At 36.5% G+C, this 72,089-nt stretch overlaps 1 protein-coding gene across 1 annotated transcript; it reads right to left on the reverse strand.

Moving 5' to 3' along the window:
* Nucleotides 1-13,321: 13,321 nt before the first annotated feature.
* LOC149414095 (serine protease snk-like) lies at nucleotides 13,322-48,338 on the reverse strand. The gene is made up of 13 exons (XM_089644311.1): nucleotides 48,199-48,338; nucleotides 40,747-40,850; nucleotides 39,359-39,467; nucleotides 39,175-39,278; nucleotides 38,453-38,513; nucleotides 38,104-38,207; nucleotides 37,907-38,021; nucleotides 37,273-37,421; nucleotides 33,388-33,497; nucleotides 26,918-27,076; nucleotides 23,720-23,834; nucleotides 16,348-16,479; nucleotides 13,322-14,724 (listed from the first exon to the last, which is right to left on the reverse strand). The coding sequence occupies exons 1-13, from the start codon at nucleotides 48,266-48,268 to the stop codon at nucleotides 14,542-14,544; spliced, it is 1,515 nt and encodes a 504-aa protein (XP_089500437.1). The 5' UTR covers nucleotides 48,269-48,338; the 3' UTR covers nucleotides 13,322-14,541.
* Nucleotides 48,339-72,089: the final 23,751 nt, after the last annotated feature.

The raw sequence follows: 72,089 nt of genomic DNA on the forward strand, positions 1-72,089 counted from the left end.
CTTAATAAAAAATTGAAACAAATAAATTCCTATTTAACAAATCTTATAACCCTAATAATATAAACATAAATCAAACATTCCAATGGCGTAGAGTTCTGTATACAAATAACTTTTCTTCTTTAAGCGTTAAAAAATTCCCATCTGAAATAAAACCCGCTTTTTACACTAATAATAATTTAGGTAAATACTTAATTAATACTAAAGATAAAGACGACAAACTAAGCCACTCGGGCATATATAAACTTAATTGTAATGATTGTTCTGCTTTTTATATCGGAAAAACGGCCCGGAATGTCAACTTAAGAGTAAAAGAACATTTACGATGTTTAAACAATAATGCCTTTTCAGAATTCGCGAATCACTTAATAGAATCTAATCATTCATTCGATAAAATCTCGGGAACTAAAATATTGCATAAAAATGGATCTGGAATTAGATTAAACAACTTAGAAGCCCTTGAAATAAAAAAAGCAGTTAATAATAATTTAAATATAATAAATAACCAAATTAATTTATCTGATAGTCCCATATTAAATTTATTCCGCCGCTGAAACTGTTATTTCCTTCCCCCCCACCCTCCTCATCATCCTTAATAATTTGTCTCCACATTTTCTATTTGCATCTCTTTCTATCTGTTTTGTATCTCTTTCACTCATTGTTTTCATTTACCTATATTTATATGTGCCTGTATCTAATTTGCTTTAGTTGATATTTAGTCCTGATGAAGCTTGGGACAAGCGAAACCCGGTTGGCTATTGTTATTAATTCAAAAATAAAGTGGTGTCTTACTAAGTGTTGTTTTTTTCATTCAATAATATTTCACGTTTAAATACTTATATCATAAAGGAAACTAGCTCTACCACTCGTTTAAGGGTTGTTTTTGATGCAAGTACTAAGATATCATCGGGTACGTCATTGAACGACATACTTTTGGTTGGTTCGAAATTACAACAGGACATCTGTCATAATAAGCTCAAAATACCATGTATTTAGGTTCTCATAAAAAAACTTAACTTGTCTATGATATGCAATAAACTCTCTTCCGTTTTGTCAGCCTAGCGAAGCACGCTGTTCCATTTAGAACCTTATTAATGTCGTTTTATTTACAGTATCGACACGAGATTTGGGACAATGTACAATGCAAGAGTAAAGGATGGTATATAAAAGCAGAGACAAACAGGGAAAACATAAGAAAATAGAAATGAAATAGAAGTGTCAAGTCAAGTCAAGACCTTGCTAAAACTAAAGTGATAAATATCCTCAATTGCATAGTGAGCGACAAAAAACATTCTGACTTATACCAAAAAAATCAAGGTCTTGACGTAAGTTGACCATTCTACATATTCTGGACGATGGTGAATTATAAGCATAATTAGTCGAGTGTTGATTGAGGAATAGCAGTTCTTTATTTCTGAGTCTACGAGAAGGTATATTGAATGAGATGAGTTCTAGTAATGTAGGTGAGTCAATAATATTGTTGATAATTTTAAAGAAACAAATGAGATCAGATTTGTCTTCTAAAGGATTTAGGTTTAGAAGTTGTTGAATTACATAATACGAGTAATTGCCTCTTTCTAATCCTAGCAATCCGAACCGATGTTGAACGGACTCAATATGACGAATATGGATAGCATAAAAAGGATATATGTCTCAATATGGTGGTATAGGGTTACCTCACCTCTATCACCTCTCGGTCGCTTGTTAAATCTCAAAACGTTCATTCAATTATTACGTGTTATGTATCAGTTTCAATACATTACTATACACAAGTCTCGTTGAAAGAAGACGATGTCATTTATCATGGACATTTTGCATTAAACTCGTACAAAGTATTTATTTTATACAAGATATAGACAATATAATTTCGCATAGTGTGGCTTATCTTCAGAAGCTCGATCCATTTATCGATGAAAATGGAATATTGTGTTCGTTTTGCACAGGTTGCTATTATTTAACCTAAACAGTGTCATACATTTAATAATCGATCATTACCATCGTTTGTACCTTCACCCAGGTCATAACCCACGTGGTAGTTCACCCTTGATGGGTTAACACCCGTCCGTTTTGCACAGGTTGCTATTATTTAACCTAAACAGTGTCATACATTTAATAATTGATCATTACTATCGTTTGTACCTTCACCCACGTGGTAGTTCACCCTTGATGGGTTAACACCCGTCCGTTTTGAAATGTAAGAACTGATTATGGAGGTCCTTTAGTCCTAAGTCCGCCAAAATATATAAAGCTTATCGACCAAAGCTGGAGTTAATATGGGATCTATCCACTGAGGCATTTGATCGATTCATATTATTTTCAGTCGATACCTTACAGGCCTTCCTAAATTTATAAAACCATCCGGAAACATGCTTATGGAAGCTGTTATTGTTCATTTGATCGCTTGTTGCATTTTGAACTTCGTACGGTGTTTTCAAACGTCCTGTGGTGAAACTATACTGTTTTTATTCCATTTTCACCTTTAGGTCTTACCTTAGAAAAGAGAAGCAGGAAGATTGGAAAAAGAGAAATCCAAAACCTTTTGTTTTATTTCTTTCGTTGTTGCATATTGTTCCATATTGGTGACCCATTATCAGAAAACGGTTCATTTTATCAGCCCCTATCATCATACATTGTATATTATCCTTGCTTCATTCACATTCATACATAGCTTCTGTTAATCTGAATCTTGAGATGACCCAACTACTTGCCATATCTACCTTGGGAGTCCCAGACTTCTTCTACCCACCAACACCATCCACTGAAGCGTCTTCGATTCTCCTATCAATCCTTTCTCCGTACATTCGCTCTACATGTCAAACCCATCTTAGCGTCTCTTTTTAAAACTTTTCCACAGCTTACATGATTGAATTCTTTCCCGATACCACAATGCACAAAACAGACGACAAGGCAGAGAGTATCTGGGGAGGAGTGCTCTAGAACATTCTCTGCTGGCATCTATCATCACCCTACCGCGACCGGCGTAAAACATCACGAGGATGAGGAGGTTGTCTGGTATGTAATGCATTGCTCATTATAATACTCATTTTTTATTATTTAATATTTTGATAATAAAACATTAATATTGCAAGAATTTTATAAATAACAAAAGAGTAGTCTGTACCATGGCAGCTTGTCGACAAGGTCTAAACATTTTACGTAATAATTTTGCATGAAATATTTAGTTTTAATTTCACAATAATGTCTATATTATGTAATGTAACATTCAATCTCTTAGGACGGGTTGTTTCAGAGAATTTGATCAATTCATCAAATTTCAAAGTTGATTTTCAAGTTCTTTGAAGGTTCTATCCGGTAAGTTCTACGTTATCGCCCTTATTCTGCTACCAACCTTAAAAAAATACAGTGTACTGAAGTTATGTAACAAATCTGAGCTCAATCGGTCAACTGGTTATTGAGAAATCGTAGTTGCCGATTTGTATTTGTGCGTGTAATGAATGAGTGCGTGAATAGAACCTCAACTGAAAATCAACTTTGAATTTGATGAATTGTTATTATTCCGCGAAACAACCCGTCCTTATTCTTCTTCTGATTGCTCTCTTCTCTCGGAATGTATCTACTATTAAGGAGAAACGACTTCCTTAATTAATTCCTCCCGTGGATTATCATTTGGGTAACTTTTTCATATTATATGATTAAGTAGGTAGGTATATAAGTACCTACTTACAAATCTTAAGTTTTCCGAGGAAATTTTGATTTAATGAGAGAAAAACGAAAACATACATTTTTTGGGTGCGAGGACTTTTATTCACAGAACTACTTATGTTAGGTTAGGTTAAGTAAGGTTAGGTTAGGTTAGCTTAACCAAATCATTTCCATTGACCATGAATGCAATATACCTTCCGGTTTTAAAGAAGCGATTAATTAATTAAAATGAATTAATAATATGCCATTTGAAGTGTGTTCACCTTATCACTTTATTTGTTCTCAGGACTGGTACAGCGGCAGCCCGCTGACTATTTCCAACAGCCCCAGGGTGGCCTGTACTCACCTGCTGGTGGGGTTGGCATCCTGGTATAACACTTCACTCTGCACAGTGACCAATACGCGGATATCTACCTTTGTCCCTTGGATAGAGGGTATTGTGTGGCCTGAAAGCGGTGTTGTTGTTTAGGACCGTGTTTTAAGCAATTTGTACATTTATTTTTTTATAATTAATATTTTTTCATTCTGCATATAATGGTATCAATAGAATTAGTTAAGGGGGGCAGTTGCCCTAATCCCTCCCACCCTCCTTGCCCTCTCTCTGCCCCCCTGTCGATGCCCATGACGTGTATACACGGTGTCTGGAAACTTGTAATACAAGCGGTAAATTGGCGCATCTACGTCACATAGAAAACCCAAAAAATACTCTGGTTTTAAATTCAATTCTTTTGATACATTTTTTTCTATTAAAACCTTTTGTAGCCGGGCCGACATTTGGACACATTTTAAAATACTACAAATTAAAAAAATATATAAATTCCAACTTCTGACTCGATTTACTCGAAAATGGAAACTCACATAATAAAAAAATACTTTTGTGATAGGTTCATCAGTTTCCCCTTTGTACTATGAGTTTCCGAACAACATGTATTACACAAATCCCACACAGGCAAGGCCAGTGGGTAGGCATACTTGGGATTAGTTAAAGGTACTTAAACATGACTTATTGTGGAATGTAGGTACATACCTATATTATTTCTATAAAAAGGAGATTTTTATGATTTAATAATATCAAAATCCGTTATATTTTTTATATTGGAAACACATTTTACAGAAGAAAAACATATTTTTGTAATATTGTTTCTTTCGTTTTGTTTTGATGGCCCTCTGACACTTCTATCGTACAAGCCAAAACCTGAAAAGATGCTTTACCTTTTATCTTCTTGTGATGAAAATGCAATAATTAATTAAGTGACAAACCAGACACGATTCATTTCTACAACCAAACAAAAGGAGGAGTAGATTCATTTGATCAAATGTGCTCCTTCCTCAATGTCGTGCAGCCGCAAAACTAATAGATGATCAATAGCTGTATTATATGGCATCTTGAACATGGCTTTTGTCAATTCTACTGTAATTTATGGCCACAACATGATCAAATAAACCCTCAAACAAAGAGAATTCATTAAGCAACTTAGCACAGATTCGGTCAAGCCTTAGATGGAGAGACTTGAAGCTCCGACTTAAAAATATAAGCCAAATTCTAGCAAAACCTACTGATTCGGGTAATAAACTTCGGGCATTAGAACCAGATCCCCAAAAACGTACATGCTGCGCTTTTTGCTGCTAAAAAAGATAATGTCGAAATTAGTGTGCTGTAAGTGCAAAAAGACAGTTTTTTCTGAGCACAATGTTGATGTCTGTGTAGATTGCTCTTAAATTATAGCAAGTAATAATTAAGAGCATGGTTACTTTTAATGTTTGCTCTAATAATAAGTAATCAATGTTAAAAATATTTTAGATTATTTAAAAAAAAAAACACTTGTTCAAGTTGATTTTTAAGAAGATGATTTTTTTGTTTAAATATATGCATAATGTTTTGATTCGTTGTAATAAATACCTGTGATAGTAGTTTTCATTGATAAAACTGTGTTTTATTATTAGTTTACATACCAACCTTAACTTTCCATCGAAAAATAGGGAGCAAGTGTACTGTCATTTACATATGTACGCCTCTAAGACGTATGTTAATGCTTTATGTACTTATAAAATAGATTAGGCTTCTAGAGTTAATCGCGATCTCAAAATTACCGGGATTATGAATAGTTTGGTCTAGCTGACATGTTCCTGGCATTGCTCGGGATTATGAATGGTTTGGTACTAGCTGACATGTTCCCGGCATTGCTCCGGATTATGAATGGTTTGGCACTAGCTGACATGTTCCCGGCATTGCTCGGGATTTAGAATGGTTTGGTACTAGCTGACATGTTCCCGGCATTGCTCCGGATTATGAATGGTTTTGGCACTAGCTGACATGTTCCCGGCATTGCTCGGGATTTAGAATGGTTTGGTACTAGCTGACATGTTCCCGGCATTGCTCCGGATTATGAATGGTTTGGCACTAGCTGACATGTTCCCGGCATTGCTCGGGATTTAGAATGGTTTGGTACTAGCTGACATGTTCCCGGCATTGCTCCGGATTATGAATGGTTTTGGCACTAGCTGACATGTTCCCGGCATTGCTCGGGATTATGAATGGTTTGGTAATAGCTGACATGTTCCCGGCATAACATTGTATGACTGTGCAGTCAGCAAGCATTCGCTGCAGTGCTTCAAGAAGCTTCAATATTAGTTGAGGTATTTGATTCCAGAGTAAGTATCCTCAAATACAGCAGTTGGATGTCTGGGGAGATCAAGTATTGTGTGTTAACCTACCAATTGATCAAACTGTACATTTGATGTAACTTGCTTCGGTTCGATATACTATTCACTATCCTATGCCGATAGAGGTATTTGCTCACCTCGGGTCGTTGTGGCAATATCGGACACTGTTTTGGTTTCAATGAAGGGGTAACAACTTAAAGCTACCCACTACATGGCCCAATCGGAGCAGTTGGGATTCCATTTTATTACAAGTGATAAGGTAGGTATATTACAGAACCTATTGCGTATCTCCATACAATATCTTAGTGATTTCGTCTAGGAAGAGACTACTTCTTAATCTTAACTAATGAAACAGGTACCTATGAGTAATAATCTGAACTCACAGAAAGTAGGGGTTAGTTGTCACATGGCGTCAATCATCATAATGATATCCTCGCTGGGATCTCCCGTGCTGAGGATTTCATTTACATATTATTTCTATTTTGTAGTAAGCATAAAATGAAGCAATTATATGTATAATCATTATGCGGTGGTTTCTCTGAAAAATTAAAAATATATTGGTGCTGTTTTAGTGCAGTTATTGTTTTTGGTGACAGTCTGTATTTGGTGACAGTATATTTTCGTTATCTTAGAGTTAAAATATTATATCTCCATAAAACATAATATTGATAAAGCTGAAATTGAAAGTTTGCAAATCTTTGGATATTAGATTTTGTTATATTAAAATATGGTTTTGTTGCTTTTTTTATTAAAATATCTTTTTTTTTTTTAAAAGATAAAATTTAATCATTATCTTTATTTTTAATAAAAAAAATGTTTTTCTTTTCCCCACACTGTATAGTGTAAAATACTTTTAGCAACAAATTGGTCATGGAGTTACAATATATAATATTGGTGTGAGTTTTGAATGAGAGTGCTATTTGATTGTAAATTTTAGTACCGTAGTATAGGAATGTTGTATGTTGTAGTTGCTTGTTGGATATGTTTGAGATGTATAGTTTGTAATATACAATTTGTAAGTTGTTATTTGTTGTGTTTTTAATTAATGAACGTAATGGAGTACCTATTGTTTTAGAATATAGCTGTTTAATTGACACGATGTTAAGATTGTTGACGATTTCATTAAAACAAGTTCTTACAGGACTTTAGTATAAATTAATTAGTGATTTTAGGATATTGTCATTTGCCCTGCCCCAACCGATAATACCGTATTCTAACAGTGATTGGCAAAGAGCCATGTAGATCTTGTTTAAGTCTTTTTTACTGAGGACTTTCCTGATGGTCTTGAAAAAATAACTTTATTTAAATAGTTAATTTGCTCATCCCATGTTTAATTTTTATCAATTTTAAAACGTAGATTCGTTAAACGGTGAACGTTTTCCAATGAGGGACAATTTTTACAATGCCCATTTAAGTGACGGGAGCTATGAAATTAGAAATCCAGAGTTACTTCAGAGTTTTTGTAATTTTTATTTTGAAAGTAATGAATTTGGTTTTTATTTATTACACGCCCTATTGAGCTTTTCTTTAAAAAAATTACAAGCTATTTGTATCAAAGTAAATACTTAAAAATTAATACAATAAATAAAAATGTAAAGATAATGACAAAAAGGTTTAAAAAAAACACTGAATAAAATACATATGAACAATAAAACACACATCAGAATAATGGCAAAAAGGTTTGCGAAAAAACACAGAACGAAATTCATAATTAAAAATGTGAACAGGAACTAAGAATCCTCACGCATATAATTGAATTTAAAAGAATCAACAAAACAAAATAGTAGAAGCGTAATAATGGTACATAGGTCTATTTGTGTCTAGAAGAATAGAAATGATAGAATATACAACATTTATACTGATTAGTTTTAAGATGAAATATATCACCCAGATCAGAAAGATTGTGAAGTCTCGGAATCGGAGAATTTTGGTAAGCTAGTGTCCTGGTGTTATTTAAGTAAAAAGGTAAGAAATTTCAGCATGATTTTTTGGGAACATGGATATTGATAAATTGAAGTAATTCGGGACAGTCAATTTTAAAATGTAGTATTCTTTGTAACAGTTTTAAATCTGTGCTTATTCTTCTGTCTGAAAGTTTCAATAGAGACATTTTATCCTGGTTTTATTAGCATTACGTGTAAGTGAGTGGAAGTCTAGCCAAGTGTAAGTGAGTGATAGTCTAGCCAAGTGTAAGTGAGTGGTAGTCTAGCCCAGCGTTTCCCAAAAGGTGTTCCGCGGAACCCTGGGGTTCCGTAAAAGCATCACAAGGGTTCCGTCCGGATTTAACGTATGTATTTAACAATAAGGGAGCTAGATCCAGCGCGCTTGACCGCTGTCGCCTCCTCCCGCCACCCGCGACCCGTATCGCCCGCCCACTCGACTCTATGACTGTGACATGAGATAACGTATGTGTTCTCGTTCAATTCGTGTGAACTGTGACATTACAGTGATATTGTTATTCCTGTTCTTATAATCTTGTACTTACGATATCCGTTTTAGGTAAGTATTTTTTTTATTTGTTACCAATTGCAGATAGTGTCAAAACAAATAAAAACGATTTATTCATATTCATGTTATTTTTTTTTATTTCAGCCTTTATTAAAAAATGGATAACTGGCTCAAAACAGGGCGCTTACAAAGTGGCATAAGTGCTTCATCAAGTTCATCGTCAGCAAATAATGAAAGTATTGAAGAAGCTGTTGATTTATCCGTAAGTAAATTATACTTACCTAGCAATAGTAATCATTTAGGCCCAGTTCATGAACATATTTTGATTGGTGACAACCCTGACAAATTACTTTATTGTAGTATAACTAACGCATGGGTGTTCGACTCTAGCCTTTTAAACAGCAAATTCCATCTAATTTTGATATAAATGAATCACGCCCGAAAAAGAGGTCCAGACTGTGCCAAAGGAAGATTTGGGTTGGGACTGTTCTTTTTAGCCAACACCAAACTGCATCTTGCCGTAACATTACTAATGTTTTTTATTTAATTCCAGAATATCGTAAATACTGAAAGATATTGTCCTGAGCAGGATAGACATAATACACCAACGACTAAAGGGCTGGACAATCTCAGGACAACACTACTTCAAAAAAGAGAAAATATGACGAATCTTACTTGTCCTTTGGATTTATTTCTGTAGGAATGCTTGAGAATCTGGATGGTCAATGCATTATCTGCAACAAAATCATATTTAATAGCTCTCTGGCACCTGCAAAGCTAAAACGACATCTTAATATCAACCACCCGCAATTAAAAGACAAAAGCTTAGACTTTTTTAAAAGATACAAAGATGCACATAAAACCAGTGTGGCTGCTTTACATAAATATGTTAAAACTGATAACGAGAATGCCACCAAAGCATCATTCCTGTTAAGTTACAGGATTGCTCGTGCTGGTAAACCACACACGATTGCAGAGACTTTAATAAAACCCTGTATGACAGAAATTGTCAAGTGTGTACTTGGCGAAGACGCAACGAAGAAAGTTGCAGCAGTTCAGAGATCCAATAATGTCATATCTGATCGAATCCATAAAATATCTGACCACATTGAAGATGAATTGATTTGTAGATTGAAAAGTAGTGAAATGTTTGCAATGCAACTCGACGAAAGTACAGATGTCGCTGGACTATCAATACTGCTTGTTTTCGTAAGATACCCCTTCGGAGGATCTATTGAAGAGGATTTGTTTATTTGTGCTCGTTTGGAGACCACTGGAGAAGAAATTTTCAAAGTCATTGATAATTACATGAATGTACATAACATTCATTGGAACAAATGTGTCGATGTATGTAGCGACGGAGCTGCCGCTTTGACTGCAAAATAAAAGGTACTGTAACAAGAATTAAGAATGTTGCATCTACATGCAGCAACAGTCACTGCGTTTTACATCGACATGCCCTTGTCGTAAAAAAAATACCACACGAGGTAAAGAAAGTTCTCGATCAAGGCTTACAAATTTTGAATTACGTTAAATCACGTCCGCTCCAATTGAGACTTTTTAAAAAAGTGTGTGAAGATATAGGAAGTCAGCATCAATCACTTCTTCTTCACACGGAAGTAAGATGGCTTTCCAAATGAAAAGTAATATCAAGATTGTTTGAATTGCGCAACGAACTAGTGGTATTTTTTTTCCAAAGAATCGCTTTCTTCATCTTTGAGTGGTCTTGTTCAACTATTGCACGACGAGCAATGGCTAATGAAACTGGCGTATTTGGCAGACATATTTGATAAACTGAATGTAATTTGCAAGTCATTGCAAGGAAGAAACACAAATACTTTTACAGTAAACGACAAAATCTCTTCTCTTAGAAAGAAACTTGTCTTCTGGATAGAATGTGTTAAACAGAAACAGTACCAATGTTTTTCTCTTTTAAACGAGTTTCTGGAAAAAAATGAGTTGCAAGTAACCTCAGATGTTGAAAAATGCATTTACAAACATTTGATGGCCCTCAACAAATCTCTGGAAGAGTATTTTCCTGAAAAAAACCTCCAGGACATTGACTGGGTACAGAATCCATTCCTAGTTCACAGGACACCGTCGACTCTTACAGCAACAGAGAACGAGGCTTTGATTGATATCAGAATAAACTAATCTGGATGAGTTTTGGATTGGACTTAAAAACGAATATCCAGAAGTCGCCGAGAAGGCTATCACAGTTTTGTTACCGTTTGTGACCACTTACAGATGTGAAACTGGTTTTTCGGCTTAGGCTTACACAAAAAAAATACAGAAATAGACTGGATGCAGCTCCAGATCTTCGTATTCAGCTGTCTGACATAAAGCCTGATTTCAATGCTATTTTAACAAAAAATGTAAAAAGATATCACTCTTCACATTAAATTAAGTTTTACACAAAACTTTTGATCTTTCTTTTCATGGTAAACATGAAAGTATTCAAACTACAAGTTTATCTTTTTCTTATAAAAATAGGGTTCCGCCTAGAAAAGTATGACCGATAAGGGTTCCGGGGCGAAAAAATATTGGGAAACGCTGGTCTAGCTAAGTGTAAGTGAGTGGTAGTCTAACTATTTTTCGATCCTGTTTAGTGTGTCTTCTGTTTCTGGCCAATTATTCCCATTAATTAGAAGAACAGTATCAACAGTAGTATAGTGGGGAATGTGCAGCTGAATAGTGACCTTTTAGTCAATGATGTCAAGTCAAGTTTGATCCATTTTCAAATTAGTTTTATTAATCAAATTACTTTTTATGTAACATTCTTCCTATTATCTCATTTAGTTCATGTTCCAGGTATATCAGGCGGTCCTTATTCTCGCTATGAGAGATATTTAGTTCATGTTCCTCGTATATCAGTCGGTCCTTGTCCTCGCTATGAGAGATATTTAGTTCATGTTCTCCGTATATCAGTCGGTCCTTGTCCTCGCTAGGGAGATGTATGAACTTGCTCCCTGTAGAAGCCCTGGCTAAATAACTGATACCAAACTTCACACGGACCTAAAAACCCCTGGACGGAGCAATTTGAGAACAATTTGAAGTCGCGGCGAGAAGTTGTATGGAAAATGCAAAAACCTATTTTAATTTTTTAATGACGTATATCATTCCTTGTCTAATAAAATACCCCAAAAAATCATAAGCTGTTATAACTATATTAAAATACAAAAATAAAATTATAATAGTTCATTATGCACCACTTTGCACACAAATCAGTTCAAAAGTTTGTCATACAAGATGGCTGCCAGGCAATTTCCTCTCATCCTAGATTTGGCTTCAATGCCACTCATACAAAATTGCACTAATGCTGTGTGCCAGGACAGGCAGGATTAAAATGTAAAACAAAGCACCTCATCCACTTGCTCTATTCCACTTACACAGTACTAATCAGTGTCTATGATTTGTTTGGAGAATTCAAATGAGTCCCGACTTAGGAAAGTTATTCCACAAGTTGTTAAAAATGTATTTTTTTAAATTTAATACTTTTAGTCTATCCTCTGCTACTCAACCTACTAGCAATAAAAAAATAATAATTCACTCCTGTCCAAGACCTAATTCTTCCTGTAATTGCCCAAACTTGGCACAAGTCACCAATATAAAATATCTGATTGACAATATCTACGTTGTAATCAGCACATAGCCAACTCCCCGCATTCTCATGTGTTTCCAACCTGTAGAAATATCCTTACTCCTACAGCAATTAAATCAGTATACTATGCTCTCTGCTAATCCATATTAGAAAATGGTATCATCATTTGGGGTGACTGTACTCAAACTATTATTGATCCTCTGCAAAAAGCACCAAAAATGGTAATACGTGTTATCAACAAGCAACCGACAAGATATTGATCATTATTGAGTATAATGTCTTAAATATACGTCAACTACCTATAAATTTATGCTAACACATTTATTGTACAAATACAATAAAAAAACACTCTGACAACACAATCACACAACTAGAAATTTTTGCACATCTCTGATAACGACAAATCACAATTGGCTCTGGACAGCTGGGCCTTTGGTGCAGATATCACGTAAAACCAAACTAAACCAAAAACTAACCGTCCAACCTTTATAATGTATTCTTCTGTTATAGTGATTTGTTAATCCTAACCGTCTAGGCATCCCTTTCTTAATCTTACTCATTATTGCTTTCTTTGCCAATCTCCAGATGTTTTTTCATGATCATTCCTACCTGACGCTTGTGCTCTTCCGTTTGTTAAGAAAGGAAAATCTATCAAACGCACCGTCAGTTTCAGCACAAAGTCAAGGGGTTTGTTAGGGCTCCACACCAGAGGTGACCGCCGAATTCAGGTGCTTTTATTTTTATTTTTAATCTATCAATATTTGTTATGTATTTGCGCATTTTTCTCTTTCTTTCTGGCTAAACTTCTCTAAGTTAAGTTTTATTTCTTTCGTTAATTTGTCAACCTTCAACCATCATTGACCGTAAAGACTTTTATCGACAATATCGGTAATACAGAATACACCAACACTAAAGATGGAAAAAAAATCTGAATCAAAACAAAAGACGTACAAATTTATAAAAAAATTTATTAACATTAAACAAGAGTCAAAAACATTTACAATACATAATATAAATAACACTAAAACATATTCATGATTCATTTCCACGCAGTATCTACCCATCATCCCCACCTTACTTAATGCGGTATTGTTGTCTAGAAAGTAATAGAATAGAGGGAAGTATGAGTACTGACAAGTAGTGAGAAGGCAACAAGTAACAAGAACTGAAGGACAGAATGCCAAACTGACTATAATCCAATTTCCAAGAGAGAGGAACAAGTTGTTCTTGGCCCTGGGTTGGCTGATTAGCTGCTAACTATCAATTACTTCATTTTAATCTCACCCAATGGTACATACATTTTACACGCACAAATACAAATCGGCAACTACGATTTCTCAATAACCAGTTGGCCGATTGACCAAGGATTTGTTATATAACTTCAGTCAACTGGTTTTTACTAAAGTAACAGAATACAGTCGATAAAATTTTCATTTTACTTTTTATTACTCAGATAGAAGTAAGAAAAATTTAAGTGCACCATTTTTGTACTTAAGTTCAGTATATGAAAAAGTATTACAAAAATATGTTTTTTCTGTAAAACGTGTTTACAATTTAAAAACTACAACTGATTTTGATATTATTAAAACATAAAAAACTCATTTTTATAGAAATAATATAGGTATGTACCTACATTCCACAATAAGTCATGTTTAAGTACCTTTAACTAATCCCAAGTATGCCTACCCACTGGCCTTGCCTGTGTGGGATTTGTGTAATACATGTTGTCCGGAAACTCATAGTACAAAGGGGAAACTGATGAACCTATCACAAAAGTATTTTTTTTATTATGTGAGTTTTTATTTTCGAGTAAATCGAGTCAGAAGTTGGAATTTATATATATATATTTTTTTAAATTGGTAGTTGAGGGGTTAACACCAGCTGTTTATTGTATTTTAAAATGTGTCGAAGGGTTGGACCGGCTACAGAAGTTTTTTAATAGAAAAAAATGTAAAAAAAAATTGAATTGTTCAGATCGAACAAAACCAAGGTTTTTTTTTGGGTTTTCTATGTGATGTAGATCCGCCAGTTTGCCGCTTGTACTACAAGTTTCCAAACACCGTGTATACAAGTCATGCTCGTCGGCATGGGGGGGCAGAGAGAGGGCAAGAAGGGGGGGGGGGGACAGGGCGGCAAAAATATATTTAAAAATTGTCTAAAACAAGGTCCTAGACAACAATACCGCTTTCAGGCCACACAATACCCTCTATCCAGGGGATGTAGGTAGATATCCGCGTGTTGCTGTATGTACAGGGTGAAGTATTATACGAGGATACCAACCCCACCAACAGGTGCGTGCAGCCCACCCTGGGGCTGTTGGGTACCGTCAGCGGGGAGCCGCTGTACCAGTTCTGAGAACAAATAAAGCAATAGGTGAACACACTCCAAATGGCAGATTATTAATTAATTAATCAGTGGTAGGTAGTCAGTGTTTACATTTATGGTAAATGGAAATGGTACACTAAACCTAACCTAACCTTACGTCCAAAAAGTATGTTTCCATTTATCTCTTATTAAATAAAAACCAAAAATCCTATGAAAACTTAAGATTTGTTAAGTACAATCATAGAGCAACTTTTCGATTTGAATGGTGGCCTTCCACCAGGGTGATACTGAGAGTATCTACAATTTTGGAACGTGCTGGAAATGTAATAAAGATTAATAATTTCACTAAAACTATCTGTGAAATAAAAATAACAATTAATTTTGAACTAATTTAAGCACGCCACTGAATAGATAATAAGTAGGTACTAGAAATTCCTTCCATGCAGATTTAAATAGAACTGACCAACTAACACCACTGACTTGGTTTATTTTGGTTCTAGCCCACTAAGCACGCGCTCTGTCTCATCCCATTTGAATTCCGTAATGGTAATGAAACAGTTGTGTATACAAGAATGCAGCAAAGAATGGTCAGACTTGTCTATGTCAGGACAGCACTTGGCACCAGCACCAGGAACTAGAGGGAAACAGCAGGAACAGAACACCAGTGTTTCCTGTAGATGGACTAGACTCCTTGGAGACTAACCGAGGATGTATACTATATATATGTATCTTGTCTTTTACAGACCTGCATGGAACGAGAATATCGCTAGATGTTTCTGATGTGAGCTCCTGCTAACTAAGTGTGGATGTGTAGTTTTATATGGACTAGCGCCCTATACCTGTTTTCCGGGTATCTTACCGGGAAGTGCTTTAAAAGTGTTTATCTCTTTATTTTTTCACTATGGATGTCATTGTGATTGACTCGGACTATTTCAAAATTAACTCGCCAATTGTTTTATTTTAATTTGAGATTCAAAATTTACCAAGCAGATACTCGGAGGAATTCAGAAATTTATAAATATGGACTCACGTCTTTCATAATATGAAGAAAGTTAACAAAATGATAATCCACGGGAGGAATTAATTAATAGTGGGAACATGATAAAGGAAGTAGTTTCTCCTTAATAATAGATACATTCTGATAGAAGAGAGCAATCAGAAGAAGAATAAGAACGGGTTGTTTTGCGGAATTTTAACAATTCATCAAATTTCAAAATTGATTTTCAAGTTCTGTGTAGGTTATATTCAAGTTCTATTATTCTATAATAACTAGCCCGAGGCTTCATATAACTGAGAACAGAACATGTATAGAACCTTCACAGAACTTGAAAATCATCTTTGAAATTTGATGAATTGTTCAAATTCTATGAAACAACCCATCCTAAGTAATTGAATCTTGCAATTCATAATTTAAACATTATTGTGAAGTTAAAACTAATTTTTATATGTAAAATGATTATATGTTATGTTTATTAAATTCAAGAATAATGGTAGACCTGTAGACAAGCTGCCATGGGGCAGGCAGCGGGACTACTCTTTGTTATTTATAAAATTCTTGTAATATCAATGTTTTATTATCAAAATATTAAATAATAAGTACATCAGTATTATAATGAGCTTGTTTTACAATACATCCCAGCGTTACATACCCCACATCCTTCAGCTGTGTTGACTGGGCGGCTGCAAATCTGCAGGTCATGTTTTGCGCCGACAGGGTGTCTACGGCTGCCAGCGGGGAATAATCTAGAGCACTCCTCCTGAGATACTCTCTGCATTGTCCTCTGAAATGTTGAAAAACGTACCAACTAATTGTTTTATACAATGAGAACAATCCGTATAGTATTACAATGTGAAGTGAGGTTTTGAAGAAATGTGTTTTTTAATATAAATACTGCACAAGTGTTACAACTGCTCCCAACCGTCTAGAATCAGTGGGACTTTGACATACTCAATTGTGTAAAAGGGGAGGGGAAGGAGATGGGAAAGAGGAAGGTGGGGAAGTACGACTAATTAGATCTGGTCACCAAACACGACTACAGCCATTTCAAGATACATTCGATTCGAATGAGATCTTTCACTAGGGCGATACTGAGAGTATCTTCGACTCTGGAACTTGCCACAAATATATATGTAAATTACTTTTAATAAATTAATTGTGAAATTTACCACTAGGATTTGAACCAGATACTTCTAAGTGTGTGCTTTAATTAACATTTTATTTAAATTAAATTAAATATTATTTATTTATTATGGTAGAAGAGGTCTGGGACTCCCAAGGTAGACATGGCAAGTACTTGAGTCATCTCAAGAATCAGATTAACAGAACCTATGTATGAATGTGGATGAAGCAAGGAGTGTGTGTTAAAACAGAGTTGTGTGGCGGTCCATCCTCTCTGCCTACCCCTGCGGGGAGACGGCGTGATGGTTAGATATCTATTTAAACAAATATACATTTAGTACCAGCCACAGCTGTCAATCTTATCACATCATCAGTCATTGTTCATTCTGAACAATGACTGATGAACTTCTCTTTCTGTGAGCATAAAACTGAGAGTTTAAGTTTTTGTTGTGCGGTGTTACCCAAGGATCGCCCCAATTCTGAGTGATCCATAGTGTTAGTGATAACAAAACCTAGACCACTCGACGCAGAAATTTTTTCTGCGTCTAGTGTCCGTTTTACTTTTTCTGTGGGTGTAATACTTTTCTAGTTGTTAGTGTTCAAGTGCTCGCCACGTGCGTAATAATTCTAGAACATTCCACGTCGATTTCTTGTAAAGTGACCAAAGAACTTTTAGGAGGATGTGTCCACTCCTTGAGAACACAGTTATTTTTGATACCCTTTTTGGAATTTTTGTATGGATAAGACAATTAATTTACAACTAGACTAGTGCCATATCCATTTTAAACAAAATATTTTTTCTTAGTTAATCATTTGAATGTGGAGGACTAATAAGTGGCTTGAACAAACATTATTTTTGCGGTTTTAATTATTTTCTATGGGGAGGGATACTAAAAATTTAATTAATATTTTAATTAAATTGGTAATTTCAGTAAATTCAGTGATAAATTGACCAACTTTCTTATTATTCACTTTTTTGGACTTTTGATCGAAGTTTAGGTATAAAATTTTCCCTATTTTTTTCCCCATTTTTGGGGAAATCTGGGGTAAATTTTTGCATTTTCCCCACTTTTTCGTAAAAAATGCCTCTCGACTGAGAATTGTCGGGCGGGTCGCGTGGTCCCACTGGCAACCCAGTGGAACCACCAGGGGACGCGGAAAAAATTGTTAAGCAGATCCAAGACCTCTTGAGCCCCACTGCTTCCACCTCTGCACTGTCGCAGACTAAAAAAAGGCTGAAACCAAAGACACAAAGGGAACCACAGTCGGTTGACTCCGACAGCGACTCATCCGCGTGTGAGATGCCCTCGATTGCTCCATCTACCACCCCGAATGCGGAAAACAAAAAACGGGTCCGCTATAGCGACTCGCCGACCAACCAGGAGTGGAAGGCAATTCCAGCCTTGATTAAATGTCAGAAAATCCGGTCTGTTTGTATGGATGGCCTTAACAAACTAAACAAGGCCGATAAAAGCCTGATAAACACCACACTTGATGATCTAATGTCAGACATCACTAGGATGATGTTGGAACTAAACACCCTGTCTACGAGAAGCACGACGATTGACGAGATGCTGTCCGCCCAATCAGCTCTGTCCACCAAACTCGACCAAGCCATCAAAACGCGTCCTGCTTCTTCGAGTACTGCTACCACCAGAGAGTCTATGTCCTACGCTAATGCGGCGGCAAACCTGCCTGCCTCCAAGAAGATCTTGATTAACGGCTTTGAACGCCCGATCCCCAAGAAGCCTCTGACCGTACTGGTCTACCCAAATGCCCCTGAAGGCAAAACTTCGGAGCAAACACTGAAGGCCCTGGAGAAAATCCTGAATCCCAGGAAGGATGACTTCCAGATCGTCCGATCCAGAAAGATTAAAGGGGCTGGTATGGCTTTCTAAGCCAAGGACGTGAAGGGTTTGGACAACATTAAGAAGGCAGAAGCGAGGCTCGCAGCAGGTGGTTTAAAGATGATCAACCCCTTGGGCCGCCTTCCCAAAATAGTTATATACAATGTGCCAAAGAATGAACAATCCGCTGACCCAGAATTATTTACTGAGATCTATTCAAACAACCTTGCAGGCCAGACAACACTGTCTTTGGAAGATCATCTTCGTACCATGCGGCGAGTCTCCCTTTTTGGCAAGCGCGACATCCCCGCCATGAACATGGCGGTGACATGTCATCCTGCCGCTCGCAAAGTCTTTCTAGATAGCGGAATGTGCTTCCTTGGGTGGAACGCCTGCCGCACCCGGGATTATACTGGAGCTACTAGATGCTTCAAGTGTCAACAGTACGGACACATTAGTAAATCCTGCTCTCAGGAAAAGGAAACATGTCGCCACTGCGCCGCTGTGGGTCATTCTCATGAGGATTGCCCCAAGAAGGCACTTCCCGCTGTCTGTGCTACTTGTACCCGTTTCAGGAAGTCAGCTGACCACCCCACTGGGGATAGGGATTGCCCTGCCCAACTGGCCGCTATTAACGCCCGAGTCAGAATGACTGACTATGGCTCCTGTTAATCTTCTCTCCTTAGGTCAGATCAATCTGCAGCGATCCCGGTTGGCCACACTGGATGTGCAGCGGGTCATGTCTGACCTGAATATTGACATAATGCTTATACAGGAGCAGTACACCTGGGAAGGTAAAACACCAATTGAATTTCCGGGAGCGGTACTCGAAGTCGGCTCATCGCCGGGGGCGGGTGTTCTGGTCAATACATCATTGATCAGCACCCTCCTTCTGGCAGGGCTGTCTAATACTGAGATTGCTGATACTGAGATCTATCTGATCTCAGTCTATTTTAAATGGGGGAATCCGGTAGGACCACATATCCTGAGTCTGACGCGCGCCCCAAACGCGCTTAAAGGTCGTAACGTAGTTATCGGAGGGGACTTTAACGCTCGCTCTCCTCTTTGGTTTGACAATAATAAAAACCATTCAGAACGATCACGGACTGACGCCGTTGAAGACCTTATTGCTGCGCAAGGCCTTTGTATCGTTAACGAACAGAGTTCGTTCTTTACCTTTTCAAACACAATGGGAGAGAGCAACATTGATCTAACTCTTTGCTCTGGATCAGTTGCGGCCAGGATATCTAAATGGAGGGTCCATGAATGCGCAATAGTTTCGGATCATAGATTAATCACATTTACAATAGGTGTTAAGAAAACTGAAACTCCGAGATCCTCCTGGAATTTCAACACCTCTAGGGCGAATTGGGATAACTTTGGGGAGGCGCTACGAGATACATTAAGGGATTTTCACCACGTAGCAGCTAGTGATCCGGACAATTTGGGGAATTTTTTCAATTTTGCCGTTGTATTTGCGGCTGACTCCTCTCTGGGCAGATTAAACCCAAAGACGAAAATTAGAACGCCGTGGTGGTCACCTGAGCTGACTTCGCTGAAGGGGGCCTACAAAGGAGCCTACGGGGCCTTGGGACTGTCCAGGAGGGTATGCTGTACGGAGGAGGAGACAGCTACCCTTCAGGCAGCTCTCAGGAGGTCCAGGGCAACTTTTAAACAGGCGGTTCTCCTTGCGAAACGAGCTGCTTGGCATGACTGGGTTAATAATGTGGGAAACGCCAACCCGCGGGAAATCCACAGCGCAATTGAAAAATCCGGAAAAGGATCGGATCGGTTTTTGTCTAGTCTTATTGGGATCACAGAAGGTAGGAACGCTGAGACGATAGATGTGGCCTCTACTCTCAATACACTTTTGGGCAAGTTAGTTCCTGTAGAATCAGTAATTGGGGAAAGTGACCACCATAAACAGGTTAGACTCCTGGCACGGCTTCCACCTAGAGACCTCGCCCAAGAGGATAGAGTCATTCCAGTCACTAGAGCAGAAATCGACCTAATAATTAAGGGTTTGGGTCCTAAGAAGGCACCAGGGCATGACAGACTTAATGGCGTGATAGCGAAGCAAGTCTGGATCCACGCTAGGGAGGAGCTCTTCCAAGTGATGGAAACGTGTTTGAGAAGAGGAATTTTCCCTTCTGAATGGAAGAGAGGCGTGCTCAGGGTCATACCTAAGGGGAACGGTAAGCCACTAACTGATGTCAAGGCCTATCGGCCTATCACCTTACTTCCAGTGCTTGGCAAGATCCTAGAAAAACTTATCCGGCATAGGCTAGAACAATCACTCTCCCCGTCTAGTGATCTCCAATTTGGCTTCGTCTCCGGTAGATCCACCGTGCACGCCATTTCGTTTGCGCTTAACTGGGTGAAGGTTTGTACAAAGAGGTATGTAGTTGCAATCTTCCTCGATATAACTGGTGCCTTCGACTTCGCATGGTGGGACATGATACGTATCAAGGTTAAAAATAGGAACTGCCCAAAAACCCTATTTAAGTCAGTAGACAACTATTTATCGGGCCGAACTGTTATCATTTCTCAAGGTGACACTGTTATTGAACGCGAAACCGATTTGGGGTGTCCTCAAGGCTCCGTACTAGGTCCTGAATTTTGGAACATAACCTTCGATGACTCCTCTAGGTTACCCTTACCTGAAGGATGTATCATGATCGACTATGCGGATGATAAAATGTATCTTGTCTCTGGAGACAGTAGAAGAGAAGTCTAACGTAAGGCTGGTGAAGGTTTGGACACCCTCCTTAAATGGGGGGAGAGGAATAAAATGACCTTCGCTCCCCAGAAGACTATGGGCCTCCTGATGAAGGGTTCTTTCAATAAGACAAGAAACCCTACCATCCGTATGGGAGACACTAATGTCAAATTTGTGGATAACGTTAAATATTTAGGTGTCACTCTAGATCGATCGTCCTCCTTTCTGGCTCATGTCAAAGATGTATCCTGCAGGGCTCAGTCGCTGTTTCTGAAGCTTCGAAGAATCTCCACGGCAGAGTGGGGACTTCGCAGACCGGCTTTGCACGCTCTCTACAAGGGGGTATATGTTGCGCAAGTCGCATATGCCGCCTCTGTTTGGGAGCATCGCCTGGATAACTGCTTAATACTTCTTGCTCTCACTAGGGGTCAGCGCACTCCCCTGCTAGCACTATCTGGGGCATATCGAACCGTTGCTTCGGACGCTTTGCCAATTTTGGCTGGTATATTACCAATCGATCTAGAAATTAGGGAGGTGTTAGCGAAGCAGCGATTAGCGTGGATCCCCGGCCAACCACCTTGGTGTCGTCCTGACACCGGGTGGACCAGGAACTCTCCCAGGACTGCTCCGAACGATGAGGGACCTGTCGCTCAAAGAGTGGCAGGTCCGTTGGGATAGGTCGAGCAAGGGAAGATGGACCTTCTCCTTCTTCCCTTCAGTTAAACTCAGAATGGAAGGGGCCTTCCTCAAACTGGACCATCACGTTACGCAGCTCCTTTCAGGACATGGGGAATTCAGGGGAAGGCTTCACAGCCTTGCCCTGTCCACCCACCCCAATTGCGCTTGTGGCAATAATTACCAGTCGGCCGAGCACATTCTGTGGCACTGTGAGATTTTGAAGGATGCCAGAGACGAAATGATAGAAGGTCTGAATGTCCCCATTAGACCGGTGTGGAACACCGATCTTGTTTCTAACAGTGTGAATTTCGAATGTTTGAGGAAGTTTACTAGGATCTGGGTTGAGAGATGGCCTGTGCTTAGAGTCGTTGACTAGTGTAATAATTGGGAACCCCCGGTGTACTGCTCCTGCTCCATGACTTACTCTTTTACAACTGTTTCATTATTGTATATGCTATTCTGTTTTTCTTATTTTATTATTCTTATCTTATTTCTTTTTCTTACTGTACCAGCTGTTGCAGATGATTTCCATTCGTTTATATTTTGTTTTTTTTTGTTTTTTTAATTAACTTGTCTTGTACTTTTTAATTCTTATTTTCTGTTTTATTTTCATATGTTTCTTTTTCCCTGTCTAAGGTTAACACACTGTTTTTCTTTTTACAGACACTGTAATCACTCTTATATATTTGTGTTTACTAATTATCTCTCTTACTTTACTTTGTTATCTTATTCAATACTTACTGTCCTCTTTACAGACCATGCAGATCTTATTTTTACACCTTTACTTTTGTTTTTACTTATTTACCGTTGCCCTTATGTGGCACTTTTTGGATCGATTATTGTTTTTCATTTTTCCTCTTATTTTCTCATCTTTTTACATGTATTTTTTCCGGTTTTCTTTTCTTTTTTTTTAGTAACAGCAACGAGTTTACAGGCGAGAACTGAACTCCGTTGTCTGTTTTGTTTTGTTTATTTTCCCCATTAGGGGTTGGAAAACGGGCCTCGTCGCCGCATGCACGACTGGAACTTCTTATTATTCTTTCTTACCGGGGGACTCCGCCAATCACCTGCGCCACCCCTGATGAGCGTTGGTTGTCAGAGGGGTGACTGTGCGGGCTGGGGTAACCTCCACCCTGCCTCCGACCTCCTGACGCTTCTTTCCCCTAGGTTCTTTAGGGTTTTATCCCTCTTTTTCCAATACTTATCTTCAGGGCACCACCGGGTGGTCGGCTAAGGGGTGTGGAAGTCCTGACCTGCACCAGTCGCCCCAACCACCACCAATTTCTCAACAGGACTGCCAGTCGTGGTTCGGCGAAACTCCCCCGTCACTCTATTGTTTACTTTACTTTTATGTGTTTACAGGTACTGGAGTGTGGGTCCCCTCCACCTGCCTGATACTTGAACTTGATTGTTTTGTTGTTTATTTTTCTGTGTTGTCCTTAGTTTAGTACTTGTAAGCGCTTGAATACCGCTTCATAACACCGTATGCGGGGACATTGAAGGCCTAGCTTCATTTATATAAATTGTAGAGCCGTTTATTCAAAAAAATTAGATTCATGCGAGAGCTCCGAAGGGGTGACCATAAGTCACCTATACCGGGGTGGGACAGGGTGGGTACCTTCAATGTTCATTCTGAAGGCAGATAAATGTGTTCTAACCTTGTACTCAGGTTTGGTGAGTGAGCCATCCCACGCAGTGAAGATGAACCCACTGTCAGGAAGAGTTGTGCCGGTGTGGAGACAGACTGGGATTATACTGCTTGTAAATATTACCCTGAAATGGATATAATTTATTTTTTAATCTGTGAAGTGGTAGTGCATTGCAATAATATTCCTTAATCCTTTAGGTGCGGTATGCCGATATTCCTGCATGACGCATGATGTATGACGCATAACAATCGCGAACAACTCCTGATACCCTGTTACCTGTTATTTGACATTGGAAATAATGGCAATAATTTCTTTAGCATTTAAAAAATGTAACAATAAATTATAAAATTTCGTAAAAATAATAAATATTGTGACTTTACTTTTCAACAGATTATTGACTGTAACATTGTAATAATAATTACAAATGGGTTCTAATGTCAGTTGTGACTCTGTCAGTAGCTCTGGTTCAATGAACTCCAGAACTTTGATATTGATTTATTTTTAGGATATTATGCCATATTGCGCTACCTCCTTCTTTAGTACAAATTCTCTTTATTACAAATAAACATGTAATTTCATATTCGATTACACATCTGCCCTGATGATGGATACTATAATGCTGTTCGAAACGTTGTATAAAGAAGGAGGTAGCGCAACGTGGCATAATACCCCAAAAATAAATCGCTACAATAATTTTTGCCGTGAAATTCTCAAATCGTATCCAGAACTTTGGTTTTGAATTTAAGTGTCATTATTTTCGAAATTGGAACTGATTTTTCGACAATTCAGACTATCTGCGATTTTTCAAGGGTCTGCGCTAGGTAACTTTCTATATTAAAGTGTTTAGTGTGTTGCACAGTTTGCTGTAGTCCACCCTTGTATGCGCGCGAGTTCCCTACAGAGCATCAGACCATGTGAAGCAACAGTGGGCCTGTTCCGCTAGCAGGGCATGTAGCAAGAATGGAAGATAGGACAGGACATAGGAGTGTTTGTTGGTCGACCTACACTGAGGTGGCACTATACAGGTGGAACTATTCCTGCTAATAAGTTATAAGGAACCGGCGTTGCTTGAACTAACCCTTGTATGCGCGCGAGTTCCCTACAGAGCATCAGACCATGTGAAGCAACAGTGGGCCTGTTCCGCTAGCAGGGCATGTAGCAAGAATGGAAGATAGGACAGGACATAGGAGTGTTTGTTGGTCGACCTACACTGAGGTGGCACTATACAGGTGGAACTATTCCTGCTAATAAGTTATAAGGAACCGGCGTTGCTTGAACTAACCCTTGTATGCGCGCGAGTTCCCTACAGAGCATCAGACCATGTGAAGCAACAGTGGGCCTGTTCCGCTAGCAGGGCATGTAGCAAGAATGGAAGATAGGACAGGACATAGGAGTGTTTGTTGGTCGACCTACACTGAGGTGGCACTATACAGGTGGAACTATTCCTGCTAATAAGTTATAAGGAACCGGCGTTGCTTGAACTAACCCTTGTATGCGCGCAAGTTCCCTACAGAGCATCAGACCATGTGAAGCAACAGTGGGCCTGTTCCGCTAGCAGGGCATGTAGCAAGAATGGAAGATAGGACAGGACATAGGAGTGTTTGTTGGTCGACCTACACTGAGGTGGCACTATACAGGTGGAACTATTCCTGCTAATAAGTTATAAGGAACCGGCGTTGCTTGAACTAACCCTTGTATGCGCGCGAGTTCCCTACAGAGCATCAGACCATGTGAAGCAACAGTGGGCCTGTTCCGCTAGCAGGGCATGTAGCAAGAATGGAAGATAGGACAGGACATAGGAGTGTTTGTTGGTCGACCTACACTGAGGTGGCACTATACAGGTGGAACTATTCCTGCTAATAAGTTATAAGGAACCGGCGTTGCTTGAACTAACCCTTGTATGCGCGCGAGTTCCCTACAGAGCATCAGACCATGTGAAGCAACAGTGGGCCTGTTCCGCTAGCAGGGCATGTAGCAAGAATGGAAGATAGGACAGGACATAGGAGTGTTTGTTGGTCGACCTACACTGAGGTGGCACTATACAGGTGGAACTATTCCTGCTAATAAGTTATAAGGAACCGGCGTTGCTTGAACTAACCCTTGTATGCGCGCAAGTTCCCTACAGAGCATCAGACCATGTGAAGCAACAGTGGGCCTGTTCCGCTAGCAGGGCATGTAGCAAGAATGGAAGATAGGACAGGACATAGGAGTGTTTGTTGGTCGACCTACACTGAGGTGGCACTATACAGGTGGAACTATTCCTGCTAATAAGTTATAAGGAACCGGCGTTGCTTGAACTAACCCTTGTATGCGCGCGAGTTCCCTACAGAGCATCAGACCATGTGAAGCAACAGTGGGCCTGTTCCGCTAGCAGGGCATGTAGCAAGAATGGAAGATAGGACAGGACATAGGAGTGTTTGTTGGTCGACCTACACTGAGGTGGCACTATACAGGTGGAACTATTCCTGCTAATAAGTTATAAGGAACCGGCGTTGCTTGAACTAACCCTTGTTTGTAGGTCAGTGTGGAGATGCCATTGTCTTTTGTATCACCACTATTATTTTAATGACAAACTAAAAGCAAGTCAATTACCTAATGACAACCTAATTGTACACCATTTTAGCAGATGAGACCAACCTGATGAAAAATGAAATAATATGTGAATATTGCACAAGAGTCCCAACTGCTCCCAAGCCAGTGAGACCATCGTATCTCCAATAGTTGGTGTATGTTGTGAGGCTGAAGACAGTAGGGAGGGAAATGAGATGGGGAAGAGGAAGGTGAGAAAGTACTTGGCTATTCAGATCTGGTCACCAAATACGGCTAAAGCCATCTCAAGCAATGAATGGTGAACACCAGAGCGATACTGAGAGTATCTTCTACTCTGAAAAGTGCCGAAAAAATACTAAAATAAGATTTTCTATTTGAACCTGCGACCTCCGGATTGCTAGTCGAGAGCCTTACCACTCGACCACGGTGGCCGTCAGATTTGTAATGTTGATAAAATAATACTTAAACACTTAAATGTTTATAAAATTGAATGCGGAAATACGGCAGGTCTGAAGGTTCAGGAGATAGCTCAGTTGCTAGAGTAAACGCCGGAAAAGCAAATGGTCTTTAATTCAAATTCCGGTCGCACCCGTGAATATATATTTTTTATTTTTACTAAAATTATTCCAATGTTTTGTATAATTATGAAAAGCTTACTGTCTGTCAAGCTGCAGAAGGGCGATGCTGTAATACGCGTGTGAGTTAGTATGGTTGTATAGTGGGTGGGCGTGTGTTTTTATCACATTGTATATAGCGTCAGGGTTGTACTGAGGTGTAAAGTTCCCCCCCAATCCGACGAACTTGACCTTCTCTGAGCTGAAACAAAAGAAGTGCAGGTTATATTAACATTGCCATGTGCATCTTAAGTAGGTCTAATTGTCTAATACAATCACTACGTCATCTGAGATTCACCACCATCATATATTTGTTATGGTTTTATATTTCAACAATAATCGCAGTGACAGCAGTTCGTGTTTACACTTTGCTCTTGCAAAAACACTAAAAAAAACCTCCGAATTCGTGTGCAAACAGTATTTATATGGAAAATTTAAGTGCCAAAAAAGTTTATTTGATAAAACAGTAATAAAATAATACTATTCTAGCGGATTCTAAACATTTTTATCGAAAGTTTTAAAACAACCTAAGATTGTGTGTTTGTTCTCATTGAAATGTCCATCCCACCGATGCCTGATGAATGCTGCCATCGGCGTAAAAAAAGAATGCTGGATAAGATGACGTCCCCATCACAAAAAAAGGCCTCGGGAATGATTTCTCCAGTGGTTGAAGATGAGGAATCTGACGGAGCATCGGACTATTCCGACGTGTCTGAAAATGAGAGTGAAATCCCAGTGTCCTCAGTCCAGATACTGAACGACACTGAAGCAAGTCTAAGAGCACTCCAAGATGTCCTTGCTGAAAAGCAGTCAAGAGTCTCAAAGGATCAACAACTGCGGATAAGCGCATATGTATCCGCTGTATTCAGATCAGTTTCACAGCTGTTATTGGAACGAGAGGGCTTCAAAGCTGATCTGGCAACAGTCAATGCCAAATTAATAGTGGCAAAGGGAGAGATCGCGATTGAAAAAGCAGAAAACCAACACAGGTTAGAAAAAATATTGCAGTTGGAGTCAGATCTAGGACCAGTGATGCGTAGAGTAGCCGATGCCACGGAAGCAAGCCTATCGTTTGCCGATATTGTGAAAAATGGCCCACAGAAGATGATACCATCAATCAACCGCTCAGGACTTAACGTTGGGACCCCCAAACCTGCTGTATGCATCTTCCCAAAGCTGGATTCTACAAAAGATAGCGACGATACGAAACAGCTACTAAAAGATACATTACGACCATCAGAACTTGGAATCCGTGTGACGGGCATTAGGAGTATCCGAAACAAAGGCGTTGTTATCCATACTGCAACACAAGAAGATCAGGATAAAATACTGAAAACCCCATGTCTAGCAAACTCGGACACTCTAAGCGCTCGATTACCAACAAAACGGCTTCCAAGGGTGATTTTCTTCAACGTTCCTCGTGACCTAACGGACGAGTGCTTCCTAAAAAATGCCTTAGCAGGAGCCCAGGAGAAAGCAGGCCTAGATTTCGCAGTAAAAAGTTGCAAGCTAAGTCACCTTGCTGGCGCTCGAACTGGATCAACTTGCCACCGGGTCTTCGAGGTTCCTGCCCACATTCGTCACGTGCTGGTGGAGCAGGGGAAAGTCTTTGTGGACTGGAATGTGTGCCGTGTTCGTGACTTCATTGGACTTACAGTGTGCTCCAAGTGCCAAATGATCGGACATTCCTTCAAGTTTTGCAAGGACCAGCAAAGATGTGGACACTGCGCAGGCGAAGGTCACGCCCGGATAAACTGCCCAAAAGCCGCCGCCGAGCGTGTCTGCGCCACCTGTACAAGATTTGGGAAGCCCGCTGCACATCCGACTGGAGACAAGGACTCCTGCCCGGCCTACAAGGCTGCCCTTGCCAACGACTTTGCAACTATTGATTATGGCGTCTAATTACATTGAAGAAGATGACGAGGTAGATTATGAAAATACTCATAATTTCTGTGATTGGCTAAAGTTTCATAGCAACTACAATATGGAAAATATTAATATTGTTCAGTTGAATGTTAGATCGATTTATAAATACTGGGATACTTTGAATGTCTACTTAAATACTTGTTGGAAGCATATTCATGTGTTAATGTTATGTGAAACGGCTATAAAACTGAATCTTGTCTGTCTGTATAATATTCCTGGATTTAATTGTTACAACTATTGCCGAACTAAAAAATCTGGAGGAGGTATATTGCTATATGTTCGAAATGAATTCACATTTCAACAGAAAACAATAGAAACAAATCATTTTGAATGTGTGCTTGGCTCTATGACACTTCCAAACAAGAGTATTTTAAACATCATAGCAATATACCGCCCCCCCAACTCTAGCCAACCACAATTTCTTAATGAAATATCTGCCATTCTGCATACTATAAGCCCCAAAGAAAATGTTTTACTTATAGGAGATATTAATCTAGACTTGTTAAATTGTCAAAACCCTATTATTATGGCATATGAAAATATAATGTCGGATAATTATTTAATCAAATGTATTTGTGACGTAACTAGAGAAGCAGTTTTAGCAGGAAAAGTTACTCGTACTTGTTTAGACCACATATTTGTCCGATTTAACAGTGGATGTAAACAAAGCTATTCTCTTTCCTCATGTGTATGTAATAATATTACTATAGCGGATCACTTTTTAACTGCAGTTAATATTAAATATAGTGCAAGGAAAGAAGCCCCAGAACACGGGGAAAGAATTTCGTTTTTATCGCAAAACAAAATCGACAAAAACATTCATAATTTTAAGTGGCACTCCTTGCTTGAGGAACAAGATTGCAATATACTATATAGTAAAATTAAAAACAACTTTAAGAATTTGTATGAACAGAGTAAAATCGTTATGAATTATAAACCCAAAAAAAGACCTCTGTCAATAAAACCTTGGATAACTTCTAATATCTTAGAAAACATTAAAAAAAAGATTCATTGTACAGAAGGTGGAAGAATTTTCCTAGCAATCAATTCTTTGAATTGGAATATAAAACTTTCAGAAATAAGGTGACAAAAGAAATTATTAAATGTAAGTCTACCTTTTTTAACAATAAATTCAAAAATTATTTTGGAAATACAAAAAAAACTTGGGATGAAATAAATAAATTATTAGGACGCAAGTCCAAAAGTAGTTGTGACGAAATAATCTCGAAATATATGTTAAATACGAATAATGAAGAAACCGTAGCAGATAAGTTTGTTGAATATTTTACAAATAGTGTTAGCTCTATGATACATAAATGTGATTATTTAGCATCGACCGTCAGGCCGAATGAAGTGCAACATAGTATGTACCTACCCAGAGCTACCTGCCAAGAAATCAATATTATTGTTAGCAAATTAAACAATTCAAAGTCACCAGGGATTGACAACATTCGAATGTTTGACATTAAGACACATATTAATATTTTAGGGCCTGTTATAACACACTTTATCAATTTAATTTTATCGCAAGCAGTAATACCAGATGAACTAAAAAGTAGCATCATTAGGCCAATTTACAAAGGGGGCAAACATGCAGATATTCAAAATTATAGGCCAATAAGCATATTGCCAGCCCTAGAAAAAATACTTGAAAAATACATTTCCATAAAACTTAATAAATATCTAGAATCTTTCTCTTTGTTGGATCCCAACCAATATGGATTTCAAACGAAAAAAAGTACGGAAATGCTGCTTCAGGAATTTTCAAATCACATAAATTATGAATTAAATCTAAAAAAACAAGTTTTGGTTTTATTCATAGATAACTCTAAGGCATTTGATACCATTGATACAAATAAACTATTAGAAACACTGGAGGCAATAGGAATTAGAGGAAAGCTGCTGGTTTTATTAAAAAAATTACTAACTGATCGACAAATAAGAGTAAAAATTCTTAAAAAATTTAGCAAAAGAAAATATATCTCAACAGGTGTTGCACAGGGGTCAATTCTAGGGCCAACCCTTTATATTATTTATGTCTCAATTATGAGAAAATTGTTTTCATTTGTTAAACATTTTGTATATGCAGACGATACGGCGCTCGTAATATCGCACGAAGATCTGGTTACTGCAATGAACCTTATGCAACATGATTTTATTGCCCTACTGAAATGGTCGCATGATGCAGGCCTCTTTATAAACGCCAAAAAAACTAAAATTATGCACATCAGATCTCCACACGCCAGATGTAATGTAATTCCTTCATTGTATACACACACATTTGACTGCATACATAAAAATGTTGCACAGCCCTGTTCATGTGAAACCATTGATTTTGTCAAAAGTTATGTATATTTGGGTGTTACTATTGACTGCTACATGAAATGGGATGTACAAATTGCTAATGTTTGTAAACGTCTACGAGCTATTGTGGGTAGGATTTATAAAATAAAATATTTCGTGCCTATAAGTACTTTAAAGTTAATCTACTTATCTCTGGCTGAATCCACTATACGTTATGGAATTACTTCTTGGGGACATTCTTGTAAAACTAATATAAGCTATATACAAACATTACAAAACTCCATTATAAAATTGTTAATCCATAAATATGACAATCAACACAGAAGTAACATTAAATTAATATACAAGTCCCTGAATGTTTTACCTGTCAGAGGATTATTGTTTTATAATATTGTAAGTCAACATGTTATATTGTCTGATTCATTGTATAGGGAAAGAGTTTGCCATAAACATAACACAAGATTCACTCAAAATGAAGGACTGGTAGTTCCGAAATGTACTAATAAATATGGTGAAAGAACTTTAAACTATATAGTACCCAAAATGTTTAACTTATTACCAATGACAATAAAAAATAATAACATGTATACTGCTAATGTTAAATATAATCTAAGGAAATGGTTATTGGATAATAATGATCTATACTGATGCCCCTGAAATGGAATTCATATTCTTAGAAAATGGAAAAACAATTATTTTGTAATACCTGACTACCTACCTCTATTTATGAAACTATTGATGTACTTGTTGATAATACTAATTTGTCCATACATTTATTTTTACTTGCTTATTATATAAGGCTTTTATGCTGCTATTTAAACTTTTCTGCAATGTAACCAATTTATGTAATTATGTACCGTTCAAATTGTATCTTATGAGTGTATAAATGTTGTCTCTATGTCCCTGCTGACAAACTACATAAGTAGTTTAGCGGGTTTAAATGTGAATAAATTTAAAAAAAAGGTAAAACGCTGATTCAATTCAATTCAATTTTTCATTCTTTTAAAAACATTACAAAATCGTTAATTTCAAAGCGTCGTAAAATAAATTGCATTAATATAAGTCGGTACATACATACTCGTATTACAAAGCAGTATTTAGTGTAGCTATACACTATGGTGTATAATTTGTAAACATGGAGTGAAAAATAAAATAACTGCGTACCATACTATTGACAACAAAGATGCTGTTTAAAAGCAACTTCTTAAAAACTAAATATATATAATTGTCGATATCGGAATTGATTCTGTTCAACTACTGACTCATCTCGCTAACTTTACTCTTCGAACAGAGAGAGAGAGTTCTTAAGGCTCCGTAGTAAGCGTTCAAAAAGATGAAGTTAGTAGATTGTTTGAAGGGAGATAGTCTCACGGCTATACGCCGGTGCCAAAGGATCTATGATGCTCGTTCCCCAGAGCATCTTCCATTGAAATACCGGTATTTACTTGTAATACTTGTATCCCAAATTCAACGGAAACACTCCTAAAACAATCTGTATCTCTTAAAGTTACTGGAGGTCTAGCACGGTCAGTCGATAAAGCCATATGTCATATATGGTCAACAATTGATAAGAAATGATCCGACGGCAGATAAACATATTTTAGGCCTCCATAGCATCAGATAAGCTTCGTTTAACTGTCAATATACACATCTTATTTAATAATGTCGTTCGTTGTGCAAAATTACTGGCTTATTAACGAACAGAGTTGAACTAACGAAGCTCTTAGAATTGGAAAAGAAGTCGTATACGCGGTGAATTGAGGCGGGTGTGGGTACCGCCGCCCCGAGAAGTATTTATTACATAACCAACACCTGTCATAGGTCATCCCAAGTGGTTCGCTTCGTTTGGTGACTTAGCAGGGGTGCCCGGTTCATCAGGTTTATCGGGGGCTGGGCGGAAGATGTTTCTGCCCACCAACTGCATGGCAGGCCGGATCGGGAGAGACTGGTTGACGGAGACCTTTTGACCTCTCCAGCAGGACTATCTCGGAACATTGCCTCGCACCGCAGTGGGAGGGATGGATTCATAACTAACCCCCAGATTCCTATTAACCCCTTGTACCTTTCTCCTTGCCATAACTTCCCATCCTTCCTTTCCTAAAAAGACGCCCCACACAGCATCCCCAAAGAGGACGTAGGCCTTGAGGGGAACTATTTTTCTCCGGGCCTCCTGTGTGTGCTGAAATCTTTAAAGTGAGATTGTTCAAATATCAAATATCAAATCATCGTTGCAGTCATTATTACAAGGAGTTGAATTTTTAAATGAAGAAACAATAAACTCACCCAATCCATGTAATGGTGGATGCAGCGCACAGCACCCACCTGTCACTCAGTAATGTCACTGGATACTCCCGCCAGGAGATCTCTTCTCTCCGACCTGATCCAATACGTCCCTGGGAACACAACACAACGTCATATTAATCTCTAAGCAAGTGTTGTTTTAAATTGTTGGCAAAATGTTTGCTGATTTTCGTTTTTTCATTTGTTTTGTTCATTTTTTACTGCCAACCATCTGGAACCAGTGACACTATGGCATCCCAACCAACCATCTGGAACCAGTGACACTATGGCATCCCAACCAACCATCTGGAACCAGTGACACTATGGCATCCCAACCAACCATCTGGAACCAGTGACACTATGGCATCCCAACCAACCATCTGGAACCAGTGACACTATGGCATCCCAACCAACCATCTGGAACCAGTGACACTATGGGATCCCAAATTGCGGTGTGTTGTGAGGTTTAAGGTAGTGGGAAGGGGAACGAGATGGGGGAGAGAAAAGTACCTGCCTATCCAGATATAATCACGTATGACCGTGTTAAAAATGAGGAGATCGTCACCAAACGCGGCTAAAGCCATTTCAAGCAGCGTTTCAACTATGAATGTTGGTCTTACACCAGGGCGATACTGAGAGTATCTTTCACTCTGTAATGTGCTACAAATAAACTATATTTGTATATTTTAAACTATTTTAAATGAATACATTGTGAAATACAACAAGACCTAATTTTTAGCACACATCGGGATTTGAACCCGCGACCTCCAGATTGCTAGTCGGGTGCCCTCGATTGGCCGGAGCTGGTAAACATCTCAGTATTGCCCCGGTGAAAGGCCTTCAGAATGGAAACTTTGCTTGAAATGGCTTTAGCCATGTTTAGTGGCCACCTGTTCCCCACTCCACTACCTTCAGCCTCGTAATAACATCTGCCCCGATGGTGGAAACTGTAATGCCACCTGAAATTTTGGATAGAGTTGGAGGTAGCGCAACATGGCATAGTAATTCAGTGTTGCCAACGGATCTTGACCTAATATCGCCGTTTCTCATACATAAGGTAGCGTAAAGTATAAAAAAACTTTAGTGCACGTGTCCCAATCCTTTATAACCTCTTTAAATACATTCTCCCAGGCCAAATCTTTGACATCTCTGTTGTGATAGTCGTTATCATGAATATCCCACAGGCAGGGGTATTTTTCAACAGCCAATATTAATGCCTCACACATTATCGTGTTGCGATTCAAATTCAAGGAATACGTCCGATGCACGCGGTGCGGGTGCGATATAATGAACAGTGTTGCCAACGAGGGCGATATATCGCCATTTAGGCTACTCAGAAAGAGAATCGACGCCGAAAAAATCTAAAATACGACTGGTCGCCAATTAGGCTACTTCAAAAACATCAATTTTAACACGTAAAAACATCAATTTTAAACATGTCCCACCTAACTGCAAATTCGGCTACTCTAGGCTACCTTATGTATGAGAAACGGCGACATTAGGTCAAGATCCGTTGGCAACACTGGTACTGACGTTTATACATTCCGAATGAAGAAAAACGAACGTTTGCGCTAGTCTCACGGAATTCCGAATACGGAAAACGAATTCGGAAATCGAATACGGAAAACGTATGTATGCGGCCAGCCTTGACATAGTAAAAGAAATATTGATTTGGAGAGAAACGTGCGTTACAAATTAATAACCACTTCTTTACCATAATCAAGTACAAAATAATGAATTGCTTCGGCTGCCTGGTTCGCCCAGCCCAACTCTAAGGTCTTGGTATTTCAAAGAGAGAGTACAATATAGACAATGTAATATAGTTATGAGTGATGAATACTTGGGGCAGGTGGATGAGTTTGTTTATTTGGGAAGTGTGTTTAGAAAAGATGGAAAGGATTACTACTATTTAAAATAAAGCAAAATTCAGATTTTTTATTAAAAATTGTAATTTTTATTCAAGAACAATTTTTCTTTGAATTTTTTCATTCCTACAGGACGTTAAATAATTTTACTGGAGCATTTTTTTCTATCAAGGGAATTTCATATTATTTCTTTATTAACTCGTCATCAGAGATGTGCTTTATTTCAAATAAATCCATTTCAAATGGAAATGGAAAATTTTAAATGCTTTTCTAAAAACCATTTTGCATTTTAAATGCTTTTCTCAATGCATTTTCCATTTTAAATGCTTTTTTGCACCATTCTTCCTACTATCTCCAATCATCTTTTTTTCATAAGCCCCAAATATCGGTATGTCGGTCCTCAACCTCGCTATGAGAGATAATTTACTTTTTTTTAATTTTTCGAAGAAAACTTCTTCGAAAAGGTTTTCGCTTTGTGATGGCATTATTAAATAGATTTACATTAAATAGATAATTTACATTTGTCACGTTGCTCCCTGGTAGGAGCCCTGGCAATTGAGTGATACCATTACAAAAAATACTGATTCAAATACTGAACACTGGGCCATGACGCTGTAATATTAAATTAATGTTAGATAGCAGTTTCTATGTTTTTACGTTGGCAACATAAGTCCCGGGGAAATTTTTTTATGGTTTCATAATGTGTAGTCGTGGTGTTTTTGGATTTACCATCATGTAATATGTTTGTTCTACATTGATGTCCATTATTAAATGACAAAATTGTTTAAAAATTCTATAATTATTTTAATTGTTTGACCTGAGAAACCATTTTGCATTTTCAATGCATTTTGAAAATAGGTATTTTGCATTTTGCATTTGAAATGCTTTTCTAAAAACCATTTTGCATTTTGCATTTTCAAATGGAAAAGTTTTGACCCATTTCCATTTTGCATTTCAAATGGTTTTGGGAACCCATTTTGCACATCTCTGAAAATCACTTCCCGAAGTTAGTGCACTTTACCCCCAGACACCCTGTATTTGTCAATTCACTAAATCAGTTAACGACACCGGCAAGGAAGGATTACAGCGTACGGAGCTAAAGAATAAAGAAATGTTGTCATTATTAATTTCGTATAACGAAATGTCCCCAAATAGTGAGCATGCTCTTTGTGCATGACAAGCAAGAAAAACATTCCAACGTTGCCATGTTCATGTGTTAATACAGAAAATGCCAACATTTAGGACAGGATGAATGGGCGAATATGGCAACGCTAAAAGATTATTTTATTGCTTGTCATGCACAAAGCAGGATATACGTTATCTATGTCGAAGGACTAATTTTCAACATAGTTATAGTTGAAAACTAGTCCTTTAGGGTGAAATTCGCCAAAAATGAAGAAAGGCAGAAAATATCGAAGTTTGTTGGATTTTTGATAATGTTGCGTTCTACGCTCGAAGTCGGAATCTTCGATTATTCATTGAACCAACATCATAAACAGCTCCGGATCTGTCTGATGTACATGGTTAATGGACTGTAAGTGCTTACCGACAAATCTATATAGGTATATCAAATCCTACAGTCCTGTTTTAACTGGACAGTCTTTCTGTAAATTTGTTTATACGTTCCGTTTCCGTATCGAGATGATAGCGGTTTGAAAGGTAAAGACCCATTTCCATTTTGCATTTCAAATGGTTTTGGATACCCATTTTGCACATCTCTGCTCGGCATCTTGCCGCTTAGACGGTTTGGGCATGTCGAGCGGATGAACCAAGAAAGTAGTGTAAGGAGAACATACGACTTGGAAGTTACTTGAGTCGGGTCGGGTCAAAAGTCAGAATAACGCAAGAGTATGTGAGATGAATTATGAATGTGAATAAAGCAAGGAGTGTATGCGAGACAGAGTATTGTAACGGTGTATTCTCTCTGCCTACTCCTGCCAGGAAACGCAGTGATGGCTAGTTAGTTATTTCAAGAAATTAATTAATATATAATAAATAAAGCTAACTAATGTCTGAAACTTACATAGTACGGGGCCTCGGCGGCAGTCTTCATGGGAGTCTGGTTATATTCTATGTTCGAGTCTGGTGTGTGCAGAGGACACAGGTCTCCCCGAGTCCAACCAAACCTTGTTTTTTGGCACGGGAAAATTTGTTCTGCCAACTCGATACAATCTGTAGAGGAAACAAAAAATTTTGCAGATGCGTATATTAATATAGTGCCTCTTGTGTCATTACTTCAGTCAAGTAAATTAAAAACGTATTATTTAAAAAAATTAAGAATGTTATGTTTTACACTTGCGCTAAAGGAAAAACATTAAATTATTTTTGCTGATGTGTGGTTTAGTCTCAAAATAATTAATTGACGTGCCCTACTTAAAGTTAGAATAACTCTATTACTCAGTCTGAAAATCTATTAATTTAAAGAAGAGAATTTTGAAAAACAAAAAAATGTCACAGTTTTGTCGTAAATCATCCTATTGCATAGTTTGAAATTTGAGAAAATACAATACTAATTGTTAAATTTCAAACTATGTATTAGGTGTATTTACGCCAAAACTGTAAGAATTTTTTTTTATAATTCTCCAGTGTAAACTAACAGATTTTCCGATATGCAACATAGTTTTAGAATATTTGTGGTCAGGTTTAACAAAACTCACAGTCTGCGGCCTTGGAGCCAATCGGTAGCTGAGTTACAAGTCCCTTCGGCAGCGGCGGACAGGCAGCCTCCGCGCAGCACACCAACTCCGACTCGTTGTCAGTCAAGTCACATTTCTGTAGCAAAGGAAGGTCATGTTACGGGCGCAAAGTCAAATTAGTTGTTATTGTCAGAGACACATAAAGGAAGAAACAGTACCTGTTGGAAAATGCCTTTACTGGCGGTCTCCTTTGCTGTCTGGCAGTTGGCGAATGGTCTGCACACTCCCGAAGTCCCCGTGTGCTTCATAGTGCAATTCATCCCTTCAAACAAACAGATACACCAGGGTTAAACAATACAACACAACATGACGATGAATATTCTACCCGCAATCCAGATTCCAATTAATGTTTTCTGGTCTACGGTAAGATGTGTCATCAAAAATTCGGAAGACTGGCTGACTTTTGCAATGATGGCATTGTAATGATGAGTGAGCCAAGGAAATCAACAGCCATCGCATCGCCTACTGGATTTGTAATAAATGATGATTAAGTTCTGGGTACTATACCTTCAACCACTGTTACCAGAGGGCAGCAGACAATCTGAACGTTGCCCTCTAGGTCGCATGTCTGAAAACAAAACAGTTTTGTTATTATTTTAAATTACCTTTTTAAAATTAATCTACTTTATAATTTTGTTGTTTAGATTTGAGGGAGAAAAAGGCACAGAAAATAAAAGATTAGCTCACGTACGAGAATCGAACTCGGGACCTGTCTTCACTCCGAGAGGAATGCATCAAGAAACAGCTGCTCGGCCTTTTTCTTTCAAAACTTAAATTTGGATTTGATGCCAAAACAGTTAAAATAACTCATAGTTCAAAAATTTTTTTAATTATGAGTCTCCACTTGCATTCATTGTTGAATTAATTTCTATGTTGCTAATGGATATCTTTTCTTTAACTACTGTTTTATTTTCCGGCCTGTGGGACTAACTCGCCGAATCGCTTCGGATGTCTACATCGATTGCGTTTGAACGCTAAGAATTGTTGCATTGTGTATATGTTATCATACTTTTGTTTATTAAAGGTACAATATTTATATGAAATTGTTTTGTTGTTGTCACCGGACACTTCTTGTTTTTATGAAAGTGATTTAGGAAAAACAGCTGAAAAGATAATTGCTTTCAAATAGTTTGTTCATTGCTGGTTTTATTTTTGATTATAGTAGAAAATCAAATTGCCGTAAGTTTAAAAACTTGTTCTTGTCAGATTCACAAAGGGAGGAACAGTACCTGTGGCAAAATGCCTTTAAAGGCGGCCTCCTTCGCTGTCTGGCAGTTGGCGAATCGACTGCACACTCCCGCCCTTCCCGTGTCCACCATCGTGCAGTTATCACCTACAAACAAACAGACACACCAGGGTTATACAACACAACAGGTGAAGGTGAATAAAGTGTATGAAATGAAAGTGAGGTACCTTCTGCAGGGCTAGTTGTGTTTGTCTGGCATCTGGCTTCTAGTCCCGTCTCTTGCCCCGGTACCCAGGGACAGCACACTATCAACTTGTTCTCCGGGGAGGTGCACATCTGAAAACAAATCAAATTGTACTTTGGTAGTTGTATTTGCTTGGCATCTGGCTTCCAGTCTTGTCTCTTGTGTCTCCCTTACTGTCAAGGTGAGAAATCTCTATTAGATATATCTGTTCTTCTAAACTACGCAACGGATTTTGATATGGTTTACACTATCATTTAGGGAATTTCATCGGGTAGGTTTATACGTATAATAAATGCAAATATAGAAACTAGAGAAAAGTCTCCGAGCAACCCAACGTCAGCAAGTATTATCTAAACGGTGTTAGAAAGAGAAAACACCATGCTTTATATTCATATATAGAAGTTAGTCACAGAAGAATTAAAATGTGCACCTTTAAGATATCAAATGTTCCGAACGCATTTTGAAAAAAAATTATTCAAATTCATTAACTTTTGTAAATTTATTTTTATTTTTTCTATTAAAATGCGTGTTTTTATAATTTATTTCGTGAACAGCAATTTTAGTTAGAAAAACGTAAGGTGAGCCATTTTTAAAACTTATTTTATGTTTGCATTAACAAATTTTATTTTTCATAAATAATATAATTATTAGTAATAACATCAATTTTTTCTCATAAAAAAATAGAAAGTGTATTTCATCACTTTTCAAAAACAGTTTGGAAATACTATTTGGATTTTATTGCAATTACATTTTATTAACACAGGGGTCTAAAGTCCCAGTTGGCATATAGGTGATAGTATTACATTGGAGTTAGGAGCCGAGACTTGGTATAAGCTTCTAATTGTTTGTTCATTACAAAGTTAGGGTCCACTTTAAAGTTAGGCGGGATATTTGTAATGATTTGTCCTTTATTACAGGTATGGAGAACTTTCACCTCTGTCTTTGTCAAACGAGTGTTTGTTGTCTAGCAGGTGTGACGCAACATTGGACAGTTCACCTTTATCATCACCCAATAATTGGTGACGTATTCTCGTAAGCAGCTTTTGGACGCTCTACCAGTTTGCCCGATGTAATGTGACGAACAATTAGAACGGTTAACTTGATAAAAGCCAGAGTTTTACAGTTTTTCTCTCTTGTCTTATTTTTAATAAAGATATTACAGTAAAAATAAATGCCGCCAACGGGAATTGAACCCGTACCTTTACTAATGTTTATAAGACAAGGTTTTATGCATAGCATTAATTTTGACCTTGTACTGTTGAATTTTTGATTGTAAAATATCCACATAAGAATACCAAACCTATAATAATAACTTTGACAACTTATTGACAAGCATAGAGGGACTATACAAGACTATCCATGTGACCTCACCTGTGCTGCTTTTCCTTGAATGGCCGCTTCCAGGACCACGGGGCACTTGAAGAAATGTGTGCAGACGCCAGGCTGAACGGTTTCAGCCACGACACACAGGTCTCCTGCAACATTATATCAGAACCAAGTGAGAACAAGTGACAGAAAAGAGAAGAACCCGCTACCTCTGGATTCGTAGTTGAGGACATTACCCGTCATTAATAATTAGTTCACGATTACAGGTGGTTTTTTATTTGGCCATCTCTTTGCGAATAATTCTTTCTTTTACATTAACTCCTCCACACAGGATAATTTCACAAAATAATTTCCCTGGGGGAATATGTCATCTTTGAATGAATGAACCTGGGTCTTGAATAAAACTTTGTTGTAGGAGGGAAATCATTCCACAGCTGAGCGGTTAAACTTAGCAACGAGTCGTAAAAACTACCTGTTTTCATATGACAAATGTTGGAAGCGCGGTTGGTGCGCTAGTTATTCGGAGCATCTTCCATTGAAATACCGGTAGAACAAGGATAGCATTCTCACCTAACGCCTGTGCTCTAAAAATTGAAGATAGGAGAATCTGTCAAACGAAACCGCCCTTTTTGCGCAAAGTTAAGGTTTATTTTAGCATTTTGGGGCTCCAGACCAGAGGTGGATCCCATTTGTCTTTTCCTCAAGTTCCTAAGAATATTAAATGAAGGGCGCAAATTAGAACAACAGGTAAATCTACATCGCATGTGGAGTCACTACATGTTATTGTGGAATATCTTTTTTTATTTGAGCTTTCTTTACGAGTCTTCATTTTTCATTACGTGTCTTTGATTTGAGTTTGTCTGGCAGGTACATTCATATAAATTAATTCCAATAATTCAGGGCTGTCAATTAGCGATTTGATAATTTTGAATTTTTTTTATTTATTAAATTTAATATAATTACATTTAATACAATATAAGATATGGGTAGTCCCACAAAGCTGTGACAATCAGCTTGTCTGTAGGTTCTACCATTTAATGTTATAACATAATACACATTAGCTTAAGTTTAAATATTAATACCAAATATAATGTTTAGGATAGATAAACGTTTTGTTCATTTATTAACCACTTTTTTGTCAGTTTAGGGCAGGGTTCCTCATTATTTTTCAAGTTAAAGTTTTCGTTAAATTTGTTATAAATCACAGGTATCAAATAGTCAAGTGTTCTGCTACCATACTTATTTGATATTAGTGGAATTTTTAGGCCTTTTTTTTCAGTAAATCTTGTTTTGTGACTATGCACCAATGGCTTTTTGTACGCATTTTCTCCCGCATTATCCATAATTATAATAAACCAGAGAAGCCCTTTAATTGGGAGTACGCCCTCAGAGCCATACAGTAATTTTAAATTGTTTCTTTGTTTGTAAATGCTAGGCTTAACAATTTTTTTAATTATAGCAGTTTGTATATTTTGAATGTATTTAATATTAATATTGCTCGAGTGTCCCCAAGTTCGAATTCCATATCTAAGTATTGATTCGACCATAGAATGATATATAAGTTTGAGAGTACATCGAGGCAATACAAATTTTAATTTATAAAAATTACTCGCCAAACATCGGAGCTGATTACAAATTTTGATCACACTTTTGTCCCATTTAAAGTTATTGTCTACGATTATGCCAAGGTAAGTATATTCGTTTGCAAAATCATTTTTTTCACAGCAGCAAATATTATCCATTTTTTTATGTATACAATCAAAATTATGTGCAGTTATTTTAGGTAAGTTCCACATTTTCAAGCTCGGTGATCTTATATACATGCATTTAGTTTTTTTGACATTAATAATTAATCCTACATGATGAGACCATTTAAGTAGTTCGTTAAAGTCAATTTGTAATTCTAGAATATCTATTTCAGGGTTTTCATTAGAGACAACTAGTGCAGTATCATCAGCAAAAATAAATCTACGGGCTATTTTAAAAAGTTTAGACATGGCAATTACATATATAATGTATAATTTTGGTCCTAAAATTGACCCTTGTGGCACCCCTTATTTAATAAGAATAATATATCAGTCAAAAACGTTCTGATAGTTTGAGAAGTCTGTTTTCGGTACGTAAGTTATTATAATTTATAAATTCTATGGAAATATTCATTTTAAAATTGATGTACTGAAGGAATTTTTTGTGTACCTTTTCTAAGGACGGGTTGTTTCGGAGAATCTGAACAATTCATCAAATTTCAACGTTCATTTTCGGGTTCTGTGAAAGACTTATTCAAGTTCTGTTTTTATATCATTGTAGGCTAGTTGCTTGACAAAACTGAAATAAAAACAGAACTTGAAAAAATCTTTCACAGAATTTGAAAATGAGCGTTGAAATTTGATGAATTGTTCAGATTCTCCGAAACAACCCGTCCTAAGGCTTGAGAATGAACTTTGTAGAACGGTGACCATACTGTTGAATTATATTCTAATTTACTTGGTACTAATGAGCAATATAGATGTTTTAAAGTTAACACATTTTTAAACTTTGCCCCCATTCTCAAAATAAAAGCGAGCATTCTCTTTGCATCGTTTGTAGTTTCATCGATGTGTAAGTTAAACAGACTAATGCTACAACTTAACGAAACTTTTTCTGATAATACAGTAAATATTTAACATGTAAATCACTTTTTGACATGCTCTGGGAATGATTCTTTTATGAAAAATTTCCACCAATTTTCTAAATTAAAATTTTTTGATATGCCAATTTTCCCGAAAGAATTTTTTGCACAAAAAATAAAAATTTCAACATGTAAAATTTCCAAACTTCACATAATATCGAAAACATTTTCATAAAGATTTCCCCACAAAATTTTTGATTATACAATTTTCCAGGATTTTTTTCCGTAAAAATAATAATTTCACAACATGGAAAATTGAAATTGAAAAAAGATAAAAACATTTTTAAAAAATTACCGAAACATTTTCCGATTTTCTTGGAAGCATAAATGATATTTTTTTTCAAACGTCGAAAAGTGACTTATCACACCTATTCATTTATGTTTCCAAATAAAAACCATTTGTGAATGCCTACGTATTATTGGGTTCATTTTAAATCAACTGGACGGATAAATACTAACATATAAGTTTGGGAGTTTCATTTAACTAAGAAATTTACTACCAATAGACTTGAGAAATCAAAGAAATTGTTTATTTTGAAATAAAATCCATAACCATAATTTGCCAGACTTGTCAACTCAAGTCAGGGCATTGAAGTTTTTGGTATAAATCTTAGGACGGGTTGTTTCTTGGAATTTAAACGATCATCATCAAATTTCAAAGTCGTTTTTCAAGCTCTTTGAATGTTCTGTTATTATTTCGGTTTTGTGTAACAATAATGATATAATAACAGAACTTGAAAATAAACATTGAAATTTGATGACTTGTTCAAATGACTTGCAGCAAAGTCACCGGGAAAATAAACATGACAGGAAAATAGTCATATATGATGTTGGGTTCATAAGTTAGTTTTTTCAGAACAATTATTATTTTTAATTTTGGAAAACGTTATGTTTAGTTTTCTTTTCGATTTTGTTATTCGAAGTTTAGAAATTTTTCATCCTGAAATACTTTTTTTTCTGTTGGGAAATTTTTGATTCTGGATCCTTTAATTAGCTGAAAAAATTTCCTCCGGAGAAATTTGTCAGAAAAAAGGTGGGGAATTTTTTAAAAAGAATTATTATAGTTTATGTGTGAAGTTTGAAAAAAATAATAATTAAAAGATCAATTATTCTTCTAAGAAAATCTGAAAATTTATATTCGGTAAATTCTCATAAATATATTTATCTTTTGATATTATGTATAAAAATTTTCCATGTTGGGAAATTGTTATTTTTCGGAAAAAAAACCCCGGAAAATTGTATAATCGAAAATTGGTGGGGAAATCTTTATCAAAATATTTAGTTTTTTGATATTATGTGAAGCTTGGAAATTCTTTATTTTTTGTGAAAAAAATTATTTTGGAAAAATTAGTATATCGAAAAATTTTGATTTGGAAAATTGGTCGAATGTTTTTCATAAAAGATTCATTCCCCCGAGCAGGTCAAAAAGTGATTTTCATGTTAAATATTAACTGTATTATTAGCACAAGTAGCTTTAAGTTGTGGCATTACTAAATAACTAACTGAGTTCAAAATTTCCAAAATAATCAATATTTTGTGGTTTGAAAATCACTGATTACAAAAAAGACTCCAGCGAACCACAAAATATATATTATTTCGGAAAAAATTTATATTTTCAAATGAAAATTTTAACTTGGTTAGTTATTTAGTAAGTCACTTAATCTAATAATACAGAAAATATTTAACATGAAAAAACGCGCTAATACATTCGGTAGAATGACCCAAAATAATTTATCATTTTATATTATAATATTTGGCGAATTTATATAGCTTCATTTCCGTGAAAAATTACCTCAAGGGCGCTGTACTAATTTATTTATTGAATAATTAGTATTTTGTTAAAAGATTATTTTCACAAGGATGAGGTTCTCTTGGTAATACATTTGTATGTATTAAAATTAAGAAAAGATGACGGTCATTTAATATGTCAATTTGTGACAGAAAAAGGAGACCTGGTTATTCATATTAGAGGTAATCTTATTTGGTTGGTCAGAGGGAGAAAACATATATCGGGAAAACAGAATCTCGCTGGCAACAGTTGGTAACATTTGTGATTTAGCAGATATCAATGCATGGATTTTATATAGAGACCAGTGGCGCACCACAAAAATGTACATTTATAGAAGAGTTTCCAAGAAGACAAAGAGAAGCATTGTGTAATGGTATGTAATTACTTCAACTGGTGACTCTACTGGTACTACCTCAAGCACTCTACAGTCTAAGTATAAGAGTTAATGAGTAAATCATGACAAACCTTCCAATATTAAGGTCTGCACCTCGCGGCAGGAATAGTACAGAAACGGACTACGCCTCGCGAGGATCAAAGAAGTGTGTTAAATATTTAAGTGTATCACAAGTCATTAGATTGCACCTCACAAAGAAAGGAAAAACAATAGGAAACGGACAGCTTCTTGATAGGATTAAAATAATTCATCCGTGCTAATATTTTTCACCGGTCGTTTAAAATGAAAAAATTGAGATCGTTATTCAAAATCAAATTATTTTTGAAAAACGTTGCGCAAAGTGGTACAGTAGAACCCCGTGAATTCGAACCCCGACAATTCGAAAAAACGCGTAATTCGAAATTTTCACCAAAAAAATTTCCGCAGAAATTTTTTTTCATACAAAATGGTTTTTTATTTCGAAATTCGATAATTCGTAATTCGAAATTTATTTTTATCCGCGCACGAAAATTTGTTGGTGTAATTCGAAAAAAAAATATTTTTGCGAAAATAAATAAAGCCGTGGCGGTAAAACGCCGAAAAATGTATTTTTACATCGTCCTAATTAGTATTATTATTTTGTAAATCTGAATCTATTTACACTGGAATGCCGAGTTTGAAGGGCCAGAAAATACGTTTTATGTCGTAGTTTCACGAGTTTGCACCAAATATCTGAATTTCCGCGACGAAACTCGGCCGCGAAATTTCGATTTACGTGTAAATGTATCGTATTTTAACGAATTTATTTCGAATATTTGAATTTTAAATGGACGGGACGGAAATCGGACGCGAAATTTCAATTTACGCGGAAACTTATCGTATTTTTACTAACTTTACTTCGAATATCCGAGTTAAAAAATACGGCGCGACGGAAATCGGCCGAAAAATTTCGATTCACGCCGAAATATGACATATTTTTACGAATTTACATCAAATATCTGAACTTAAAAGGCCGGCAGCGACGAAAAACTGCCGATAAAATTAGATTTACGCGGAAAAATATCATATTTTTACGAATTTACATTAAATATCTGGATTTTAAGGGTCGGCTGCAACGGAAATCCGCCGCGCATTCTCGATTTATACGGAAATATATCGCATTTTTGCGAATTTATTTCGAATATCTGAAGTTAAAGAGCCGGCCGCGACAGAATGCGGCCGCGAAATCTCGATTTACGCGTAAATTTTTGGATTTTTACGAATTTATTGCGAATATCTGAATTTAAATGGCCGGCCGCTACGGTAATTGGCCCCGAAAATAAAGAAATAATTGGTATTAATACGAATTTACTCCTAAAATACCACCCAGATTTGAAGAGGCAGCCGAGAAAATCGATTTTCGGCGTATTTTTTTTTTCATAAAATTCGTAATTACGTGGGAATTCGTTAATTCGAAATTTTATTTTTGATGTCGCGTGGATTTCGAATTAACGAGGTTCTACTGTATAACTATTTTTTTTTTGTATTTTATGCGGAAACTTCATTGGTTCATGCAACCATGTATTATGTCACTATTTTGATAAAATATGTGTTCGTTTTTTTCCCTAATAAACTAAAATCAAAATGTCGACATTTTTCGAGAAAACTGAAAAACGATGATTACAATAATATGTTATCAGTTGGGACTATTGTGCGGTATTAAAAAAATAACGAAATATTTAGGTCACTAATTAAGTACCCAATTTTTTTGAAATTGGTTTTCACTCATACCTACAGAGAATTTAAAATTTTTAAACAATAATTATGCATCGCATATTTCAATTCTGTAAACTTGGCCGCAACAAGATAAAATCCTGTGTGCGTGATTGTAGGAAAATGAACACAAAAATTGATTTACATTTTTCAATTGACTGTTGAATTAGGAAGTGACCATTGCAGACAACTCCACAAAATAACAATGTTCCAGTCACCTATCATCCAATACTTCTTACATAATATTATAAATCCTACCAGATTGGATTTACGTAACAATATTTGTGAAGTAAAAAAGTGAATTTGAGTTAAAAACATACAAAAAAAAACTTTAAAAAAAATTTAAATCGTATCGATTAAAAAAAATAGTAAAGACTTTTTATTTAACAAACAACATTAAATTTGTCGAAATGACGGATTTTAGGAAAAAAATTAGCATTCAATAAATGTCAGTAGATCTATTGTTTAGTGTTGTAAGTATTTGTGCCGAATTGATTTTTTTGTAAAAAATGTATTAATAAACCTCCTTTTAAAAACTATCGACTTGAAATACAATTAATCAGTCTAATTTAAAACTGCATTTGAATGTTGGTACTAGGTACCCATAAATAGAAAACACATTATATTCTATTTATTGTTATCAAGTTTATTTTTCAGAACTCTATTTTAATTTGAAGTTTTTCGTTAATCTACTCAATAAACAATAGTATTATTTAATTCATTTAAAAAATGCTTATTTATAAATGTTCTGTGTAATTATTAATCAGCGTGACAGATGTTTCGCCTTTCAAAGGCATTATCAATCAGTTTGAAAATATAAAAGAAAAACTAGAAAAAAACAATTATTCAGAATTCAAATTGAAAATTTAAAGTGGGTATGTTTATAAAGTATAAAAATATTATTATAATTCTTACCTTGCCGCTGTCCCGAAACTAAAGATGTAATTACTAACACAGTGAACGCGATTTCTGATAAGAAACTCATTTTGAAAAATACTTTGAAGTGAAGTTATTTTTAAAACCGTACTTCTATAATGTACCGCACTCTACGATGTTACATCTACAATGAATGGAAACAGCCAAGCAGTCATATTTATAAAGTTTTTTATCTGTACACTCAGAGTATGAAAGAGACAACGAATTATTCTTATCGTAACGCCAGTTATTTTTTCGCAAACAGAAAGCAATTTGAAATTATTTAAGGAATTAATTTCCCTGTCTTCTTTGAGTATGCTGTCTAGAGGGACTTTTTAACGATAAAAAAATGTTTGTGGTATATGCGAGATCTGTCAACGATGATCGTTCTTGTTGGAAAATATAAACGGAAGGAAAAGTAATGAATTCAAAACAGAATTTTTAAAACAAGAACGCGACAATATAATAAATTGATTCCACATATATTTTATAACAGCATAACGGAATTAATAATATAAGTATTCGAATACGAACGGAAGGCAACAACGTTATAAATTTTAAACTTAATGAAGGCAATAGATGAAAATAAATGAAATAGTTCACCAAAGCAAAAGAATGCCATATGGAAAACCTTTACAGTTTTTAGGACTCAATTCCAGTTTGAGGACATAATCTATTGCATAGGTGTAAATAATCAATTCATTCATATATAAAAACACATGGAAAATGTCAATGGCGTTCAATAATATTTGATAAATAAATAATGACTTGAAGAGTAATCAGGTTTTACGGAATAATTACATTTGTAAAGACATTATCGGAACCAATGAGAAACACACTGAGTGTTCCCCAAGGATCGGTATTGGGTCAATTTTCATTTTGAATTAACATTATTCTTTAAATAATCACATACATAGTACCAAGACACAATAAAGAAATGAATATAACGAAGACTTGTAAAAAAGAGCTTTATGGCTAAAACAGAATGTAAAGGAAAATGGGGACATCTGCAATAAAGCACCTATTACAGGTATACATTTGAAAGTGGCGTCCATACACAACCAAATAGATAATTTTTATATTCTAGAGGCGGGCTTCTGTTACGTGGGAATTTGTTTCAACCACCCGACTGTGTTACGCGCTTTACGGTAAAATAATAAATAGTTAATTATTATTGAAAAATAGTCATTCAACTAACTTAATTTACCAACTTAAATGTACTGCTACAAGAAATAAATAGAAACTTATTCTAATATATTTATCTAATTATCTTATCTTAAGCCGGAATGGCAAATCTTTTAAGATGTCAAACTTTAAAGAATTGCTGTCATTCATATTAGAAAACAGAGGTTCTGCTTACTTTACACTTTACAAATCTGTTTTTTTTTAGCCATTAGCACTAATGGAAAATAATAGATTTTAGTTAGGTAAATTATCAGACGTTATCCAAAGGCACACAAACTAATCCAAATAATATACACTGAAAGTGGTAATACGATTCTGTTATCTCTACTTTTGACATGACCTGAATCGAGTAACTACATACTTGATTCACTTGATTGTGTCATTTACTACTGTTTCTTCTACCAGTTCAATCAATATGTATTTATAACCTTACAATGGGTTTTGTATTTTATTTTGTCTAAATTAGAGAAATTGTGTTGATTTTCTGCAAAAAAACTCTAAACATAATGCTAAAATAATGTATGAAAGTCAGTACAACCATATGAAAGTAACATTTGATTCAATATTCATCAATTAATGATGTACCTAAACTGCCTTTTTAAAAATTAGGATTTAAAGTTTTTTGGTTGCCCACAGGTCCGCCGTAAGCTTGCGAACAGGGCATGCACTGCACACGGGCGGCACTTTCAGGGGGCGGCAAATACAGAGAACTCGGAATGTTCTAAATCGTTATCATTAATCATTACAGCATTATAATTGTCATTGGATTTATTGCATGCATTGGTTAGCAAACAATTTGTCCATAGTTATCGCTGAAATTGGCAATAAAGAAGTTTTCTTTTCGGGAGATCCCGAATATTTTACCGAAATGTAGCCATATCAACGTACCAAATTTTAGTTTTGGGTCAACCCTCATTAGCCCTCCCCCCACCTCACTACACCCCTCCTAACTTCTGACATGCTTTCCCTGAGAAAACTATCTCAAATAAACACTATTCAAGTGGCACATAAATATGGAGATATTTTTTGAAACAATCCATACATTATTTTAAAACGTATTTGATTTGGCAAGAACTTGTATTACCTAGACAATCTAGGTATTGCATTAAAATATGTAAAGGCTTCTCGTAGATATGGGTCTGGTATATAACCTCTTCAAGCTTCTCGTGGATATGGGCCTGGTATATAACTTGATTTGACTGATTAAATTACTATCTTCATGATTATACACACTTTTATAAAACAGAGAACATTTATATCTCTTCGTTTCTCTCTCTCTCTCTTATTTGAAACATTATGTAAGTCTATGTTGGTAACTGTCAAGTAGGTGGTGGACACTTGACCTATAAGATTAAATCTGCGAAATATTTATTTGAATATTCTCTAGATAACTCTAGATATATATTAACATAATACAATGCGGATTCCAGACTATTACAGACAAAATACTGCGATTTCCGTAAATCGAAAAGAAATATAGAGCTATTAGAATTCTTAAATGGTTTAGTTGTATTTAGTTTCATTCTCACAATCACACCGAATAATTTATTTGATTGTTTTATGAAAATAAAGTTTTTTTGGTGTTCTTAGAGAGAATGATAACTTTACACTTAGCTACATACTATTTCATTTTGTTATCAATACACTAGGCAGATAAGGTGATAAGTCTTATCGTTAGAGTTCACAAACTTCTATAGATTGAATTGTAATATAAAATTTGAAAATGTCAGCAATATATAGAGAAAAATTCTACAAAAGTAAGGTTGTTAATAAAAATTATAAAAAGTAAGGGTCCAAGGTACGATCCTTGTGGTACGCTCTATATAACTTGTGACTAACTTAACAGTTTTTTTCCAAAGAGTGATAATGACTAACTTTGTCGAATGCTTTACTGAATCGTTTTATACGGCATCTAATGTAACTTACGTTGATGGTTCACGGTTATAATATGCGATTTATTCAAGTAATTATTGCAACTAATTCCTCTGAATCATAAATGTAATCAGTGATTATTAGATTAATTATTTTTGGTGAAAACTCTTAAAGTTGGTAAGTAAAGTACGGATGGGGGGTGGGGGCGGCATTGACGGATATGTACACGGGCGTTCGAGCGGCTAGCGGCGGCCCTGATTGTAAGTAAAGTACGGATGGGGGGTGGGGGCGGCATTGACGGTTATGTACACGGGCGTTCGAGCGGCTAGCGGCGGCCCTGATTGTAAGTAAAGTACGGAGGGGGGGTGGGGGCGGCATTGACGGATATGTACACAGGCGTTCTAGCGGCTAGCGGCGGCCCTGATTGTAAGTAAAGTACGGATGGGGGGTGGGGGCGGCATTGACGGATATGTACACGGGCGTTCGAGCGGCTAGCGGCGGCCCTGATTGTAAGTAAAGTACGGAGGGGGGGTGGGGGCGGCATTGACGGATATGTACACGGGCGTTCGAGCGGCTAGCGGCGGCCCTGATTGTAAGTAAAGTACGGAGGGGGGGTGGGGGCGGCATTGACGGATATGTACACGGGCGTTCTAGCGGCTAGCGGCGGCCCTGATTGTAAGTAAAGTACGGAGGGGGGGTGGGGGCGGCATTGACGGATATGTACACGGGCGTTCTAGCGGCTAGCGGCGGCCCTGATTGTAAGTAAAGTACGGAGGGGGGGTGGGGGCGGCATTGACGGATATGTACACGGGCGTTCTAGCGGCTAGCGGCGGCCCTGATTGTAAGTAAAGTACGGAGGGGGGGGTGGAGGCGGGATTGACGGATATGTACACGGGCGTTCGAGCGGCTAGCGGCGGCCCTGATTGCCCAGCATTATTCATAATTATAATTAAATTTAGTAAAATCATGTCAACAGTATAATAACTGGCCAAATTACAATAACAGGAAGGCAATGCGATAAGAATACCAGAAAGTCAATGCGATAAGAATAACAGAAAGTCAATGCGATAACAACAGTAATTTTATTTTTAAAAACATCTATTTGAATATTTATATTCGGGAGTGAACCAAATTCATTGAATTTGAAGCAAATGTTGGAAACGCACATAAACTCACTTCCTGACATCTAATCGAGCTGAAACTCGTCAGATAGACTCGTTGTCGATGACAATGCACTTATCAACTTTTGGTGGCGAACACACAAAAGCATTTTTCTGAAATGAGATGACATTACAGCAGTTAATACACGAAATAAATATCGGTCCTACCCGATTGGCATTTGGCGAGGTTGTAAGCGTGGTTGACTCCAGTCCCTGAGAAGGAAGATACAATCCTCAGTCAAATCAAAAAAAGGTTTTTTTAAAAATATTATTAAGTATAGAAAAAAAAATCTTTTGAACAAGTTGTTTTTTGGTATTTGTGGCATTCAACAACCTGTTGATGTTTGAGGTAAGTACGTACATAACTATTGTTATTTTTGTTTATGTTTCTTGTTTCAGATGACATTTACAGTTCACTTTGATTTTGGTTCATGATTTTGTTTATGATAGCCTGAGATAAGCGAGCCCTATAGGTCTGAGACAGAGGTATGAAATCGTTGGATCACGACACAATAGAAGAAATTGTAATTTTTATTTTTTTGTAGGATTTTTATTTAGGTATTAGAAGCAGGAAAGAGTCTAAAAGATTCGAGAAGACAATAGGTTCGATTCCTTCCCAACGATATAATACTAGCGCAGACCCGTGATAGCCATATTGCATATCTCGTTGAAACGTGCTCCACTATTATCCACTCCACTATTTGCCTTTGGGTCGGAAGACAATAGGTTCGATTCCTTCCCAACGATATAATACTAGCGCAGACCCGTGATAGCCATATTGCATATCTCGTTGAAACGTGCTCCACTATTATCCACTCCACTATTTGCCTTTGGGTCGGAAGACAATAGGTTCGATTCCTTCCCAACGATATAATACTAGCGCAGACCCGTGATAGCCATATTGCATATCTCGTTGAAACGTGCTCCACTATTATCCACTCCACTATTTGCCTTTGGGTCGGAAGACAATAGGTTCGATTCCTTCCCAACGATATAATACTAGCGCAGACCCGTGATAGCCATATTGCATATCTCGTTGAAACGTGCTCCACTATTATCCACTCCACTATTTGCCTTTGGGTCGGAAGACAATAGGTTCGATTCCTTCCCAACGATATAATACTAGCGCAGACCCGTGATAGCCATATTGCATATCTCGTTGAAACGTGCTCCACTATTATCCACTCCACTATTTGCCTTTGGGTCGGAAGACAATAGGTTCGATTCCTTCCCAACGATATAATACTAGCGCAGACCCGTGATAGCCATATTGCATATCTCGTTGAAACGTGCTCCACTATTATCCACTCCACTATTTGCCTTTGGGTCGGAAGACAATAGGTTCGATTCCTTCCCAACGATATAATACTAGCGCAGACCCGTGATAGCCATATTGCATATCTCGTTGAAACGTGCTCCACTATTATCCACTCCACTATTTGCCTTTGGGTCGGAAGACAATAGGTTCGATTCCTTCCCAACGATATAATACTAGCGCAGACCCGTGATAGCCATATTGCATATCTCGTTGAAACGTGCTCCACTATTATCCACTCCACTATTTGCCTTTGGGTCGGAAGACAATAGGTTCGATTCCTTCCCAACGATATAATACTAGCGCAGACCCGTGATAGCCATATTGCATATCTCGTTGAAACGTGCTCCACTATTATCCACTCCACTATTTGCCTTTGGGTCGGAAGACAATAGGTTCGATTCCTTCCCAACGATATAATACTAGCGCAGACCCGTGATAGCCATATTGCATATCTCGTTGAAACGTGCTCCACTATTATCCACTCCACTATTTGCCTTTGGGTCGGAAGACAATAGGTTCGATTCCTTCCCAACGATATAATACTAGCGCAGACCCGTGATAGCCATATTGCATATGTCGTTGAAACGTGCTCCACTATTATCCACTCCACTATTTGCCTTTGGGTCGGAAGACAATAGGTTCGATTCCTTCCCAACGATATAATACTAGCGCAGACCCGTGATAGCCATATTGCATATCTCGTTGAAACGTGCTCCACTATTAGACCGATGGATATCAAATTAAGGACAGTAAATATAATATAATACACATCATTGGGGATATTCTGAATTCTCAACATATCAATTCCGACTTTGAAATAGCCAATTAAAACAATTTTCTCTTATATACAATATGTTATATTACAGGTAGGTACTTTATCACTAGTCCGAAGTCAACAACAAACATTTCAGATATTTAAAATGAAGATCAAATTCGAAGCAAAAGTTCTAGAGTTCATTGAACCGGATTTACAAGCAGGAAGACAGCCGAAATCAGTATTTTTATTACCTAGCACAGACCCGAGAAGAATCACGGGATATTATAATTACAATTTTGAAAAGAGAATTAATTAAAATAATTTTCTGTTTAAATATCTGTTATCGGTAGGTACCTAATTAATCACTTGGTAGAATTTTTCCAACAATTAGTTCCAATTTTGAAAATGAGGCGTTGATTCAAAGCAAAATTTATAGAGTTCATTGAACCAGAGTAACAGACACAATAAACATGAGTGCTTGTAAAAATAATTATAATTAGGATAGCAAATATATTACGGATAGACTAAGGAATCAGGGTAAAGTTAAATATGTGCTTGGTGTTGATGATTGTGTAGCTCCAACTTTTCTTCGTTATAAATACTTGTACATTTATTTAAAAAAAAAAAAAAAAAAAAAAATTTTTTATTGATAATTTTTTTGATACATATATATACAGGTACATACATAATAACAAAAAATAAAAGAGAGTAACAAAAAAATCCCACAAAGGCGAGGCCTGTGCGTGGGCATTATTATTTGTATGTGGATATTTAAAACAGTGGTTTAAATAAAAATAAAATATTGTACATGGTGATTGATTTTACCGTAATTTCAGTTACTTTTTACTAAAATTCCAAAAATATTTAAGTGCTCAATGAATATTAATTGGTACAACAAGTATTAATTGATACAACAAACACATAGCAGACTTTATTATATATCTACTCTTAAAGCTAATTAGTTGTAAGTATAATTAATGGCTTTGTTAATAACTTATAAGAAAAAAATATCTATTTTGGCTGTTTTGAGCCAAGTTTTGATATATTTTTTATATGAATGAAGATTTTGACGAGTGGTCTCTTTAAGGGTTGAACATACTGAATTATAGATTTTTGGAGCAATAAAACTAATGTGTCTCTGGGCCTGTCTAGTTTTACAGTGGGGTACAACATACTCACAGGCGCCACATCTTCGACTGGAACGATTAGAGTTTTTAATAAAATTGTTTGGGTGCTTGTAGATAAATTTAAGACATTGAAAACTATAGGTTTGTCTAAGGTCTAAAATATCAGTTTCCCTAAACAATTGTTTGGAGGGATAAGATTTACTTTTCTGGTACATAATCTTAATTATTGATTTTTGGGCAATTTCTAATGGTTTGAGATGATTATTGTAACTTCCTCCCCAACCAATTATTCCATAGGAAATAGATGAATGAACTAGTGCATCATAAACTAATTTTATGGTTTTTATATTAACTATATTACACATTCTTTTAAAAATATAATTTAAATATCTCAGTTTGTTAACAGTTTTTTCTATATGGCTGGTCCATTTTAGTTGAGAATCTATGGTTACACCTAAGTACTTAATATTTTTTCCTGATTTCATCTCTTTACAGTTTGAGCATGCGGTAGGGTTACAATTTACATTATGAAATCTTAAATTAAGATTAGTTTTGGGAGCTGACTTCAGTGTGTTATAGAAAGGAATACAGAGAGTTTTTTCATAATTTAAAGTAAGAAGGTTTCTATCTAGCCACTCTTTGACAATAGTAATACATTTGTTAGCCTTATTAGTTGTGTCTTCCCATGTATTTCCTTGGACTGTTATTGCAGTATCGTCAGCAAATGAGAAAATATTACCAGGTATAACAATGTTACATAAATCATTTATATAGATTAAAAAGAGTAGCGGCCCTAATACAGTCCCTTGTGGAACACCGTGTTTTACTGTATCAAAATTGCTCAAACACATTCCAATTTTTGTACATTGTTGTCGATTCGAAATGTAATTTTGTAAAAGCATGAGACATTTATTTTTAATTCCAATGTTGGATATTTTATTTAAGAGAGTACTGTGGTTGACTGTGTCAAAGGCTTTCTTCAAATCTAAAAAAAAATTTAGGGTTTTAATATTTGAGTCTAGGTTAGAATAAATTCTATTGGTTAAATTAAATATAGCATCGTCAGTGCCGAGTTTGGTTCTAAAGCCATATTGGTTAGCTGATAGGAGTGCATGAGATTCCAGAAAATCGATGATTCGTTTTTTTATACATTTTTCTAATATCTTGGACAATTGAGAAGTTAAGGTGATTGGTCTGTAGTTGTCTGTTTTACATCGAGGTCCTGATTTGTGTATTGGAATGATACTCGCAAGTTTAAATAAATCCGGGAAAATACTCTTACTGATACATGCGTTAAATATATGATGTAGTGGTTTGATTATATGTTGTTTTATTTAATTGTAGCATTACTTAAGTTATCAGGACCATTTGCAGACCTAACGCTTATGTTATCAATATGGTTTGAGATTTCAACTTCTGTAATTTCCATGAATTCAGATAGTTCAGAGGTAGAATTTTCAGTCTCTAAATAGTCTGAGAATACATTCTGAGAGTGTAAGCTAAGAGAAGGGTTATTGTCTATTAGGGTAGATGCAATGTTTGTGAAAAAGTGATTGAAATTGTTTGCAATATCTTCAGCATTCTCTAAGATTATATTATGTTCGGTTACAATTTTTTGGGGAATTTTGTGATCCTTTTGTTTCCTGTTTGAGATCTCATTTATGATGTTCGATGTTTTTCGTGAGTCGTTTTGTGCTTTTTGGAGTTGTTCAGAATAGTACTGTTGTTTGCATTTTTTTATAAGAGTATTAAGGTAATTTCTATATATAATATAATGGTTCCTTTTGCTGTAATTTTGTGTTTCATTGTTGGTTATGCAATGGTTTTCGTAAGTTTTGTAAGATTTGAACAGTTTATTTCAATGATGTATTGATATTATTAGACCACGTGTGATCCATGGTTTTATGTGTCTATGTTTACTTTTGGTGGTTTTCTTTGTTCATAACATTTTTCAATGTGGTTTTGAATAATTTCATAAAAGTTATTTAGAGACATATTAGGGTCGTTATTAGAAAGCACCGAATCCCATGTTTCGGTTGTTAGTGATATGTCTAGTGATAGGTAATTAATTTTTGTTTTTATTTCCTGCTGGTTATTGGGATCGATGTTTCTGGGAGAATTTATAACGCAATGACCGTAGAAGGTGGGATAGTGGTCTGTAATGTCAATTTTTAAGGTAGCAGATCTATTTAGGTATTTTTTTTTTGCTTTCAGAAATATGTGATCAAGACATGAATCATTAGGATGATTGGGCCTAGTAGTACTGTTCAGGTAAGATAGGTAACCTTTGGTGTACAGTAAGTTTTAGTATTCGTTTGCAGATGGATTTAGTATTGCGTTTTGTATATTTATATTAATGTCTCCCATTAAAAATGAAAAATCAAATTGATTTGAGCTATGTTCGTCAACAAAAGTTTTAATTTCGTGTATGAACAAATTTGTGGATAATGAGGGAGAGCGGTATGCTGACAAAATAGAATACTTTTTTCCTTGAGAGGTAAAGGTTGCATGGACAGCATTTGAATATTTGAAATTTGGGCTGACAATGTTAATATTAGATATAGAGTGTACATTATAAAATATGGTAATGCCATCATGAGAGGTGTGTCTAGCTGGAATTGAAAAAGAAATATAGTTTGGTAGGCTGAAAGGGATACATTCGCGCATTTGCGTTTCGGTAAGAGATATAAAATCAATTTGGAAAGATAACGATTTTAAAAGGATACAGAACTCATCAAAATGTTTCCTAATACTTCTGATGTTCATATTTAGTACATTGAAAGATGTGTCTTCGAAGATTGAGTTTAGGTCTTGATAATTTTCGCATTCATGGTTTTCCGGGATGCTATATACTTCTAAGGAGGCCATTTTTATTGAGTCCGGGAGGTATCCAAAGAAGTTGTAGAAGTGAGGCACGGTTACTGGAGTGGAATGTCGCTCGCATCTTTGACATATATTATTGGTGAATCCTTATTTTTACGGAGAAGGACGTTCCCGTTTTTCGTCCACGCATATTGGTATGCCATTGATTTTGTTGCTCTCGCTAGCCAGAGTAATTGCTTGTTTTGTGGCGTCAGCTTTTCATTTATGTAGAAAGGGTTTATCGAGGTGGAATGATTTATATCTTTGGCGGAGAAATATCCCGCTTTCTTTTTTTGGGAAAGGATCCTGTCTTTCAATTCTTTTGTAGCCATCTTTATTGTTATACATTTCTTTAGTGAGTTGGTGTAAATGTTTATTATGGAATTATTATTTAGTAAATCTTCACACCCTATTTTTTTAAAGATGCATTCTATAGGTATTTTAGGATTTTCTTCTTTTTTAGTTTCGATTCCGTTGATTTCGAGCGATGTTTCAAGGCAATTTTGTAGAGATTGATTTACAACAGATTTTAAATTTTTGTTTTCTTTTTCCACTTCCTTAATTTTTTTGTGGAGTTTATTTCTCTCTACTTCATGGTCATCGATTTTTAGTGAAAGAAAGTCAATGGTCTTGGTGAGTTCGCACAGCTGGTTCTTGAGGTTTTTTACATCTTTTAATTCAGCAGAGAATTTTTTTTCTATAATTTCCGACATATCTTTTTTTAAGCTATCGATGTTTTTTTGGTGTTCAATGTTTTGATATGCTATTTGAGACATTATGTCTTTTTTCATTACGTCCATTTTTTTTTCTAGGCACTGTATAATTTTATCTTCGCTATCCAGAATGGTTGTCTTGCCTCTGGTGCTGCTCATTGTGGATTTTTAAAAATAAGTTTATTGTTTAATTAGATGCTCTATTTTTTTAATAAGGTTTCAAAAATATCACACGTTACAATGCAGATTAAAATTAAATTTAAAAGAACAAAAAAAATGCGGTTGAAAAAAAAGCAGCAAAGTTTTTTTTTTTTTGGAAACTGTGGGGTTTGAACTGACTTCCCGTATTCCACGGAGAGTATTGGCGAAACGTTTATACCACCAGGCTACTGACCGCCTGTGACGTATCGATAAATAATTATAATATTAATTGTGAGGGCACAGGTCCGTTTGTATTTGTTGTAATAAAAGATTTTGATTGAGTTTGCAAGCCGGTCACTGTCACTTCAAATTGTCACTTTAATCACTTAAAATTGTAATGACTAGGCCGTTTAGACTAAACTAAATTGGATGAATCACTTCACTGGTTTTACAGGTAAACACCAACCGTCGGTTGTTTGATTTTGGTGAGATTTTAACTATGAATTTGAGCGATTTTTGTGGAGCGATTATTTGACGTGCGCACTGTTTTAAATGTTGTTAAGCCCGAATTGTTGTTAAAAATGAATACAGAGATTTCATAGTCTTTACAAGTTGACAGTTGGGTAGCGAGAAAGTAATCACTTTTAGATCTCAAGGAAATTGGTTATGGGTTCCAGGGGTTTAATTATCAGATTATTTATTTACTAAGAATTGAATTCAAGAATAAATACATGTACGAACGTAAAATACTTAGGGCACATTATTAATCAAGACCTATCGGACAATGGCGATATCGAACGACAAAGGAGAAGCCTAAGCATAGTGTCTAATATGATTGCCCGCAGATTTTGCAAATGCAGCAATACTTTTAAAAAACACTGTTTAACGCATTCTGTACCGGCCTGTATACGTGTGAGACTACCCAACTACTTTCTGCCCAACTACCCAACGGCCTGTATACGTGTGTCACTACCCAACTACTTACTGCCCAACTACCCAACGGCCTGTATACGTGTGTCACTACCCAACTAGTTACTGCCCAACTACCCAACGGCCTGTATACGTGTGTCACTACCCAACTACTTACTGCCCAACTACCCAACGGCCTGTATACGTGTGTCACTACCCAACTACTTACTGCCCAACTACCCAACGGCCTGTATACGTGTGTCACTACCCAACTAGTTACTGCCCAACTACCCAACGGCCTGTATACGTGTGTCACTACCCAACTACTTACTGCCCAACTACCCAACGGCCTGTATACGTGTGTCACTACCCAACTAGTTACTGCCCAACTACCCAACGGCCTGTATACGTGTGTCACTACCCAACTACTTACTGCCCAACTACCCAACGGCCTGTATACGTGTGTCACTACCCAACTAGTTACTGCCCAACTACCCAACGGCCTGTATACGTGTGTCACTACCCAACTACTTACTGCCCAACTACCCAACGGCCTGTATACGTGTGTCACTACCCAACTACTTACTGCCCAACTACCCAACGGCCTGTATACGTGTGTCACTACCCAACTAGTTACTGCCCAACTACCGAACGGCCTGTATACGTGTGTCACTACCCAACTACTTACTGCCCAACTACCCAACGGCCTGTATACGTGTGTCACTACCCAACTACTTACTGCCCAACTACCCAACGGCCTGTATACGTGTGTCACTACCCAACTAGTTACTGCCCAACTACCCAACGGCCTGTATACGTGTGTCACTACCCAACTAGTTACTGCCCAACTACCGAACGGCCTGTATACGTGTGTCACTACCCAACTAGTTACTGCCCAACTACCCAACGGCCTGTATACGTGTGTCACTACCCAACTAGTTACTGCCCAACTACCCAACGGCCTGTATACGTGTGTCACTACCCAACTAGTTACTGCCCAACTACCCAACGGCCTGTATACGTGTGTCACTACCCAACTAGTTACTGCCCAACTACCCAACGGCCTGTATACGTGTGTCACTACCCAACTACTTACTACCCAACTACCCAACGGCCTGTATACGTGTGTCACTACCCAACTACTTACTACCCAACTACCCAACGGCCTGTATACGTGTGTCACTACCCAACTACTTACTTCCCAACTACCCAACGGCCTGTATACGTGTGTCACTACCCAACTAGTTACTGCCCAACTACCCAACGGCCTGTATACGTGTGTCACTACCCAACTACTTACTGCCCAACTACCCAACGGCCTGTATACGTGTGTCACTACCCAACTACTTACTTCCCAACTACCCAACGGCCTGTATACGTGTGTCACTACCCAACTAGTTACTGCCCAACTACCCAACGGCCTGTATACGTGTGTCACTACCCAACTAGTTACTGCCCAACTACCCAACGGCCTGTATACGTGTGTCACTACCCAACTAGTTACTGCCCAACTACCCAACGGCCTGTATACGTGTGTCACTACCCAACTAGTTACTGCCCAACTACCCAACGGCCTGTATACGTGTGTCACTACCCAACTACTTACTGCCCAACTACCCAACGGCCTGTATACGTGTGTCACTACCCAACTAGTTACTGCCCAACTACCCAACGGCCTGTATACGTGTGTCACTACCCAACTACTTACTACCCAACTACCCAACGGCCTGTATACGTGTGTCACTACCCAACTACTTACTTCCCAACTACCCAACGGCCTGTATACGTGTGTCACTACCCAACTAGTTACTGCCCAACTACCCAACGGCCTGTATACGTGTGTCACTACCCAACTACTTACTGCCCAACTACCCAACGGCCTGTATACGTGTGTCACTACCCAACTACTTACTGCCCAACTACCCAACGGCCTGTATACGTGTGTCACTACCCAACTAGTTACTGCCCAACTACCCAACGGCCTGTATACGTGTGTCACTACCCAACTACTTACTTCCCAACTACCCAACGGCCTGTATACGTGTGTCACTACCCAACTACTTACTGCCCAACTACCCAACGGCCTGTATACGTGTGTCACTACCCAACTACTTACTTCCCAACTACCCAACGGCCTGTATACGTGTGTCACTACCCAACTAGTTACTGCCCAACTACCCAACGGCCTGTATACGTGTGTCACTACCCAACTACTTACTGCCCAACTACCCAACGGCCTGTATACGTGTGTCACTACCCAACTAGTTACTGCCCAACTACCCAACGGCCTGTATACGTGTGTCACTACCCAACTACTTACTGCCCAACTACCCAACGGCCTGTATACGTGTGTCACTACCCAACTACTTACTGCCCAACTACCCAACGGCCTGTATACGTGTGTCACTACCCAACTACTTACTTCCCAACTACCCAACGGCCTGTATACGTGTGTCACTACCCAACTTGCTCGATGGAACGACTCCGAATCCAATATAATGACGCCTGTAGAATCATATTTGGATACCGAAGATACAGCAGCGCGTCGACAATGTTCACGGAATTAGGACTAAATGGATTTGCCGGCCTGATGAGACACCGGGTCACTGGAGCCAAGATGCGGCTAATCTGGTTAAACCACGCGGCACTCTTTAACTTAACATGAAACAAACCACACGGCATGCTCTTTAACTATGAAACAAACCACACGGCATGCTCTTTAACTATGAAACAAACCACGCGGCATGCTCTTTAACTTAATATGAAACAAACCATGCAGCATGCACTTTAACTTAATATGAAACAAACCACGCGGCATGCTCTTTAACTTAATATGAAACAAACCACGCGGCATGCTCTTTAACTTAGTATGAAACAAACCACGCTGCATGCTCTTTAACTATGAAACAAACCACGCAGCATGCTCTTTAACTTAATGTGAAATAAACCACGCTGCATGCTCTTTAACTAAGAAACAAACCACGCAGCATGCTCTTTAACTTAATATGAAACAAACCACGCTTCATGCTCTTTTTATTTTGTTGCGATTTTAAAGTAAATGGGTGGACCACGAAATTACAGAATGAAAAATCTGTGCAAATTTCATGATGCCGGAGCTCTCTCAAAGATTTACGCTTGGTTGAAAGTTTCCACCAATCCAGTTTGGTTGCCACCAAGTAGGTTGGGTTGGGTACTGTCAATCCTTTGCTAATCCCTATTACATACACATACATTCCCCCTAGCCATCACACCACTACACCAGAGACTAGCGACCTAGCAACTATATACAATTCATTAACCCTTTCCTTACGGTGCTAGAAGATTATACAGATTTACGCTTAGTTGAAAGTTTCTACTGAGCTTTGGTTGCCACCAAGTAGGTTGGGTTGGGTACTGTCAATCCTTTGCTAATCCCTATTACATACACATACATTCCCCCTAGCCATCACACCACTACACCAGAGACTAGCGACCTAGCAACTATATACAATTCATTAACCCTTTCCTTACGGTGCTAGAAGATTATACAGATTTACGCTTAGTTGAAAGTTTCTACCGAGCTTTGGTTGCCACCAAGTAGGTTGGGTTGGGTACTGTCAATCCTTTGCTAATCCATATTATATACATATGCATTCCCCCTAGCCATCACACCACTACACCAGAGATTAGCGACCTAGCAACTATATACAATTCATTAACTGGTGCTGTGTACTTAGTACACTGGATACACAAATGCACATTTAGAATTCTTCTTTAGTCGTTTTTAAGTTGGACTAAATGAATAGTTTGCATTGATCGCTTATTTTATTTTTTTATTAACCTTTTGAAATCAAAAGAAGAATTTCATATTTTTTTTACACTTTACCAAAAATACAACAACTTATAGATTACCTCATTGCGTTAAGAAATGAACACAATTAAATAAAACAAAAACAAAAAACCATAATAAGAAGACAGAGTGTATATATTGTGTATACATTTGATTCATAACAGAATTTTATAATTACGACGGCCTCCGTTGTGGAGGAGTTAAGCTATCGAGTAGCAAGTCGGAAGTCGCGACTTGAAAACCGGCGTGCGCAAGTCAAGTTGATTTGAATAATTTGTGTTATTTCACAAATTACTCATAATAATAATAATATATTGTATATTTGCAGCATGTTCCAGAGTGGAAGACATATATTGCTTATAAAGCAATAATAATTATTGCTTATAAAAATAATTGTTACCCTTTGTGCTATGCATAAAAAATCTTATCTTAAACATTAGTTTACCAAAAAAAAATAATTAATATTTGACAAGTTCAAGTATCTTCACCAAAAAAATGTAGACAATTTGTCTCGACGCCATCTAATGAGAGAGTTAGCACTTACAATGCCTTTCTCATATAAAATAAAGTTGTTTGTTTTCAGGTGAAAAAAATGTAATAAGCAGTAATTGTTGAATGAAACACTAGTATATATTGAATTATTTCATGTATAAGAGATAAGCCGCCATAGCTCAGTGGTCAGAGCTGTCGACCGGAAATCGAAGGGACACGGGTTCGAGTCCCGTTGGCGTCATGTACCTTTTATCAGGAGATTTTTCAATGTGGATGAGTGTTTCAGGCTAATAATTATTGCTTATAAAAATAATTGTTACAAACTTTAAGGTTAATTCTGCAAAACTGTGTTAGTTCCATGTAGCATTCTGTGTTCAAGTTGATGTTATAAATCATCGTCATGTTGATGTTCAAAACACATTTGTTTCAAGTGACACCTCACAAGAGCGCCTCTGTCTGTACACTGTAAAGGTGGGGGAGGTATGTCACCACCCCGTTGGGCAGCCTTGTGAGGCGGGTTAAGGTGGTGGCTGTAGGAAAGGATTCATTAATGCGTGTCTCGAAGAGGCCCGGATTATATGAAGGAGGAAAAACAGAATTTTGTCTGATTTTTGAATTTTCGTATATATTCAATATATAATATTAAGGCGATTCACTGTCGTGTAATATTTTTAATTGAGCCGCTATCAATAACAACCCTTACGTAGATGGCGATAAGGTTTAAATTCCCGCTTAACACCATCCGCCTGTTTTGATTTATACAAGAAAAAAACATGGCCAAAAAGAGCCATTTATTTTATTTTGTGGATGTAAAGGCATTAATATTTATTTTTTTTTCGATCATTTTATAAATAACTTAATTTGCCACATTATACAATAAAATCATAACCGAAAATGGGTTCGCAAGTAGGAGATTTTGAACTTTAAAGCAGTTTTCATAGGCCTACACATTATTTTTTTCTGGGCTTATAAAAAGACTTATCTAAAAAATACTCGATTATTTCAAAGGCCAAGATGTATTCTACTCGCAGTATTTAATTAAAGCATCTGAAACATTTCTAGGCGACCAAATTTTCAAACAAAAAAACAGAATAATAGTAGATACATGATTTTGCATTACTGTGTATGGCATCGCCTTAATAAAAAAATTTAATAAAATATTTAAACATTCATATTAATAAATTTATTGATATTTTTTTGTATAATTTCTCACAATTATATAAGTATGTTATTAACTTTCTAAACCATTAAACAGTCAGACAGTCAATATCTGTTTAATATATTTTTAATGTAATAAAAAAGGTAATTTTTGAGATATCTATTTAAAAAAAATAGATATATATATAAATAAAGAAAATAATTTCACATTAAATCCATAAAAAAAATGTATTGGTGAAAACCAAGACGCACAACTCATGCCGCTAGAAGGCGCTAGTGTCGCAGGTTGCCACCAGAATTTATGGGAAAAGTCAGTAGTTGTAGGCATTATTAATATTATAGGATATTTGGCGATATTCACATTAAAAAATAAAAAGATTTCAGGAATAAAATTTTAATCGTTCGTATGGAAAAAAATTCTTCTATGGAAAATATTTTAGTATGGGAAAAAACAACGGAATTTAAAAAAAAGTTTTGTGCCTTTTGTAGTTCTATCAACTCGTAAAATCACCAGAGATGTGCTTTATTTCAAATAAATCCATTTCAAATGGAAATGCAAAATGGGTATTTTCCATTTTGCATTTTAAATGCTTTTCCCAATGCATTTTCCATTTTAAATGCTTTTTTGCAACTATCTTCCTACTATCTCTACTCATCTTTTTTTCATAAGCCCCAAATATCAGTCGGTCCTCAACCTCGCTATGAGAGATAATTTACATTTGTCAAGTTGCTCCCTGGTAGAAGCCCTGGCAATTGACTGATACCATTACAAAAAATACTGATTCAAATACTGAACATGAGGCCATGACGCTGTAATATTAAATGTTAGATTTCTATGTTTTTACGTTGGCAACATTAGTCTCGCGCAATTTTTTTGTGGTTTCATAATCTGTAGTCGTGGTGTTTTTGGATTTACCATCATGTAATATGTTTGTTCTACATAGATGTCCATTATTAAATGACAAAATTGTTTAAAAATTCTATAATTATTTTAATTGTTTGACCTGAGAAACCATTTTGCATTTTCAATGCATTTTGAAAATAGGTATTTTGATTTTGAAATGCTTTTCTAAAAACCATTTTGCATTTTGCATTTTCAAATGGAAAAGTTTTGACCCATTTCCATTTTGCATTTCAAATGGTTTTGGGTACCCATTTTGCACATCTCTGAAAATCACCTCCCGAAGTTAGCGCACTTTACCCCCCAGACACCCTGTATTTGTCAATTCACTAAATCAGTTAACGACACCGGCAAGGAAGGATTACAGCGTACGGAGCTAAAGAATAAAGAAATGTTGTCATTATTAATTTCGTATAACGAAATGTCCCCAAATAGTGAGCATGCTCTTTGTGCATGACAAGCAAGAAAAACATTCCAACGTTGCCATGTTCATGTGTTAATACAGAAAATGCCAACATTTAGGACAGGATGAATGGGCGAATATGGCAACGCTGAAAGATTATTTTATTGCTTGTCATGCACAAAGCAGGATATACGTTATCTATGTCGAAGGACTAATTTTCAACATAGTTATAGTTGAAAACTAGTCCTTTAGGGTGAAATTCGCCAAAAATGAAGAAAGGCAGAAAATATCGAAGTTTGTTGGATTTTTGATAATGTTGCGTTCTACGCTCGAAGTCGGAATCTTCGATTATTCATTGAACCAACATCATAAACAGCTCCGGATCTGTCTGATGTACATGGTTAATGGACTGTAAGTGCTTACCGACAAATCTATATATCAAATCCTACAGTCCTGTTTTAACTGGACAGTCTTTCTGTAAATTTGTTTATACGTTCCGTTTCCGTATCGAGATGATAGCGGTTTGAAAGGTAAATATATTTTTTAAATGTGACGTCGCGTTTCATTATGACTTTCTTATTCGCACTTTTTTTAAATTATTATTATACCTACCTGTCTGAGAGATGTTGTTTCTATGTACAAATAATTGTATAATTCCTATTCGAAATTTAAAATATATATTTAAGTACTCACTTACGAAACGTTTCAGAGGAAATTTCGATTATAATTTATTAACAAATTCCATTAAATTGTATTTTCCTTGGTACAGTTTTATATCAGCGACCTCTCTGACCTCTGGGCCCGAGATAAGGAGCTTATAGTCACATTTGAATAACAAACAATCAAAAACTAATATTCTAAAAAAGGAGAGAAATACGAAAAATTATATTTTTATGCCGTAACCGCTTCCTTTATCAGTAATATGTTTGTACAGAGCGAGTTGCGGGAAAACCAACGCTTTGTTGGTTACGATATCAGTAAACGAGATAAATTAAAATTCATGGAAATATTCATAAATAAATGAATTGCTGATGATGTGTTCGCACTCTTTAGTACAGGGGTGGGGAAACTGGGGCCCTCGTGGCTTTTTTTGGTGCGGCCCGCGAACAATTTGGGTGCGTGCTTCGGGTCGTGCTGAAAAAAACCACAAAGTAAAAACAAAAAACATTCAGAACGGTTTTCTTTCGCAGTAAATTAACTAACTAACTAACCATCACGCCGTTTCCCCGCAGGGGTAGGCAGAGAGGACGGACCGCCAAACAACTCGGTCTTGGCACACACTTCTTGCCTCATTCACATTCATACATCATCTCATACATACTCTTCTACTATTCTGACTCTTGACATGGCCCGACTCGAGTATCTGATCCACTTGATCGTGCCATGTCTTCCTCGGGCGTCCCCAACTTCTGCTACCATTCGCATTTGCATCATATATCCTCCTTACACTCCTATCTTCGCTCATTCGCTCTACATGCCCAAACCATCAAAGCGTCTCTTTCTTAATCTTACTCATTACGCTTACATCAGCCTTGCACTCTTTGCGAAACTCCACATTCCTCACACGATCAAACATGGTTTTACCACACACACGCCTCAGGGATCTCATTTCAACAGCATTCAGTCTACTTTCATCCTTTCTTTGCCAGTTCCATGCCTCACTTCGATACATCAGGGTAGGTACCAGTACTCCGATATGGACTGCTAACTTCGCTTCTTAGCGCGTTCAGTCCTCCATTAACGGAATTACCTGCATTTACCCTTCTTTCAATCTACTTCTTTCGCAGTATGTCAGAAACGTTAATTAATTAAATTCGTTTTCATTATAAAATGAAAGTACAATTATAATTTAAGCTGAAGGACTCCAACGCATATTTATTATTTAAAACCAGTCTTGTGTTCAAAATTAATGAAAAAAATCCAATTGCGGAGTCATATGTTTATTGTATATTGTATTTTACACAAAACTAAACAGTCAGTTAAAACCAGTTCTGTGTTGAGAATGTAAATGGGTGCATTTATAGTTAAAGCTGGGGACTAGCATAAAGATTCAAACAAGTTTAAACCAATGTTGAATTGCAAATGCACAGTTCAAATTCTAGTCTCATTTCGAAGGAAACCGTTGTTATATTCCGTATGACTTTTACTTAAAATTTTTTGGTATTCATAATGTACACCATTTCGTTATAAAGATTAATCAAAATAGTGATTTAGCATTAGGCTTCGCTTAAGATGAAGCTACAAGCCAAAACTGTGTATATTCTTGGTATACCTAATATTGTAGGTTGTAGGCATTAAAATCGCTTGACAAACGGAGTCTAGAAACGCTCGACTTAATTCACAAAACTCGTTTTTATTTATTAAATCGATAATGAAAAAAGAAAGCAAAAAGTTAATTCAACGAAACTGTCGCAGAAAATCTTAGCTATAAAACTGTATTTTTTTAGTTTTTTTCCATTACCCGTTCATACATTTCCATTGCCAAAAATTTTTTTTTAGTAGTTTACATTTATATTTTTTAATAGGAAATTATTTTTTTTATTTGTATTCTACTGAAACGAAACGATAAGAAAACCTTCAATTTATCTAAAGCATATTTTTTGGTTTTCATAATGTACACCAATTCGTTATAAAGATTAATCAAAATATTGATTTAGCATTAAGCTTCGCTTTAAGATGAAGCTGCAAACCAAAACTGTGTATTTTCTTGGTATACCTCATATTTTAGGTTGTAGGCATTAAAATCGCTTGACAAACGGAGTCTGGAAACGCTCGATTTCAAGAATTCACAAAACTCGTTTTTATTTATTTTGTCAATAATGTTATAAGAAAGCAAAAAGTTAATCAAGCAAAACTATCGCTGATAATCTTAGCTATAACACAATATTTTTTTTAGTTTTTTTTTTCCATTACCCGTTTATACATTTCTGTTGAAAAAAATTTTTTTTTTGTAGCTTACATTTATATTTTTTATTCAGTAATAGATTTTTTTTCATTTGTATTCTACTGAAGAGTAGCGATAGAAAAACCTTCAATTTATCTAAAGCATATTTTTTGGTTTTCATAATGTACACGTATTCGTTATAAAGATTAATCAAAATAGTGATTTAGCATTAAGCTTCGCTTTAAGATGAACCTACAAACCAAAACTGTGTATTTTCTTGGTATACCTCATATTGTAGGTTGTAGGCATTAAAATCGCTTGACAAACGGAGTCTGGAAACGCTCGATTTCAAGAATTCACAAAACTCGTTTTTATTTATTTTGTCAATAATGTTATGAGAAAGCAAAAAGTGAATCAAGCGAAACTGTCGCAGATAATCTTAGCTATAACACAATATTTTTTTTAGTTTTTTTCCATTACCGTTCATACATTTCTAATGAAATTTTTTTTGTAGTTTACATTTATATTTTTTTAATCAGTAATTGATTTTTTATTTGTATTCTACTGAAGCGAAACGATAGGAAAACCATCAATTTATCTAATGCATATTTTTTGGTATTCATTATCAACACCAATTCGTTATAAAGATTAATCAAAATAGTGATTTAGCATGAAGCTTCGCTTTAAGATGAATTACTGTGTATATTCTTGGTATACCTCATATTGTAGGTTTTAGGCATTAAAATCTCTCGACAAACGGAGTCTGGAAACGCTCGATTTCAAGAATTCACAAAACTCGTTTTTATTTATTTTGTCAATAATGTTATGAGAAAGCAAAAAGGTAATCAAGATCAACTGTTGCAGATAATCTTAGCTATAACACTATATTTTTTTAGTTTTTTCCCATTACCCGTTTATACATTTCTATTGAAAAAAAAAGTTTTTAGTAGTTTACATTTATATTTTTTATTCAGTAATTATTTTTTTTAATTGTTTTCTACCAAATCGAAACGATTGAAAAAAGTTCAATTTATCTAAATCATATTTTTTGGTATTCATAATTTACACCATTTCGTTATAAAGATTAATCAAAATAGTGATTTAGCATTAAGCTTCGCTTTAAGATGAAGCTACCAACACAAACTGTGTATTTTCTTGGTATACCTCATATTATAGGTTGTAGGCATTAAAATCGCTTGACAAACGGAGTCTGGAAACACTCGATTTCAAGAATTCACAAAACTCGTTTTAATTTATTTTGTCAATAATGTTATGAGAAAGCAAAAAGATAATCAAGCGAAACTGTCGCAGATAGTCTTAGCTATAACACAATATTTTTTTAGTTTTTTTCCATTACATTCCTAATGAAAAAAATTTTTTTTTGTTATTTACATTTATATTTTTTTAATCAGTAATTGATTTTTTTTATTTGTATTCTACTGAAGCGAACCGATTGGAAAACCATCAATTTATCTAAAGCATATTTTTTGGTATTCATTATCTACACCAATTCGTAATAAAGATTAATCAAAATACTGATTTAGCATGAAGTTTCGCTTTAAGATGAATTACTGTGTATATTCTTGGTATACCTCATATTGTAGGTTTAAGGCATTAAAATCTCTCGACAAACGGAGTCTGGAAACGCTCGATTTCAAGAATTTACAAAACTCGTTTGTATTTATTTTGTCAATAATGTTATGAGAAAGCAAAAAGTTAATCAAGCTAAACTGTTGCAGTTAATCTAAGCTATAACCTTTTTTTTTTTTGTTTTTTTCCCATAACCCGTTCATACAATTCCATTGAAAAAAAAATTTTTTAGTAGTTAACATTTATTTTATTAATAGGAAATTAATTTTTTTATTTCTATTCTACTGAAACGAAACGATAAGAAAACCTTCAATTTATCTATAGCATATTTTTTGGTTTTCATAATGTACACGTATTCGTTATAAAGATTAATCAAAATAGTGATTTAGCATTAAGCTTGGCTTTAAGATGAACCTACAAACCAAAACTGTGTATTTTCTTGGTATACCTCATATTGTAGGTTGTAGGCATTAAAATCGCTTGACAAACGGAGTCTGGAATCGCTCGATTTAGAGAATTCACAAAACTCGTTTTTATTAATTTTTTCAATAATGTTACGAGAAAGCAAAAAGTTAATCAAGCGAAACTGT

This window comes from Hesperophylax consimilis, chromosome 20, assembly GCF_061612785.1.
Source record: "Hesperophylax consimilis isolate HC1 chromosome 20, BYU_Hcon_1.0, whole genome shotgun sequence".
In the NCBI taxonomy this organism is placed as follows: domain Eukaryota; kingdom Metazoa; phylum Arthropoda; class Insecta; order Trichoptera; family Limnephilidae; genus Hesperophylax; species Hesperophylax consimilis.

Coding starts and splice junctions, on each gene's coding strand:
- LOC149414095 (XM_089644311.1), bottom strand. CDS start 48,268: ATGAGTTTCTTATCAGAAATCGCGTTCACTGTGTTAGTAATTACATCT. Junction 38,208..38,452: donor TCTGGTAACAGTGGTTGAAG/GTATAGTACCCA, acceptor GTTTGTTTGAAG/GGATGAATTGCACTATGAAG. Junction 38,022..38,103: donor GTAAAGGCATTTTCCAACAG/GTACTGTTTCTT, acceptor CCTTTGCTACAG/AAATGTGACTTGACTGACAA.